The sequence below is a fragment of the Acomys russatus genome, unplaced genomic scaffold (genome assembly GCF_903995435.1).
Source record: "Acomys russatus unplaced genomic scaffold, mAcoRus1.1, whole genome shotgun sequence".
NCBI lineage: Eukaryota > Metazoa > Chordata > Mammalia > Rodentia > Muridae > Acomys > Acomys russatus.
The window spans coordinates 36,509-108,597 of NW_026131718.1; the positions used below are offsets into that span (position 1 = coordinate 36,509).

At 43.4% G+C, this 72,089-nt stretch overlaps 1 gene segment (V, D, J or C); it reads left to right on the forward strand.

The window, feature by feature from the left end:
* Positions 1-22,474: 22,474 nt before the first annotated feature.
* LOC127186417 (T cell receptor alpha variable 38-1-like) lies at positions 22,475-23,214 on the forward strand. The segment is given in 1 exon segment: positions 22,475-23,214. A coding segment is annotated over 1 exon segment (480 nt).
* Positions 23,215-72,089: the final 48,875 nt, after the last annotated feature.

Consider the following 72,089-nt stretch of genomic DNA (forward strand, 5'->3'; position numbering starts at 1 on the left):
GAAGTGTTAGGGGGACGGAAGAGGAACTGGAAGGAGATAAAGTGTGAGTAAATATGGTCAAACTACATTGTAGAAAATTCTCAAAATATTAATATTTATTACATAATCTTTGTCTTACTAAAACAAAACATGGCCCATTTTACTTAAAATGTAAGAAGCTGTGAAAGTTCTATTTCTAGTAGAATACCGTCTGGAACAGTTAATCCAAACATTACTGAGCTAAAAATGCATAAAGAACTTGGCAGTATTTAAGTCTATGAAATTCATTGTACATCCATCCCCTACACAACCCTCTTATTCAATGTAGCATGGTGCACAGTGAACCATTGTGCATACAGCAACAGAAAACAAAGCCCATGCTTTAAAAAGTAAATTTAAAACTTTTCTATTAATATCTAATAATACTTGATACTTTCTAAATAAAAAGTTTTAGCAAAATGATTATAAATTTTAACATTACTCTTCTTTAATAGACTTATGGTACATAGAATTGAGGCAGCCTGCATTTGGTGATTTGGTTTAGTTTACTTTGGGTTCTGGTTTTTGAGACAGGGTTTCTCTGTGTAGCCTTGACTATCCTGAAACACACTATAGACCAGGCTGGCCTCGAACTCATAGAGATCCACCTGCCTCTGCCTCCCAAGTGCTGGGATTAAAGGCGTGCGCCACCATGTCTGGCCTTGGTGATGTATTTTTTTATTCATATATGTCCAAAGCACCCTTAGAGAGGGGTAGAGAAGAAGGAAACGTTGAGCATTTTCTTCACACAACAATGAAAACTACAGTGGCACACAGATTTAATTTGGAACCCTCGGGAGGAGACTGCGTAATAACTCATTATTCCAAAGTGCTCTGCAGGAATACAGCAACTTGTTCACCTTCTCAGGCAACTGCTAGTAATATCATTAACATTAACATCCCATGAATGTCTTTTCCTAGTTTGCTTTTCATCTCTCTATCTTCCTTTGATTTAATGTATTCATTTAACTTCATGTTTAAAAAAAATGAAAGAGGTTTTAATTTATATTTTCTGACTTGTGACAAAGCTGTCTGCTAACAACTAGAAAGAGGTGAAAGAGAGATGCCAGAGGGAGCGCAGGCACTGTTTCATTGACAATAAGATTTCCACCGGCTGTGAAAACAAGCTCCAAAGTGAAAAAATCAAACCTAGAACAACTAGCCAGACTACTGAGCACAGTCATTGCTGCGCCCCGAGGCCATCCTCTGAGGCTCCAGGAAAAAGAAAGTATGGGTCCTGTCCTGATGCCTTTGGTGTTTCCACTTTGTGTGCAGCTGACCTGTGAGTCAGGACAGCGGAGAATCCAGGAGGAAGCACACACGTGAGGAAAAGACCCACGGCCTTGGCAATGAGATATAGGGAGTAGTGACAATTCGCATCTTATTCTAAGAGGCATAGGACAGATAAGGAAAATTCTAAACATGAATATTAAAGCACTTTACGAGTGAAAGTCTCTTTTCTTTCTGCTTAAGCAGGATCACAGGGACAAGCACTGGTGGAACAGAGTCCTCCGTCCCTGACATTTAAGGAGGGTGAGGACTTCACACAGAATTGCAGTTCCCAAGACAGAGTTTCCAGTGTCCACAGTGGCTTAGGTGGGGTCCTGAGGCTGGCCTCATCGCCCTGATTGAAATGTTTCCAACGTAAGATAGAATATCAGTGGGAGATTTACAGCCAGGCTGGACAGAGGCGGCCAGTAATTTTCCCTGCTTGCCAACGATTGCAAGCTCCGAGACTCAACTCCGTTCTGTGGCATGAGCACCCAGTGGCCCCTCAGCTGCCTGCAGCCTTCACCTAAACCCTGCTGAGAGGCCCAAAAACACACCCTTTCATCCGGGGTTCAAGAGCATCTACCTCAGTTTTGCTAGGAGCAGAAGAAGATGTGAGAAGGAGTTGCAAACACACAGCAAACGTTTCCTTCCAGAACATGTACAACTAGACAATGCCTTCAAATCCTGTCCCCATGTAGTTTGCATCTCAGTGCGAAGCGCAAACCCACCAGTCAATACTAGAAAGAGAAAGCACCAAAAGACCAGCACGAAGGGCCTGCCTCTGAGCTTCTTTGTAGGCTTTCACCGAGATGCCACAATACGAACCTTGAAAGCCAGAACCATTCGATTCAGTTGCGAAAGAAAATATATTTGACATTTCAAAAGGATTCGCTTAGAAGATCAAGTGTAAAAAAAAAAAAGCCTACAGGGACTGGTATAAAACTGACAAAAGAAGTGGAAGGAGAGAACAGGTGAAAAGACCCTGCTTCCTGAGAGGTGACTTTGAAACCAGGGAGAAAGTTAAGGCTGTGCTCACAGGATATGGGCAGTGCGCCTTTGGAAAACAACAAAAAGCAGGTGCCTCGGTCTTTTCTAGAATCCGGAGCAGGTAGAGCGGTAGGAGGGGTACAGGACACTGTGCTGAAAGGGTGGTGTGTGGGGGAGGAGCAGTGAGCGTAGACACCAACCGTCCAGAGCACTGGTTCACATGCCATAAGCCACCAGGGAACAAGCCCTACATCATGAGATTCTCTGAGTGGCCACATGGATGACATGATCTGTACAGAGACTGCCAGCCGCCTCAGTCCACATCTGTCGCTCTGCTCCAGCAACGCTCATGAAACAGATCGTCAGGATGACAGCACCCAGTTCTCCACACCTCAGAAGCAGGGTTTCCCCCCTCTTACCAGGTCAGATCTAGCTGACGACTGCTAACAAGCACCCAACCTGTCACCCATAGACCACAGCTGAGTTTTTAATATGGAACTGCACCTGTACTGTTGTTTCTCAGCATTGAGACAAAACACTTCACAAGACATGGCTTAGTAGACCACCTCGGATAACAGTTTTGTGGCAGGGAAGGCATGGTGATGGGACCTGATCCTGTGGGCCGTATAGAAGCTTAGATAGAGTATGCCCTGCTCACATTTCAGTACCTCCTAGGGATAGAGAGGCCAGGGCTGGAAGTAAGGTGTGGCTGTGATCTTCAAGTCCTGTCCCCAGGGACCAGTGTTACCAGGTAGATCCATGTCAAGAAAACATCTACAATTTTCAAAACAAGCACCATTCACCAAGGATCCACTGTTCAACCACATAGGCCTGTGGGAGATGTTTTTGCTTTTACATCATGTTCTGGCACAGGACCATGTGGTTTGTGCTCATCTCATAATCCTTATGTGGTTTTTTTTTTAACTTCAAATGTCCTTTTAGTCTTACACTGTTCAAAAGTCCACATTCTTTCCTGAGACTCAAGTTAAATTTTTATCTAGGGGGCCCCTGTAGAATCAAAAGCAATTTACATATTTCCAATAGACAGTGGCTGAGACTCAGGGAAAGATGGGGACAGAACAAGGAAATATCGGACCAAAACAAGACAAAAAGCCGCCAGTACAAATATTATACCCTGCAGCTCCATTTCCGATGTCTGCGGCTTTGGGTGGCATCACCTGGTCTCCAGGGGGTTTCAGATGCCCTATACTTCCAGGCCACCTGCAGTGCACATAGCTCCTCCCTTGGGCAATCCTCTCTCAGTGAACTCTCTGCAACATAGGCTTTACCTTAACAGCTGATCCTAGTCACCATAAAGGTTAGAGCCAGGAAAATATGTCAAAAGCTCACTTGCGCATTTACATTTTTACCATTTCTTTTACAGTGGCTTTCGGAATATTTGTAGCGTTAGTTACTGTAAACAGGTAAGTGTGGCAACTATGACCTAGCAAGGCAGAATAAGCAGGGACTTAGCCTTCGGGGGAATCGGAGTCTAGGCCATTTCTTGAAGAAAGAAATCTTTAACATTATAAGTATTCTCAAATGGTAAGGAGCATTAAGAATGGGCGGTTTTTGAAGAGAAATAATAAATGTGAGTTGCAGTCTTGGAAGACACAGTCCCAGCTAACCTGCCCAGCCCCCAACCCTTTCTGTCTCCTTTGCAAACACTGGAGTTCTAAGTGGTGTGACCACAAAGCACAAGGAGATCTGAGACGATGTAGGGAAGGTTCTGGTGCCTCTTCCGTCACCGTCACTGCAGAGGAGGCAATTTTAGCACTTTCTAGCAAAGTCAGTTGTAAGTCTCCCAACTCCTTGACTGTTCTGGTGAGTGGAGGCCCGCAGCCTCCTGTCTGTGCTTCCCAGAGGCACCTATCACGTGCGAGAGCTCCAGGGTGTGCTCGCAGCTTGGGGATCCAGCGCTGCAGTGACTACGCTCTGGAAAAGCACAAATCTAATGAGTCACTGAGGGGCTGTCTGGAGTTCTTGTTTCATATTTTTTTTTCAGAATGAAATGAGGTTTTAAGAATAACAGAATATAAGCTAAGCTCTCTAAATCAATATTAATGCTAATGAGAGTTCTGCAGACACTATTTCAGAACTTCTTGAGGTAGCACAAGCAAGACCCGATCTTTTTTAAATCTGCAGAAAATATAAGCACAATTAGATCTTGTGTGTTCTGTTTCTTCCATTTATTTCTAGATTTAGTTAGGTTTTTTTCCTCTCACAAGCATCTTTTTTTCTCATTTGTCACCTTAAGAAATTGTGAAGAAGTAAACAACTGAGCCTTAGCATAACAGGTATGTTTTATTGTCCATAAGTGTGTTTTATCTAGCATGCTTTGTTCTGTTATTTTTGTAAGGAAATTGCAAACTCCATTTCTTCTTTTCATCCTGTCTGGGAAAAAAAAATCACTATTCACTTTCCTTTAAACTCTAACTAAAGGCCTACTTTCTGAGAAACAGAACAACAAAGGGCTGGGAAATCTCTCCTCGGTGACATATAATCACCCACATGTGCAAGTTTCTCCTGCTTTGAAGAGTTGCCAGGAAACCCAGAAGACAGCGATCAGAGGGGAGATTCCGTCCTGCAGGGACAGCTGAGAGCATAGCCATGCTCAGCTCACTGCAGGCTGGGGACGGAGGCCATATGTCTTCATCGCTACTGGCATCCAGGGTTTTAAAGAAACAGGGAATATTAATAGTAGAAATGCTGCACTGATTCTTAAAGCCCCGCTTCCAGAAAGCATAAAGTTGGCATCCCGTCTCCCCCCCCGCCCCGCCCCTCCCCACCCAGCACTGGAATCAAGAGGAAAGGCAGATGAGGATGGGAACCTGATTGAGCATCCTTTCCTCACTCTCACAGACGCCACAATGGAGTCCTCTCCCTCCTCTTTTCCACAGCAGCCACCATGGCCCTGACAGTCACCCAGACTCAGCAGGAAACGTCTGTGCAGGAGGCACAGTCTGCAGCCCTGGACTGCACCTACGACACGACGGACAATAATTACTACCTGTACTGGCACAGACAGCAAGGAGGGCAGATGACTCTCATCCTTCTGCAAGAAGCTTACAGGCAGCAGAACGCAAGGCAGGACCGCTTCTCTGTGAACTTCCAGAAAGCAGCTAAGTCCTTCAGCCTCGAGATCTCAGATGTGCAGCTGGGGGATGCCGGGACATATATCTGTGCACTCATGGAGAGCCACAGTGACAGAGGCAACAGAGAGGGGCTAACAGAGAACTCGGCTCTCAGCATCTGGGCAAAATGGCAGGAAGTGGCTGGGGTACCAGAAGAGAAAATTATCAACTTTTCTTAGGAGTAAATGTTACTCTCATCCAGCTCCAAGAAACACAGGGAAGGAGTCATCTGCGGACTTCAACTCTTAAAGTAACCATAAAGACGACCACGCAATATTCCTAGTTTCGTGGCACTTTCATAATCGCGCTTGACTCTCGGAGCCTTGACTCACATATACACATGAGATCAAACGTCCTAACCATTTCCCCTGTTCTGCAAGTCTTATAATTTAGGCGTTCTTACCTCCAGGACCTTCATACTGGCCATCACATCCCAAAATAAATCTCTTCAAACCATCATACTATGAATGTCCCCTCCAAGAGGAAGATCCACTGGAACCTACCATAAACTTGCAAAATGACTTGGGTCTTTGGTCACCACATCAGATGGCCTCAAAAGATGACGGAATAGCCTGCTAAAGGAAAACTTAAGGCAGCAACTCAGAACTAGCAGGTTTGGTTTTTGCAGTGGCATTCATTAAATAACTGCCTGCCTAGTAAGTGGTACTGAGACTCGAGTTTAGAAGCCAGGAAGTGGATGCAGAACTGAAGCGCCTCATCTCACTCCCTGAATCCACTTTTGGGAGCTGTGTTTCCTCTTCCCACAACACTAGGCTCTTCTTGGTTAAATATCTTAGTTTCCAAAGAAAGCATGCTTCCACCTGAGAAGTCAGACAGGTTGCATTGCACCTGGTCTACAGCTGTCACTTAAGTTAATTTGAACTTGGTATGTCCGTGGTCCTCTGGGCAAAGTGTGGAGTTAATAACTTAAGAGGGCTAAGTAATCTGGGTATCATGAGACACCATTTGCTGTGACAGGAGAGGGGAAAGAGGAACGCAATTGGAATGTAAATACTTCACAGTGCCGCCTCTGCTGTTTACAAACCAACACAGAGAGCCATAGAAGTGTAGCCACAGGTTCTGAGAAAGCCAAAGCATCAGAAAATAAAATCATCAATGAAGACATGGACCAGTCCACTGGGCAATCAAGGCCCTCCGTGTGCTATCCAAGAGTAAGGAAATCTTGAGAGTGTAGTATAGGGGACAGGAGATGAGTGGGTACCAGTTGCAGTCTTAGCTCTGGCTAACAAAGTGGAGACTGGAGCTCATACCATGCAATCTTGCTCTAGTAAATATTACAAAGAGAGTGAAGCCACTCACCAGAAGTAGTGTGTGCTGAGCATGCACCTGACGAATGCAGAGAGAGAGAAGAAGCAAGTATCTCATTGATTGCCATTGCTGTCCCATCCAGAGCTGTATCTCTGAGGTTAGCCAGGACAGATAGTGCTGGAGTTCAGACTCACCTGAAACTGAGACAGCTGCCTTCCCCACGTCAGCCTTGAGAGCTCACACAGTTCTGGAACACATTCTGCCTGAGAGTGTGGGGCATTCCCCAACCCCTGCCAGCTAAACCGCGCTAAGAGCAGCCTGCTTGCTCCTCTGCCAGAAGCCAGCCCCAGCTGTAGTGTAGCCATCTCTGCTTTAGCACTCATGATCCACTTCCGAAGCAAGACACGCCTTCTTCAGTCTCTCTATATGGGAAAGCGAAACACAAAGAAAGACAGAAGAAAGAAAGAAAGAAAGAAAGAAAGAAAGAAAGAAAGAAAGAAAGAAAGGTTCTCTTTTCTGAGGAGATTACTAATGAGGGAAGGTGAACACTTAAGTGACTATGAATAAGGGCCAGGGTTACCTAGGGAGAAAATACAAATTTTTCCCAGAATATGATGGCGGGTCGCATTTACCAAACTGCAGTCTCTAGGTGTATAGCATCATATCTGTTCACTGCCCAAAAGGCCATGAACATTTTGAAAAGTTCCTCTATTTTAGCTAAATTGTGACAAGCACAGTAATTCGCACTCCAGAACTACTGTAGTGTGTTTTCCTAGGCCCTGCCAGGTCCCCTGCAGACCCCTGATCAGAGCTGCCCACAGGAGGTGTTTATCCCCAGACGTCCTTTCACTAACTACTCACCACTCTTGGCTCAGTCCTGAAATGAAGCGTGTCCACCCAAGGCAAAGGAAGCTTCTGGTCTCCTCTACACGGCCACCCCGCCGCCAACTTTTTCTCCCTAAGTCATCCTAGCCTGCAAATAGACAGTGAGCTCGCTCTCTCTCTGTCTCGCTCTGTCTCTCTCTCTGTCTCGCTCTGTCTCTCTATCTCTCTCTGTCTCTCTCTGTCTGTCTCTCTCTTTGTCTGTCTGTCTGTCTGTCTTTCTCTCTCTCTCTCTGTCTCTGTCTCTCTCTCCGTCTCTCTCTCTCTCTCTCTCTCTCTCTCTCTCTCTCTCTCTCTCTCTCTCTCTCTCTCTCTCGTTTCCCAGCCTAGGAATCTCAATGCCACAGGTTGTCTCGGAGGAAACCTGTAGTATAAGGCTCTGGTCTCCTTGCCTGTCTTCCCCGTCTGAGGGGGCTTTCTCCTTCACACCCTTTGCAGCCACTGCAAGGGTCAACACTGGGTGACATTTGAGTGTTTTTCCTCCTCCAGAGCTTCTTTTTTTCTGTCTACCAGGAAGACCCGTCAGAAACCCCACCTACAAAGGCACCTTCCCCTCCTGAGGACACCTCATTACCAAGCAGGATCCCTCAGGGAAGGTCTTTCCTCACCTCTCCCTGCAGCGATGGGCCAACAATATTCTACACAATGCAGAGTCTCCTCTTTAACATGTCTCCTCACAAACTTACCAGCCCCAAATGAAAAGGTTCTATCAAGTCCAAACATCCCGGATTTTACTGCAGCATGGCCTGGCCACAGTACCCTCTGAATAAGGGCACACAGCCACAGGAAAAATCATTGGAACTCCAAATTCAAAGGGACCTTGACGTCTTTCTCCAGCACAGCAGAACGCAGGTGAAGCCACCTCATCCAGGCTTTCATCCATCTTTGCTCATGCCCATCTCTGGCCTTCTTGTTTGATTTCAGGTCCTCTTCCATGAGACTCAACCCAACAAGTCCTCTAATATGATCCCCTCCTCCAAAATGATCCCCTCTTGTCAAATATGAACCCTCGTGATTTGCCTTCTCCCTGAGACCTTGATTCCCGCTCTTCTGCCATATTTTTCCCCTCAAGAGAAAGTCTCTACAACTCCTTTACTCCTGCAACCTTCGTGACTCCAAAGCTGGAGCCACACGGGTGACACAAGCTCCTTGGGTTGGGATTTATCCCCCTTGAATCATATTTGCAGAAGCTTCTCCTTGTTGTTATTTTTCAGGAGTGGGAAATGTCTTGGGCCTTTCCTTCTTACAAGTCAGATGCTTACCTGGGTGGGATCTCAGGGTGCTCCTCCCTTTATTCCAACTCAGATCCAGCACCTCCTCCATCTTGCTTCTTTCAGCACAAGTCTTGGCTCCAACATTAAACTTCCCAGTGCCCTTTTTTTTTTCTCTCTCTCTTCAAACTATACATTTTTTTATTTCTTGTGGTCCCACTTGTTCATTTTCATTGTAGACCTATTTAAAGAGTGATCACGAATAACCACACAGCAGAGTGACTAGTCAGCTGTCTTGAAATCTCCTCCACCAAACAAATTAGTCCATCACTTTTCAATTTATCCTTGGGCAGAGCCTTGGGCCACATTCTCTGCCAAAATAACACAAGAATGGTCTGTAACGCAGTGGCTAGTGTTGTTCCTTCTCTGAAATCTCTCTATCTGGTCCATCGTCCACTACTGTCTCCCAAGGCCCTACTAAGAAGACCCATGAGCCCCACTTACAGCATTTGACCTCGAAATCCCAAAGCTTTGCACATTCATCCAAAAAATTACACGGTCAAACCTGTTACAACAATAGCCCGGTGCCAACTTCTGTCTTAGTTCCTCTTTTATTATTGTGACAAAACACCATGACCCATGCAACTTATAAAGTGTTTAATCAGGCAATGGTTTCAGAGGCTAAAGTCCATGGTGGAGCATAGCTATGGTGGAGCATAGGTATGGTGGAGCATAGGTATGGTGGCAAGGACACCAGAGAGCTCAATCCTGGGATGCTTGTGGGAAGCAGAGAAAGAGAGACAACACACTGCAAATGGGTTAAGTCTTCTGAAACCTTGAAGTTTGCCCCCCAGAGACATAACTTCTCCAACAAGGCCATAACCTCTTATCCTTCCCAAACGGTTCCATCAACTGGGAATCAAGTTTTCAGACATATGAGCCATGGGGCCCATTCTCATCCAAACCACCACGGGGATGTTATGGGAACTTCAGGAGGTAAAGCCTTCCAAGGGGAACTGTGTCACCGGGGATTTGCTTTGAGGATTTATACCCTCACCTCACTTTCTGTTCCCTTTCTCTACTTCCTGTATATGAGTAGAAATGTAGCCAGCCAGCTTGCTGCTTCTGCCGTCATACCATGCCTTTCCTCCCATAAAGGACTCTTTCTGGAGCTGTAAGCCTGTGTACCACTCAGTTGGTGGCATAAAGCTGAGAGAGTGAGACCTAAAAATGAAGCAGACCAAAAAGTATCATGCAGTGCCCAACTTTATTCAGAGCATCAGATAACTTATAGCCTGCTGGTTAAGAAGAATCACCTGAGTAAAGTGTACAGTCACAAGGACAAGCCACATGTGGCAGAAAAAACAAACATACTTTTCCATAGAGGCATAAGAACAGCCAAAGCTGAAGTTAACTCACTCTTGTCTGCTACACTTGGGAGGAGCAAGGAAACACATTCTAAGAACACTTCTGCGTTTCGAAGAAACTGAGGTCATATGACTCTTATCTCATTTTTTCGAGTTTTCTCACAAGTACTCAGAATTCTCACAAAACTACATTCTTGCACTGTGTTTGACATAAGCCACACACATTCTTTTTTCCTTACGTTGCTTTTGGCTGTGGCATTTTATTACAGCAACTTAAAAGTAACTACTGCACCAACCCAATTTGACGGATCTCCAAAACTGGGGCCTTATGATTACTTGCCTCCTGGTGGGAATGAAAAAGACAGAACTTAAAGTGGCTAATTATGACTAAATCAGTGAGATAAGTGAAGGCACTAGTGAAAATCTAGTTTTATTTTTCTCCCTATCAGAAATTGTGACTAAACATATAATTTTCCCTCCTTACACTGATGAAGGAAGATTCCCTCTCCACCTTCACTTAATTTCCCTGTCAGCACCAGATATTAGAAAAGAGTTTCAAAGACAAGAGCATGGCCTTCACACTCCTCAGAGGGACCTTATAAAAGTAGACTTCAGTGCCTTTAATAACAAACCAAGTAAGGTCAAACATCAAACGCTAGTGTCAGCCTTGACTCGGGGGTCACCCTATGAACACCCAAAGAAGCAACACCTTCCCCACTCAGGTCTGACCCACCTGAGGCCTGCTTTAAACCACAAACAGGCCACTGGGCAGAGCCTGCCCCAATCTAGCCACTACCGTCTGTGTGGGGGAAATGGACACTGAAAATCAGATTCCCTCCCATCTCACTGGGTCTGCGCATACACTAGAGCTTGGTGAATTTTTCTGGGATTGACTACAATTGACTGACAGAGGCCCAGGAATGGTCACCCCCATCACTGTCACCCTCAATGAGCTCTTAATAGCCTGTAAGACTATGCCATGCTTATTGGATTAGGGGAGTCAGGGTCTAATTATTCAAGTTTATCTAAATTTGCCAGACCCCTGAAAGACTTCCTTCTCCTTTAAGGGAGTAGATATCATTCCTATAAAACCTAAACAGACTATAGTCTAGTGATTTACCTTACAGTCTATTTGGACATTTCTCCAAGACTAATTTTATGGCCTACTAATTCTCCCCACAGAACTGTTGTTCTGAAAGTTCAAAATCCAAATCACTCTTGACCACCTACTCCAAGACTTAAGCCTAATTACCCAAGCTGGATCCCTTACCCTGACATCCTTCCTCCTGCGTCTCGTCTCTCTGTCCTTGATTTCAAAAGATGCTTCCTTTACTGATCCCTTGACCCTTCTTGTCAAGACCTTTTCAGATTTATCTGAACAGACCCTGCCACAAAATGTCACCCAGGTATCCTGGGCAGTCTTTTCCCAAGGTGCACTTCTTTGGTCAGGCTCTTGCTCACTAACTGTTCCATCTCACTCCCAGCATCCTCCTCCAGGGTGTGGACAGCTTCCACTGCAGTCTCTCTCTTATAACCTGTCTCAATAACACACCTCCACTCTTTACATTTCTGGCTGGCATGCGATATAGCGTCCCCTCTAAAACCCCATAGCCTCTGCAAGGCCTCAAAATTTTAACCTAGAACATCCTTTCTCCAAAACTAATTGGAATCTTCTCTCCTTTTTAATTCTAGCAAGTTATTTTCTTATCTGGACCTCCAGCTTTGGAGATTTAAATAAATCTCTTTATTAGTCCTTTTTACAGAACCTATGCCCCCATCCCAACCCATCTAATCCTCGTTCTTTCAGCTCAGAGGCATTCTGGGTGCTCCTGCTTTGGTGTACCCAGGCCCCTCCAAACCTCTCATCCTATTTGTGTCTTCATCCACAACTTAGGCCTAGGTCTCCTCTATCACTTAGATGGAGAAATGGCCCAAGTAATAGCCTGCCTGTCTAAACAGTATGCCTTCTTGCTTAAAAATCATTGAGACTTCCTCCCTTTTAATGATAGAAGCCCAGGAAGAATATTATCAACCTGATACTGTCTCTGTCTTGTACAATCTCCTTGAGATCATAAGTTGCCAATATATTCTCTCTGTCTCTGTCTCTGTCTCTCTCTCTCTCTGTCTCTCTTTCCCTCCCTCCCTCTCTCGCTCCTTCCCTCTTATATAAACATACACTATTTATATAAAACCACTTAGTCACCTTTTGATGCTGTAAAACTCTTAGCCCAGCTACCCTTATCTCTGCAGACTTTCAGAAGAAACACCCCTCCCCCATCTGCTCTGCACTGGTCTCCTTGACTTTCTCCCACCATCATTTTAGTCATCTGTCAGATATCCCTATTTCTGAGACCCCTAATGATATACCAATGGGAGTGCCTTGAGAAAGCTCATTACGTGCAGGTTACGCCATGGTCCCAGATGACATCCCCTTAGTAGCCCAATCCCTCCCCACACACACCACCTCACAGAAGGCAAAGCTCATTGCCATAGGCCCCGACATTAGCATGAATACAAGAGATTAATGTTTTCACTGACTCCAAACATGTACCTCATTTTTTTCAACTTCTATGCCTTAATTTGGCAAAAGAGAGTTTCTCCCTTTAGGAAGGACCTCTACAATTAACGGCAAATTAATCCATGGACTCCTTCAGACTTCCTGCCTCTGGCAGCAGCAGTTGTCCTCTGCAGAGACCACTGAAGTATCTCTGATGAGCTAGCCCAAGAGAGCAGGAAGCTGGCACCCTTACTGAGCAGGCAGTGCTGACCTCCACCTCACGCGCTTCCAGTTCTCCCCTTCTGCTCAGCCAAAGCCTGTCTCCTCTTCTGGTGCTACCTTAGTCCCCCCAGATTTTTGTTTCATTTCAACCTATTTGCTCCTTGATGAGGTTCTCCAACTAGATAAAAGGGGAGCCATCTTCAAATATTCTTACTGTGTTCTCAATGTCTGCCTCATTCACCCTTCAGCCCAAGAGAAGGCCCTCCTTCCTGCCCTACACAATCAGTGATATGGGGAACATCAGCCTTTGCTCACCTTACTCCAGACCTAACTCTACTCCCCAACCCTGTCACAGACTCTCCATACTATCGCCTCTCAACTTAGGATGCATTCTCAAATCTCCAGTCCCAGTTATATAGCCTACTAACCAGACACACTCTATGCTATATTTTCTTCAAAGGTCTAAACCTTAATCCCATCCTCTAGTCTCCTTAGACATTTACTGAGGAAACTGGTTTGTTTGCTTTTTAACAAAATCTCAAACATTCAATTTCACCAATAAAGACTCAGGGGCCAGATGCTGAGGTGAAACCTTTCTAGCTCTGCGAGGCAGAGAAAGAACCCAGTTGACCTTTCTACTCAGCCAATGTTTCCAAAGGAAAAGAAGCCTTCCCCATATCTCCAAAAGACCCTCACACTGAAATGTCCCTCCCTTCTACGTCCTGTGCATCTTTCTATCCATCCTCTTGACTCCCTCTTACTCTTTATAATTTTTCCTGTGTTAACTTCATGTCAACTGGTAGCTTGCCTAGGGTTTACTTTATCTAATCCTGTTTACAATGCTCAAGCAGAAAGCTCTTGGATTGAGAGTGTGTGATAGGACTGCGCCACACTGCAAGCAGAAACAGGGTTTTCCAGCAAACAACACAATCTCGGGGTTCGTAGTGTGACCAGATATCCTGCAACAAGCTGGGTCTACATTTTTGACTCTTCTCAATCTTTGCAGTCAAAATTCCAGAAAGTTCTCTGGGTAACCTTGACTACCCCAGCAAAAGTAAAGGGAATCTCTCACCAGATCCAGAACACAAATCCAACACTCCTAGCCCTTTTAGGGACTCTTGTCCTGCTTAAGCCTCTACTTTTATAGGTCCAGCCTCCCTACAAATAACCCGCATGACATAGAACTTCCCAGACTTATCAACCACTCCTGGACTAAGCAAGTGCCAGAACCAAGCACTCAGTGCCTGTCACCCGCAGTCCCCTCTGAGCAGGCCATGATACGTTCTTTGGTTCCTTGTTTCTCCCTTCCCTCCCCCTTACTCCTCTCCCTATCTGGCTGCCCTCATAAGCTGCGCTCACTGACCAGTGCTCTTTAGCAAGCCCAGCCCCTCTAACTAGTTAGTTGGACTCAACCATAAAATCTCATTTTATCTTCTTATCCTTGGCTCTTTTTCTATTACTTACCTTCAGAGACACCTCTGCCTTTTTCACACACTAACTGCCTCTTACTCTCCCTGCATTCTAAGCAGCAAACCATTGTGATTCTTCAGTTTGTTAGCTCAATAAGCACATTTCCGATAACCACCAGGCTCACTTCCGTGATGCACTCTAATAAGGACCACTTCTTCAAATCTTCACAATGCTCCCTGTGAAGACTGCTTTTTATCTGGACTGTCTTCGCCTCACTGACCCTCTCTACATACCCCATCTTGTCAAGATCTCAGCTGATTCTGCCTTTGTGGGCAACCTCTCAGCTTTCCCTTGCATTGATAACATTCATATTTCACCTTCTACTGATAAGCAAAGCCTAGACCTGATCACCATCTATCTATTTACAGGGAATTAAAAGACCAGATCCTCAGTGGGAAATCCCTCTCTGCCCTTTGGGCACACCCTTCCTAGTCTTTCCAGAGAAATCTCAAAACTTGTCCAGCCACTCCCTGGAGCAATGCTCCTCCTGAAGAAATGAAGAGGTTCAGAGCTCTGTGCTTTTGAAGAATGAAACGTGTGAGATAGTCTATTTGCTTCTATAGGATTGCTTTCTTTTCAGGTAATAAAAAAAATTTAATCTACCATTGTTTGAGGTTTATAGTATTTGCTGTAAATGAAAAAGGATTCTTTGAAAGTTTGATCACTCTTCAATGGTGCATAATTTCCTTTTCATTTTAATTTTATTAATTTATTCAAATTACAACTCAATTGTTATTTTTGTAGGATTGTTTAAAGAAAGTTGGGAACTGAAGGAAGGGGTAGAAGAAAAAATATGGGGATACCTAACACTAAAAGATATATAATATGTATAATTTATATAAAATTTATGTATGTATGTATTTGGAATTTATTATTTTTCTTTTTGACATATACATTTATATCATTATATATATATACAATAAACTTCCTACAGCAAGAAGAACCACAAAACAATCAGGAATTATATAAATGTCACATTCATAGTGTTTTGGTTATTTGTATTTGGCAACCTTGAAGAAAACATCTTTCCTATCTTGGTGCATCTAAAATTCTGAATGCAAATCAATATCTATCATATCTCATCTTTATCACCTTAAAACATCTATCTAGACCTAAAAACATCTTAACCCCTAAACAACTGAGCTTAATTGTAAAACTAAAATATGTGGTCTTCAACCCCATTAGAGACTTGAGAAGGAATAAAATTAATTATCTCAGTAGACAGGAAGTTCAGGTTAGTAGCTTCCAAAATGAAAAAAAAAATGACAGAGACAGTTTGCTTCCTGAAAAGTCACCCAAAACTCTCTATAATGTTGGCGTATCATCTTCAGCCTTCTCGCCCAATATATCTGACAGACATATTTGTGAGGCAGGAACTATTGAGGACTTGTTTATCCTGTCTTGGCCGAGTTTGACAGTTGACTGTGCCTGCATCCAAGCTTGCCCATCTTTAGGCAGAATTCTTTCTGTGGCAGAAATGAGAACATTTTCCCCAGTGGCTGGTCTGCCATACTTGAAGCCATCAGGTTAACTCTTGATAGCACCCAGCCTACCTTAAAGAAGATGATGAGCATCAATGTGTGTGGCATTTAAATGAGGTTATTTTGTAATGGTGAGGAGAGAAAATACCCTTCTAAGTAAAACATTGTGTGCCTGGAACAGGTTATTGGCTAATGGGGGTCTCATAGACACACATCCCCAAACACTAAAGGCCAAGCTATCAGTTACCCTCTGTAAATGATGAAAAGACCAAGTACTTACAGCATAGAGCATGGATAAATCTAGCTAATACTCAATTGGAAGATTCACCCATGGTGGCTCGTGTTCATAGTGCTAGAAGGTACAATACATGCTGCTCCTGGAGGAGAGAAGTTATCATCATATCCCACAGCCATGAAACCTAAAAACTGTAATAATGGCCTGACTGCAAGATATGGCCAGTGATGCAATAGTGGCATTAATGTTAAAGAGCAACCAATCACTTTTTTAATTGGATCTAAGGCCTATCCCTATGGTGAAACCCATACCTAATAGCATTAATGAGGCCAAGAACCCGAGATCAGATAGGCCATGGACCCAGGGGAAAATCTACTCTTATTATGCTAAATGAACAAAGCAATAAAAATTACTCACAATGACATTACTATGCTTGCAGTCAGTGAATTACTCAACCCTCAACAGAGATGCTACTTCTTGAAATAAATAGTAATTAATACAGAAATGTACCACTGGACAATGTGCAGGAAGTGAGAGGCTTTAAGTGCTCAGCCCTGGGTGGGATGTCTTTATCAAGCCCCTCCCCTCAAGGCTCCGGGATCTGTGTGGAAGAGTGGGCAGAAAGACTGTAAGAGCCAGAGGCAGTGGGTGATTTTATGGGGGATATACTAGAAGTGGCAGGAAGGCATTAATCCCAACATTTAGTAAGTGAGGCAGGAGGATCAGGAATTCAAAGCCATCCCGACTACATTAGGAACTTAAGGCTAGCCTAAGCTACCAAAGACTCTATCAGAATTTTTTTTAATTGAAGGCACATCAGTGAATACCAGTGTAATATCAGGATTTTTTTAAAAGAGGAAAAGCATGGTAAAAAGTAAAATTTACAAAGCAGTAAAGGAAATAATTGGGTATATTTTAAATATCAAGTTATAAAGCTATTTATATTTAGCACAAATATAAATCTGAAAATCACATTTGTGGGAAAGAATAAGCCTTGTCACAGGTGGGAGCAGTCTTGGCGGGCTTTACCCTTGGGGCACCCCATGAATACCTTATACCTTGTGACAGACTGAGTGGAGCCATCCTGGGTCTGGAATTCAGGAAGCAGACCTGGGAACCCCACCTGGACTAGTGTCTTTCTAATGGACCCTCACCGGGAGAAGGAGACGGTCCTTCCCACCATGACTCAGGCAGTTGGGGAAGAGAGAATAACAAAGTCAGCTGGGTGAGAGAGCGTGAGAGCAGCGGACCAGCTGGACCAGCACACGGGCCAGAGAGACACCTAAGGACCTGTCCCGTGGAACAGCTACCGGAAGGTTCACTCTTTTGTCCCTTTAACCTTTTTCCTTCTTGTATAAGCTAGTTGGGTTGTATAATAAAGTTTAATTGCTAAGAAACAGAGTCAACACACATTGCTTTCATGATAACTATTTATGTGTTTGTTTGTTTTTTAATGTATGTTGTGTGATGAAAAGAAAAGCACACATCACACAGTGTATGCCAGAGAAGAACTTGCAGGATTCGATTCTGTTTTCCAAATGTAGGTCCAAGGGATTGAACTGAGGCCATCAGGCTTGGCAGCAGACTCCTTCACACACTGAGCCATCTTGTTGGCTCTAAAACAGATTTCCAAATGCGATCAAACTCTTAGAAGTAGATTCCAAAGATCAAAGTAGTTACGTACTTAACCTGAAGAGGGAGCTGTTTCCTTGCACTAAAAGTTACCCGCAGAAGTTCATCTGTGAAAAGTTGAGTCGCTGTTGGGGGGTGGAGGGGGGTAAGGAGTGAGAGAGAGAGAGAGAGAGAGAGAGAGAGAGAGAGAGAGAGAGAGAGAGAGAGAGAGAGAGAGAGAGAGATCCTGTGACTGAACAGCAAAAGTCAGATGTTTACTCCAAAATTAAATTTTCCACAAATTTCAAATGACCAAAGAACAGAGATGCTTCTAGGAGCCAGGTCTGTTCAGCTTTGGCCTGGATGTAAGTCTAAGATTCATTTTGTCAGGAATCTACAGCGTTGAGAACTAGTCTTTTTCTTTTACAGAAGACAGCAAGAAGAAATTAGTGTTTAAATGAACTCTTTAATATTATGTTTTAAGTAAATTAGCCCCCAAGTCTTCCCAACTGACCACCCACAAAAGGGACAAGCCGTGATTTCCTGAGCGATGGTTCAGAGCCATGCTCAAGGCTCTGTCTATCCCTGTAACCCAGACCTATGTGGAGCTGCCGTCCCTCCACAGTAGAGAAGCTGAGCCACCATTTTCTCCCCCGTAAGACCTCACAGTCAAGAGGCTATACAATCTAATAATCTGTGCTGCAGAAATCGTGTTGCTCGGAGGACACCCAGGTGCACCCAGGGCTTAGTAAACCGTCTCTATTACCTTCTCAGATAAGATAAACTGTACCTTACTATTGTGAATGACATAAAAGCTTTTTGGAAAACCTGTCCAAAGAGTTGTCTTTGCATTATTTTCATCTAAGAATAGAGTTATATGGACATTCGGCATGCAGTTGTCTCTGTCTGGTGTCTTGATGAGGTCTGATTTCTCTGCCAGTTAAAGAATTAAAAGGCAGGGGACCACTTGCACTCAACAGGATGCAGTAGAAAAATCTGGAGCACAGCAAACAGGAGCAGACAGGGGTCAGGGGTCAGCAGGTGAAGGGAAGCTTTTGCTGGGGTTTAAGAAACACACACATATGCAGCAGACACACAGAGAAAAAGACCTCCGGGGAAAAGATAGGGGATGGTATGCCTGTCTATTCCCGGGTGCTAATTTAGAATGGGTCAGTTTGAAGAAAGATGGTATGTCCAACTAATTCACAACCATTTTGTAATAGATCCTGAAGCCAATCCATCAGCAGGTCTACTGGCAAGAGAAAAAGTCCACGGGGCCCTTGTTTTAAGCTGCCAGGCTGTTGTCTTGGGTTGGGGGGGGCGAGGTATAGGGGGCCAGGGAGAAAGAAGTCAGCCATCTTGGAATATCTTGAAAGTTCACCATCTCTTTACCTAGTTATGGCCCCTCTCCCTATCAGGGAAATGAGCCTGGTCCCTCAAGATAATATTCATGATCAGAAACCCTGGTGCTCTTTAGTCAACTGTCAACTAAGAGGGCAGGTAATTGTCTGGAGCGGCGTCTCCCACTGTTAATCCTAAGATTCGCACAACAAAATCCAGTTGAGCCAAATTTGGAGCAAGCTTTAGGAAATACTACCCAAGATGGACTTTGGTCAGGACCACTCCTTGGAACCTCCAGCTAGACACAGTGTTGTCGAGCTTTTTATGGACAAAACCCATAGACCACCATGCTTTCCCATGAGGCTTTGTGATTTTCTAAGAACTACAACTCCCAGCATCCCAGGAGGTTACATGATCCTTGGCATGTGGAGTTTATAACTCCCAGCATTCCAGAAAGTTACCTAGTCCTTGGGCTGTTGGGGCTTACAAGTTAACATCCGGTATTACACCCACCTGGGCCACTGTTATTTATCTGTGCCTGCCTTCCGTGTCTGTAGTTCTCATGAGAACATGGCAGTGGGTATGTATCTTCATGGGTATTTCTCAAGTCTTATGTGTAACTCTGGAGAAAAACCTTATGACCAGCGTTGCCGTGTGGAGTTGCTCATCCAACATGGATTCCTCTCTGCCTGTCCTCACATTTGCCCACTTGAAAGTTCGATCGTACGCATCGTTTTCCTGAATCTTCAGAGTTCGATAACTAATAGGAAATGCTTTGATGGCGAAGATCAGATTTCCAAGTTCTCTTGGCTGGGCCCAGTGGGCCAGGAGAAGATGTCAAGCGCAAGCGTAGCTTCTCATTTGCGACCTGACAGGCACGGCAAAGCAGGACACTCACTCCTGAGACCCTCTTATGAGGGTCTACTAATGTAAACACACGCCTTGGGCAGGGCTGAGGTTGGGAGCAAATACAACCCCATCACGGAGAGCTTCCTATAAGAGGCTGGTCAGGTAAAGGTAAACTGTAGACACTTACCATATATAACAATTTCCTGTGGCTTCATCCATAAAACAGTAGGTAGGACAAAAAAAAAAGTATGTTTTAAGAAGTCCTCTGGAACTGAAAACGTCTCCGATAAAAAGAATTCCACGATGTACCAAGACTTCCAAATGGGACTAAAAAGCAAGACAGGAGAATTAGAGGCACCACTCTCTATAGCTCTTAGATCTTCTATTCCCTTTCTGGTTTTATAGAGGGGAGAGGCGTTTATAAGAAAGCCTGACACTGTAGAGGTGGCCTTGACTGAGACTGGGTGACACAGATTCTGTAGGCAGAGAAAATTCATGTAAATGAGATTCACGGTTTCTGCTTTGTGGATTTTCATTTTTGCTCAGGTGTCTCGTTATAAAATAAGTACTGTAATTTGTGCCCTTTCCTCCTTCACCCGGGGAAAAAAATATGTATAAAGGACAGTGAAATGCTGGCGACAGCTGTCAGATGTTCGGTGAAGAACGTTCTACAGTAAACTACGCTACTTCGTTTTGTTTTCCTCCACAAGTCATTAAGAGACAGTCACAAAACTCCTCACAGCAAGGTTTCTCACCTGTATGGCCAAGGTCCTCGATGTAGCCGAGGCCAGGTGTTTCTCACAAAAGGGGGAAAATATCTTCAGTGTGTAAAAGCACGATTAGAATCCAAATCCTAGGCTCCGTTTCTCTCCGTTGTCTGAACAATGTCACTGTCAGAATTGTTTTAAACATGCCAGAAACCATGGAAACACTATTGGTCAGGTGTCTGAGGTGGTGGCTCAGTGGGGAAAAGCATTTGATGCAGAAACCTGGACCCGAGTTCAAGTCTCCAAAACCCACATGAGGAGCTAGATGCAGCCAAATGTATCTGAGATCCCTGTACTCATATGGCAAGATAGGAGGTGCAGGCAAGAGAACCCGCTGGGATCACCAGCCCCGAGAACCGGCTGGGATCACCAGCCCCGAGAACCGGCTGGGATCACCAGCCCCGAGAACCCGCTGGGATCACCAGCCCCGAGGACCGGCTGGGATCACCAGTCCCGAGAACAGGCTGAGATCACCAGTCCCGAGAACAGGCTGAGATCACCAGTCCCGAGAACCGGCTGGGATCACCAGCCCCGAGAACCCGCTGGGATCACCAGTCCCGAGAACAGGCTGAGATCACCAGTCCCGAGAACAGGCTGAGATCACCAGTCCCGAGAACCGGCTGGGATCACCAGCCCCGAGAACCCGCTGAGATCACCAGTCCCGAGAACCGGCTGGGATCACCAGCCCTGAGAACCAGCTAGGATCACCAGCCCCGAGAACCGGCTAAGATCACCAGCCACGCACCATGCCACACACAGCACGGTGGCAGAAAGAGTGAGAAAATCCATCCTCAAAGTAATGTGGAAAGCAACTTCCAAAAGTTGCCCTCTGACCTCTGTGCCCGTGCCACAGCACATGTCCACGCTCACATATAAGTTTGGTTGTTTTTAATTATTAGTCAAAAAGTATAATTATGCCAGTACTGCACTGTCAAAAACCTACTTACTATTTCACAATATCAACTTTTCAGACAGAAACAGAAGTGGAAAAAGAAAGGAAAGGGGAAAGGAGAAGAGAAGAGGGGGAAAGAAAAATAATTAGAGAAAACGTACCTATTACATCTTCTCATTATCCATGCCATACCCAACCCCAGTTTTTGTTTATTTGTTTGCTTGTGTTTTGTTGTGGTGGTGGTGGGAGGTTTTCTCTTGGTTTTTTCTTTTTTGTTTTGTTTTGTTTTTTGAGACAAGGTCTCTCTACATATCCCTGGATGTCCTGGAATTCACTCTGTTGACCAGGCTGGCCTTGAACTCACAAAGATCCACCAGCCTCTGGCTTCCAAGAGCTGTGATTAAACGCATGCAGCCACCACACGTGGCTTTTTCCTCTAAAATTTTGTCTTTTTTAAAATAATTTATCACTTTCTTCCTTTCTCTTTTATTCCAGAGAATGTTCGGTTCTGATCCTATCTTTTTTTCACTTAAAAAAGATTTATTCTCTGAAGAGAGAGATAAACCACTTGGACAAGTTAACTAAGTGAGATATCATCAAGGACGGCCCACTTGGTTTACCATTTCCTGTTTTGAAGGAGTGATGTCGCCATGGTGGCTGACAGCAAGGAGTGACTCAGAAGCAAGTTTCCAGCATGGCACGGTGGTGTTTGCTGTGGACGCTCTTTCTTTCCACCTCTCTTGGTAAGAAGGCAGACATATTTGCTTTTACTAGTACTCGTTAAAAATGGGAAGTAAGGAGACAGATTAACAGTACTGGGTTTGGAGACAGCATGTACTGGGCCACCCGGCTTCCAGGAAGCGTAAGGCTGGCATCCTCCTCCCTCCCCCACAGCCTCCCGCCTTCCCCCCTCCCCGGCCCACCCGGCACTGGAATCAAGAGGAAAGGCAGATGAGGATGGGAACCTGATTGAGCATCCTTTCCTCACTCTCACAGACGCCACAATGGAGTCCTCTCCCTCCTCTTTTCCACAGCAGCCACCATGGCCCTGACAGTCACCCAGACTCAGCAGGAAACGTCTGTGCAGGAGGCACAGTCTGCAGCCCTGGACTGCACCTACGACACGACGGACAATAATTACTACCTGTACTGGTACAGACAGCAAGGAGGGCAGATGACTCTCATCCTTCTGCAAGAAGCTTACAGGCAGCAGAACGCAAGGCAGGACCGCTTCTCTGTGAACTTCCAGAAAGCAGCTAAGTCCTTCAGCCTCGAGATCTCAGATGTGCAGCTGGGGGATGCCGGGACATATTTCTGTGCACTCATGGAGAGCCACAGTGACAGAGGCAACAGAGAGGGGCTAACAGAAACCTCAGCGCTCGGCATCTGGGCAAAATGGCAGGAAGTGGCTGAGGTACCAGTGGCATACAGAGGAAGACTTTCTTTTCTCTGGAGGAAAAAGTGCTCATATGCAACTGTAGAAAACACAGAATTCTATAAACTGCAATTCTCAAAGCAATAATAAAATGCAAGGAATGAATAAAGCTCTATAGTTTTGCAAAGTGTGTTCACATGTGTTATGTCACAGACTGTCAAAACTCACCTGCCTCGGACAAATAAGACATTTTCAGCATCACTGAGATCCAGCAGACCCCAGAGTTTGACCTAAGCTATTTTGTCCATGTCTTTCAATTTGTTAATTATTCTAAATCGTGCCTGTCACATGTCTTCATTAATTTTCTGTTGCCTGTGGCCAAGGCAATTTACAGGAGAAAAAAAATATTTGAGCTTATGGCTCCAGAGGAATAGGGTCCTAAGGGTAGAAAGAGCATAGCGGCTGGGGGCAGGCATGGCAGCTGCAGGCAGAAGCTGAGGACTCAAATTCCCATCTCAACCATGAGCGTGAAGGGAGGACGCTGACACAGAGGAGGCTGAGGCAGTAAGCTCTCCAAGCCTGCTTCCAGAAGCTTACTTCCTCCAGCAAGACCACATCTCTTAAGTCTCCTCAAATATTGTCACCAGCTGGGGACTGAGTATTAAAACGCCTGAGAACAGGGGGACATTTCTCACCCAAGCCAATGAGTGGCATTGTGGGATAAGCACAGAAATACGCAATCGTATGGGCATATCCCACAATCACAGCAAAGTTTATATATATGACTCAATGTTTTAGGTTAATTTTATTTGGTAGAAACCGTGACTTTGTTGCAAGGAGTGGTGTCTGAGTGCTTTGCTGATGCTCCCCATGTGGGATGTACCCAAGAAGAAGCGTCTGTATGCCAGGCACGAACCAGTGTGACAGAATCTGCAGCCTCGGCTGTCTCTCCTGGGACTGGCTGTGGGGTATAACACAATCTATGCTCTTGGCAGCTTTTCATTCACTTTTTCTGTAATGGGTGCACTAATAGCATAATAGAAATCTTTTTAATAATTCTTTTTCATTAATTATTCATGTTACATCCCAGTCAGAGCCCATCTCTCCTCTCTTTCAGGTCCACCCTCTCTTCCTGTTTCCCCTATCCTTCCTCCCCTACCTCTTAGAGATGAGGATGCCCCCACCCCTCCATCCCAGCATGTCACTTTGCGTCCAGACTGAGTGCATCCTTTTCCCCTGTGGCCTGGTGAGGTAGCCCTGCCAGAGGAAAGTGATCAAAAATCAGGCAGCAGAGTTTATGTCTGAGACAGCCCCCACTCCCTTTACTAGTGACCCACATGAAGACTGAGATGCTCATCAGCTACATTTGTGTAGGGGCTTAGGTCCAGTCCATGCACGGTCCTTGGTTGGAGCTTCAGTCTCCACAGGCCGCCCTGGGCCCTGGTTAGTTGGCTCCGTTGGTCTTCTTGTGGAACTCCCATGCCCTCTGAGTCTTTCTATCCTTTTCCCGACTCTTCCACAAGACTCTCTGCTCTCCATCTACTGTTTGGCCGTGGGTCTCTACATCTTTTCCCATCAACTTCTGCATGGAGCCACTCAGAGGACAGCTCTGCTAGGATCCCATCTGCAAGCACAGCAGAGTATCATCAATAGTGTCAGGGGTTGGCTGTCTCCCATGGGATAGGTCTCGGGTTGGGCCAGGTATTGGTTGGATAGTTCCTCAATCTCTGCTTTATTTTTGTCCCTGCACATCGTGTAGGCAGGGTAAATTTTGTGTTGAGGTTTTTGTGGGTGGGTTACCGTTCCCTTCTTCCCACTAGAAGTCGTGTCTAGTTAGAGGGTGCCCTCTCCAGTCTCCATTGGCCCTAATACTAGGAGTCTCAGCTAGAGTCACCCTCAGGAGCCAACCTTGTCATAGGCCTCCAGCTTGTCAAAGAGAAGCCCCCAACCAAGGCTACTCTTGTCTCTGTAAGCCCTCTGTCATCTGGACCTAGCTCTCCCCAGGTCTGATATCAACCTCCCCCATTTTCCTCTGTTCTCTCTCTCTTACCCTGGTTCCTCCCTTTAGCCACATCCACTGTCTATTCTATTTACACTTCTGAGTGAGATTTAAGCATCTTCCCTTGTGTCCTCCTTGTTCCTTATCTTCTTTGAGTTTGTGAGTTGTGGTATGGTTATCCTATACTATACGTCACTTATAAGTAAGTACGTACCATGTGTGTCTTTCTGGGTCTGGGTCCCCTCACTCAGCATGATATCTTCTAGATCCATCCATTTGGCTGAAAATTGCATGATTTCCTTGTTTTTAATAGCTGAGTGGTATTCCATTGTGTACATGCACCATAGTTTCTTTAAGCATTCTTCATTTGAGAGACATCTGTGTTATTCCCAGTTTCTGGATACTACAAATAAAAAGGCTATGAACACAGCAAATGTCCTTGAGCAAATGTCTTTGTTGTATGGTGGAGCATCTTTCGGGTATATGCCCAAGAGTGGTATAGCTGGATCTTGAGGTAGATCTATTTCCAATTTTATGAGAAAGCACCAGATTGATTTCCAAAGTGGTTGCACAAATTTGCACTCCCACCAGCAATGCAGGAGGAGTTTTCCTCTTTCTCCATATCCTCACCAGCATGTCCTGTCACTTGTGTTTTCGATCTTAGCCATTCTGATGAGTGTAAGATGAATTTTCAAAGTCGTTTTGATTTGCATTCCTCTGATGACTAAGGATGTTGTTTTTAATAATTCTAAGGTGGATTTGTGTAAAAAAATGTGTTATGGAATTGAAATGATGCTTCCTGAAGCAATTAAAAAAAACTTAGAAAAGTTTTAAGAAGAACAAAATAGAAATCATGCAGTTTCTTGAAGCACACACTGCACACAGATTCAGAAAGTAGCCCTTGCAAGGATGGGTTAGGGAAGTCAGTGAACACACATAAACATGAAGATATTAGTTCAGGAACAAGGAACTCATCTGTGTAGGTGCCAAAACCTCAAGTAGTTAGAAAATAGAAAAAGTTAGTCAAGAGTCAACCAGCTCTTGTGCCAACAGAGTAAACTTTCTTATTTTGGCCACAGTTGTGCAGGACACAAATACAGATACTGTCAGAATAGGTGCAGATAACAACTTGCAGTAGGTGTTTAAGACAGAATGCTAAGTGCAACAATTGCAGCGATGTGCTGAGTTATGAGGCATAAGGCTAAATGTCTGCCTGGGGAAAATAAAGCGTATAAGAAAGAAACTTATGGGGAAAAAAAACTTCAGAGAGCTATTGTTACCTGGTTTCTTGGAACATGTTTAAGGAAATAACACTAAAACTGTATGCTTTATGATTTTGAAAAAAATAAATTCAGAGGGGCTTGAGCCATTCAGGGTCATGTCCTTCGTTGCACCTAGGCCACGTCTCAGTCCTTGGGGTCTTTGAACCTGCCTGAGCCGGACTCCAGCATGTATTTATTTAATCACTTTACAGCCTGATCCCAGTCCCCATACACACACTTCTGTCTCCTCTTCTCAGGAAACGGGAGGTCCCTCAGGCATACCAATCCACCCTGGTACCCCAAGTTACAGCAGGACTAAGCATCTATCCCCACTGAGGGCAGACAAGGCAACCGAGCTAGGGGAAAGGGGTGCAAAGGCAGACAACAGAGTCAGAAATAGCCCCTGCTCCTGTTGCTATGTGCCCCACCTGATGACCATGCTGCACATCTGCTACATATGTGTAGGGGGTCTAGGTCCGGCCCATTCACGCTCTTTGGTTGGTGGTTCAGTCTCTGTGAGCCTCCAAGGGCCATGGTTGGTTTATTCTGTAGGCAGGTCTTCTTGTTGTGTCCTTGACCCCTCCAGCTCCATTCATCTTTCCTCTCACTCTTCCACAAAACTCCCCAAGCTTGGCCTATTGTTTGGCTATGGGTCTCTCCATCTGCTTCCATCAGTTGCTGGATGAAGCCTTCCAGAAGGCAGTTATGCTAGGCTCCTGTCTGCAAGCATAGAAGAGTTTCAGTAGTGTCAGGAGTTGGCTCTCTCTCATGGAGTGGGTCTCAAGTTGGGCCAGTCATTGCTTTCCCATTTTCTCAATTTCTGCACCACCTTTATCCCTACACTTCTTGTAGGAAAAATAAATTGTGAGTCAAGGTTTTATGGGGGGGTTGGTGTCACCCTCCCTCCACTGAAAGTCCCTGGAAGTCCCACTTGGCTAGGTCTCCCACTGCTAGGAGTCTCAGCTAGGATCACTCCTATAGACTCCTGGTGGCCTCCCCTGTCCCAGAAATGTTCCTCCACCAATTTCTGTTCCGTCTTTCCAGGTCTTCCCCTCCTACCCATCCCACTGCATACTCCTGCTCTCCTCACACCTGATCCCTGCCCCTATTACCCTCCTACCGCCTCTACCACACATCTACCTCCTCATATCTACTTCAGATGTCTGTTTTGTTTCCTCTTCTAAGAGTCAAGCATGCTCCCTTGGGCCCTCGTTGGCTTCTGTGGGTCTGTGGGTTGTAGCACAGTTATCCTGTATATTGTGGTTAATGTCTACTTATAAGTGAATACATAACCGTGCGTGTCTTTCTGAGTCTGGGTTACCTCACTCAGGATGACCTTTTTGAATTCCATCCTTTTGCCTGAAATTTTCAAGATTTCTATTTTTAATAGCTGAGTAGTATTCTATTGTGTAAATATACCACAGTTTCTCTATGCATTCTTTGGTTGAGGGACATCTAGGCTGTTTCTAGTTTCCAGCTATTACAAATAAAAACTACTATAAACATAGTTGAACAAGTGTCCTTGTGGTAAGGGGGAGCATCTTTTGGGTATATGTCCAGGAGAAGGATAGCTGGGTCTTGAGATAGATCTATTTCCAATTTTCTGAGAAACGTCCAGATTGATTTACAAAGTGGTTGTACAAGTTTGCACTCTCACCAGCAATGGAGGAGCGTTCCCCTTGCTCCACATCCTCACCAGCTTGTGCTATCACTTGAGTTTTTGATGATAGCCATCCTGATGGGTGTAAGATGAACTCTCAGTCCTTTTGATTTGTGTTTCCCTGATGACTATTTCTTTAATTGCTTCTCTACTGTTAGCAATTTCTCTGTTGAGATTTCTCCATTTAGCTCTGTACCCCATTTTTAATTGGGTTATTTGGTTTGTTGATGTTTAATTTTTTAAGTTCTTTATGTATTCTGGATCTTTTCCCATTCTGCAGGCTGCTGTTTTATCCTATTGATGGTGTCCTTTGCCTTTCATAAGCTTTTCAGTTTCATGAGGTCCCATTTATTAATTGTTGGCGTTAGTGCCTGAGCTGTTGGTGTTCTGTTCAGGAAGTTGTCTCCTGTGCCAATGATTTAAGGTTCTTCTCCATGGTCTCGACTAATAGATTTAGTGTCTCCAGTTTTATGTTCAGGTCTTTGATTCACTTGGATTTGAGTTTTGTGATAAACGTGGTTGTATTTGCATTCTTCTACATGCAGATCTCCAGTTATAGCAGCACCCTGTGTTGAAGGTGTTTTCTTTTTTCCATTATATGATTTTGGCTTTTTTTTTTTTTTTGGTCAAAAATAGGTGTCTGTAGGTGTGTGGGTTTGTTTCTGGGTCTTTAATTAGATTCTGTTTATCGACCTATCTGTTTTTATGGCAATATCATGATATTTTTGTTCCTATTGCTCTGTAAAACAGCTTCAAATCAGAGATGGGGATACATCTGCAAGTTCTTTTATTGTGCAGAATCCTTTTTAGCTAACTTGGGTCTTTTACTTTTCCATATGAAATTGAGGATCATTCTTTGAAGTCCTATAAAGAATTGTGTTGGAATTTTGGTGTGAATTGCATTGAATCTGTAGATTGTTTTAACATGGTCATTTTTACTATGTTAATCCTATCAATCCATGAGCATGGAAGATCTTTCTAACTTCTGATACCTTCTTCAATTTCTTTCTTCAAAGACTTGAAGTTTTTGACTTACAAGTCTTTGACTTGCTTGGTTAGAGTTAAATTATTTGTGGCTATTGTGGAAGGTGTTGTTTCCTTGGTTTCTTTCTCAGCTCGTTCATCACTTGTGTAAAAGTGGACTAGTGATTCTTTTAAGTTAGTTTTGTGTCCAGCCGCTTTGCTGAAAGTGTTCATCAGCTACAGGAGCTCCCTGATAGAATTTTGGGAGTCACTTATGTATACTATCAAATCATTTGCAAGTAGTGGTATTTGGACTTCTCCTTTCCAATTTCTAGCCCTAATCTCCTTTAGTTGTTTTATTTCTCTAGCTAGAACTTCAGCTACTATACTGAATTGATACAGAAATAGTGGACAGCCTTGTCTTGTCCCTGGTTTCCATGGAATTGCTTTAAGTTACTCTCCAGTTACCTTAATGCTCACTGTCAGCTTGGTGCATGTTGACTTTCGTGTGTTGGGGTATGTGCCTTTTTCCCTGGTCTTTCTGAGATGTTTATCATGAAGGGGTGTTGGGTGGTCAAAGTCTTTTTCAGCATCTAACAAGATGGTCGTGTGTTTTTCTTTCAGCTTGTTAATATGGTGAGGCACACTGATGGGTTTTTGTATGTTGCCCATCTCTACATCCCTGGGATGAAGACTAATGGATCATGGTGGATGAGAAATTTAATGTGTTCTTGGATTCAGTTTGGCTGTTCTTGCTGTTGGTAGCTGTGCCTCAGGTGGACCTGAATGTTCCTGGGGTCCCACAGGCCTCTGCTGGCTCTGCTGGCTGTGCCCTAGGTAGATCAGGCAGGTAGGGAATGGGCAGAGAAGGTTCTATGCTGAATGTTTCTTAGGGGCAGGGCACAGGTATCCTTGGGATGGAGGGCAATAGGGGTCAGGTCTCCAGAGAAGCTCACCTCTGGTGGCCCTGCTGGCTGTTCCCCAGGTGGATCCATGACTCAATTTTTTTAGTGTACTACAAATGTTAATTTTATACACTATTTTTATTTCCTCAGCCTTGCCCACTATTATGACACATTATAAAAATCTGGTTTTGTTTGTTGGCTTGTTTGGCAGGGTTAGGGATGGAATCCAGAGCCACATCGACACTAAGCCAGAGCTTAATTACTCGGGTAGAGTCACAGCCATGAAAACCCCCATCTTCTACTTTTTCTCACATAAACTACCAAAATTGTATGCATATGTGACTTCTTTCTAGCTGTGAAATAGTTGGAAAGTATATATCCTGTCTATTGTTTCCTGATTGCTCTATCTGACTAATCTATTTTTCTGATTTGGATCCCTCCTATGTCTGGCAAAAATATATTATAGTAATTATTTGTGATGAGGCAACCTAGAGAAGCCATTTGGAAAATCAGCTTTAAAAGTTGGGGCCAAGTAGCTGTCTGGCAAGAGTGACAACTCTTATTCATACCCACTAAGGACTGAGGCAGTTCTGAATAATAAAGGGTCCCCATCTAATTAGAGTAAGGAAAAAGTTTTTTTTTTAAAGGAAAGGTGCTAATGTTTCTTTTCATGTCCATAATCCCCCATAATAGTTGTTTTTCATGACCTAGCACCTGGGTGCAGCTTTCATTCCATCTGTGCACTTCAGAGAGTACAGGAAAGAGTAAGACAAGCCCAATGGGTGTGTTCCAAACCTTAGGTTTAGAATCATATTTAGGATGAAAGAGGCCAAGGCCAAATGCTGGACCATAATTCAGATTGATAAATCATTTCCCAAAGCTCATGCACTCCTCCATTCACTTCAATTCTGAAAACACCACACTCTAGACTTTTTTTCACTTGCAGGCTCTTTTGAAATGCCAAACACAGGGTAAACCCTAAACTTAGTGGAAGTGTTAGTCTCTCAAAGGCAGAAACTTTCAGAACTACTAAATTGTATTCTCTTATTTAACCCCCAGGCCAATTGGTCATCAGGGCTTACAAATTCAGCCAAATGCCGTACGTCTTATTAGTTGTGGGTTTTTTTTTTTTCTCCTTTCTATCCTTGCTTCTAGGGCCCACATACAGCTCTTATCTTTTGAACTGATACGTAAATATCCACCTAATCTCTCTGTCCTCAATTTTTCCCTTCAAATGTTGACTCATACTGCCAAGAGAATGGTTCAACAAAGATCACATCATGAGTATTTTCCCTTCAATAAAGACTACTTTCTGTGAAAAAAAAACTGTGATTATTAAAGAAAATAAATGTCATGAAAGCAGAGGGCATCAATCACTATTAGTTCACCACTGTATCATGCAGGATAAATGATCAAGAGTCATCAACTAATGAATTAACTGGTTTCCTACTTATCAATTCAACCTCATTTATTAGCATACTCCTATCTCTCTCCAACTCCAATCTCACCATGAGTTTATCTCCCTAACTTATGCTTTTTGTGGAAACCTTCCCTCATCACTGAACACTCATCCCACGTAACCAACTGACTATTGTTTACAATGTTTCGAAACAAACAGCCTAGATGTCCATCAGTGGATGGATAAATAATGAAAGTATGACACATTTATACAATGGAATGCCATTCCGCTGTTAAGATGGGATTGTGACATTTGAAGGTAAATGGATGGAGCTGGGAAATCATTCTGAATAAGGTAACCCAGATCCAAAATATTTTGTGTTTTCTCTTTCATGTGGGTGTTAGATTTTAAGCATTTGATAGGCATGCTACAACCCATGTAACTACAGAGGTTAGGTATTGAATAAGGAACTAAGTGGAAGGGCAGGTCTATGGGGAAATAGTCAGGAGACTAGAGCAAGAAAATTAAACAGGGACAAGGGGTGGAGGAAAAAGTAAGGTAGCAGAGAGAATATGGGAAGAGACAACTAGCACTAAGGGCCATTTGGGGATCATATGACAACCTACTAGTGTAGACATTTTAAAATATACACATATATGAAAAATTCTAAATGGAGTCACTAAATAGTGGGAGAAACGATGCCCCAACTAGATATATTTTGCTACCAAATGAAAACTCCAGTGACAGACAAGAATGTGTTACATCTAGCTGAGTCCTTGGCCAAAGGAGCCCCATGGAAATCCCAAATATCTTGGGCTATTGCCAGGTCTATTGTTTTCTCTCTACAAACTGAAATAGGTCCCTATTGCTGAAGACGACATATACATATTACATTGGACATGAAGAAGTTCAACCAGTGCCTAATTACAGTTCTTACCCCTATTAACTAGTGTTTGTGGTACTAGAAGGCATTCTGCATTCTACCAGAGAAGATAGGTCAGTACAACCACAAGTCCTGTGACCTCCCTACATAACGTACTGACTTCCTGTACAACATACTGGTGCAATAGTGGCACAAACATTGTGGAAGTAACCAAACACTCTTTGATTGGATTTAAGGCCCACTCCACAACATGGAACCCATGCCTGACACTGCTCATGTGGCCAAGAATCTGAGACTTTGGCCATGGGTATAGGGAAAAAACAAAACACTGTCATTCTGCTAAAGGTCCATAGCAATAAAATGACTGCTAATGACATTTTGCTGTACCCATATCAGTTCCTTGGTCAGCCATCGTCAGAGGAGCTTCCTCTTAGTAGTAAATGGGAATCAATACAGAGACCCATAACTGGACAAAGGGTAAAGAGTGCTAGATTTTGGGACACTTAGTTCTTGATCAAACGTCTCCCCTCAGGGCTCAGGAATGTATTCAAAAGAGGAGACAGAAAGATGGTAAGAGTAAGTGAGGATGAATCACTCCAAGAAAACAATGTCTCCCAGGTACAATAGGACTTTTTAACTCACAGAGACAACGGCAACATATACACAGCCTACACATATGTAAGCCACACAGGATCCCAGTGCTGAGAAGGAAGTGGATGTAAGTTCCCATCCCTAATCAAAGAGCCATGTCCAATTGACCCTCCACTTGTAAAGGAAAAGTTAATCTTCTCCAATGGAGTCTCACTGGGTACATTAGCCACACTTAAGTGTAGGTTCCCTGTCGAGCAGTAGATGGCCAACACAAAGGAAATGAATGTATTTTGTAGTCATTTGGTCTCATATTGCTTTATTTGTGCATTTTTGTCCTATTGGTCTTTTGCTTGTATATTATGGTTTATAATTTTGTGTTTTATGAGGTTTACTGCACATGTGTATGCATTTGTGTGTGCATGCGTGTGTGTGTGTGTGTGTGTGTGTGTGTGTGTGTGTGGTGTGTTTCTTGTGTTTGTTCTTTTTTTCTGGTTTGTTTTGGTTTTCTTTCCTCTTTGCCTGTTTGTTTTCTAAAGAGAGAATGAAACAGCAGAGTCAGGTGGGTAGGATCTGGGAGGAGTTGAGAGAGGAGAAACTACCATCAGAACATATTGCATAAAAAAATTCAATAAAATAAAATAATTTTTAAAAAGTTATTTCCGAACATCCACCCCTCTTTGCATGAGGTACTTTCCCAGGTAGAGCTAACCAATTCCTCTTTTATGCATTAACTAAAATCCTAAGCATAGTTTATAAGACAGCAAACCTAGCCATTTGCAACCCATGTGTGTTTTACTGGATTCTCATTAAATGCAAACTTTACTTATCATGAACTGAGTTTTATTTATCTACAGCAGCAGTGCCTTCATTCTTCAACTCACAAATGTAGACAGTCAATTGTTTCAGTAAATTAATTGATGAAAGTCTTCATTGTAATTTAACGAGATACAATTTTATATTGCTAACTCCTCTCTAGTTAATTCAGGAATCTAGGCTTACTCAAAGGGACAGTGTTGTAATGAAAATTAATATCAATAATAATATTGTATTGGCAATGGTTGTAATTATAGTAGCTAACACTCATTGACTATATATATGTATATATATCACCCATTCTGACAGATACATAAATGTATTACATCGTTCAGTAGTCCCAGCGAACCTAGGTAACAGGGAATATTGATATCCTAATTTTACATAAGGACTTAACAAAGAGATAACATTGCCTAGAATCAGATGTGTGTGTTGTGTGTGTGTGTGAGAGAGAGAGAGAGAGAGAGAGAGAGAGAGAGAGAGGAGAGAGAGAGCCTAAAAGGTAGAGAATCTACAGCATGTCCTTATTAGCTGTGTAGACAGAATATAGTAGAGATGTGAATGTTCTATGCTGTAAATCGACTTCTCATTAAATGGTTAACACAAGATGAACCTAACATCACTTATATTTATTAGTGGTTCAATGTAAAATTAACTTAAATTGTTGACTTTTAACATGAATAATTTGTGCCTTTTCTTTCTTTCTTTTATATTGTTCACTTTACATCCCAAGTATGTCAAGTTCCATCCTCCCTCCCTCATCCTCCTCCCCTGCTTCCCTAGTCCTCAGAAAGGGGAGCCCTCCTCCCCTAACATCTGACCTCAGCCTATCAAGTCTCATCTGGACTGTCTATATCCTCTTCCTCTGTGGCCTGGCAAGGCTGCCCCACCCACACTCCCTGAGAAGAAGTGATCAAGGAGTGGGCACCAGAGTCCACCTTCTACCCATATTGTGGGACCCACAAGAAAGACAGTGAGCAGAGGGTCTAGGTCCTCATCATGTATGGTCTTGGTTGGTGCACTCAGCCTCTGCAGCGCCCCCACCTCCTCCACCCAGATTTGTTGGCTTCATTGGTCCTCCTTGTGGAGCTCCTGTCCCTTCCAGGTCCTTCTATTCCCCAACTCTTCCATAAGACTCCTTGCATTCCACATTGAAGTTTGACTGTGAGTCTCAGCATCTGCTTCGATCTCCTGCTGGGTAGTCTTTCAGAGGACTCTATGGTAGGCTTCTGTCCTGTTCCTTCTCTCCAGCTGTTTCCAGTGTCTATTCTATTTGCCCTTCTGAATGAGAAGTGAGCATTCTCCCTAGGGTCCTCCTTGTTACTTAGATTCTTTAGATCTGTGTATTATAGTGTGGTTATCCTGTACAATGTGGCTAATATCTGCTTATGAGTGAATATATACCATGTGTTGTCTTTCTGGGGTCTGGGTTCCCTCACTCAGAATGGTCATTTCTACTTCCATCCATCTGCCTGCAAATTTGAAGCTTTCCTTGTTTTTGATAGCTGCGTAGTATTCCATTGTGTAAACTGTAACCACAGTTTCTTTATCCATTCTTCTATTGAGGGGCATCTAGGCTGTTTCCAGATTCTGGCTATTACAATAAAGCTGCTATGAACAAAGTTCAGTAAATGTCTTTGTTGTATGGAGAGCATCTTTTGGTATATACCCAAGGAGTGGTATGGCTGGGTCTTACGATAGCACTATTCTCAATTTTCTGAGAAAAGCACCAGATTGATTTACAAAGTAGTTGTACAAGTTTTTAACACCAGCAATGGAGGAGTGTTTCTCTTGCTCCACATCCTCCCCAGCATGTGTTGTCACTTCAGTTTTTTATCTTAGCCATTCTGAAGGGTGTAAGATGGAATCTCATGGTTGTTTTTGATTTGCATTTCCTACAAAGGATGTTGAGCATTTCTTTAGGTGTTTCTCAGACATCTGATGTTCCTCTGTTGAGAATTCTCTGTTTAGCCCTGTATCCCATTTTCTAAGTGTATGCTTTGGTTTGGTGCTGTTTAATTTCCTGAGTTCTTATATATTTTGGATTTAACCTTTTGTCAGATGTGAGGTTGATGAAGGTCTTCTCCCAGTCTGTAGGGTTACTGTTTTGTTCTGTTGCCTTACAGAAGCTTTTTAGTTTCATGAGGCCCTCATCTACTAATTGTTGATCTTTAAGCCTGAGCTGTTGGTTGTTCTTTCTGTTTCAGGAAGTTGTCTCCTGTGCCAATGAGTGAAAACCTGATATAGTGCCTCCTTTCCCCACCCGATCTCTCTCTCTCTCTCTCTCTCTCTCTCTCTCTCTCTCTCTCCTCTCTCTCTCTCTCTCTCTCTCTCTCTCACACCACACACACACACACACACACACACACACACACACACACAAATGATTGTCTTAGTTCCTGTTCTATTGATATGATAAGATACCATGACCAAGGTAACATATAGAAGAAAGAATTTACTTCACATTTCTATTTCAGGAAGCTAGTGGCCACGACCCTCATGTCAGGGAGCATGGCAACAGGCAGGAAGGTCCATTGCTGGAACAGTAGATGAGAGCTTGCATCCTGTTCAAACAAGTTGGAGGCAGAGATATAAGATTAGTTACGGTGTGAGTCTTTTGAAACTTCAAATCCCATACCCAGTGACACACTTTCTCCAATAAGGGCATACCTCCTAATCCTTCCCACAGTTTCACCAACTGAGAACAAGTATTCAAGCATATGCACCTATAAGGTCCATTTTCACTCAAACCACTACATTCCATTCCCAGTCCCATAGACTTGTGACCATACCACAATGAAAAATTCATTGAGTCCTGTATCAAAAGTCCCCATAGTCTTTAACAGTCTCAATACAGCTTTAAAGTCCAAAATCTCTTCTGAGACTCAAGGCAATCTCTCTGATTATAACCCTTGTAAAATCAAAAAGTAACTACATACTTCCATATACAATGGCATAGAATATACATTACCATTTCCAAAGAAGGAAGGAATATACAATGGCCATAGAATATACATTACCATTTCAAAAGGAAGGAATGTGTGTACAATGAGAAATACCAGGCTAAAGAAAGACTGAAACCCAGAGTTCCAAATCCTGTAGCTCCATGTCTGGTGGCGAAAAGCAGTAAATCCATATATTAATACTCACCATATTTTTTTAATTATCCAAAATAAAAAAATAACCTTACAATTACACAAATGTTCTGTTGGCTAGAAACTTATTGTGTGTGGAGATTCAGAATCATTCCAAGTGTTTGTAGATTTTTTTTAAAAAGATGAATAAAAAATATTTAATAGTATATTTATCTGATGGCTGTATTAAATGTACTTTTTAACCTAAACTTGAGAACAAATAAAGAGTTGGTTGTGGTTAAATTTTGCTACAACAAACATATTACATTCTAAATATGTCACCAAAAATGTTCAGAGGAGTAAATGCAGAGAAACCAGGACAGAACCATTCTCAGCTACATAAACTATTTAGAAACGGTTTTGAGCATCTTTGTTGTTAGTACATAAAGGCTTATTTAATCAACTCACAAATCTTCACCATAATGAAGAGCCAGTTTGGGCGAGTCTTAAGAACAGAGGGTGATAAGGCTGACAGGAAGAAACCTAGCCAGCCAATAAGGCTAAAACACGTACTTCTTTTACTTAAAACATAACCGTCTGATTATCACACACATAAACGTTGAGCACACAATGAAAACTTAAGACGGGTCATAAAATACAAGAATGCAACCAGAACATGGACCAGCAACAGAGAAACTCGGAAGTTGCTGCAGCCACATAGACCGTTCCAGATGAGGAACCTGTCACCCCTCCAGTGAAGTCTGTGTGACAAATACTACACAGGCCTGAGGCTAAGACCTCCGAAAAGGGGAGAATCTCCTGGACTGGGGTTGATGTTTCTGCCAGGAGAAAAACCTGCAGGTTTCTTTCCTCTCATTGTGCTCACATTCTCTGTCTTTATCCTATTTCTTAACTTCACTCCAAAATCAGGACTTCTCAGGCGTAACCACGGCCGCTAGGAGACCCTGACTCAGGACTGCAGCCGAGGACTGTCCAGTCCAAAATAGTTCTGCTTCACTTCCACTTATTAAAATAAATGACTAGAAATTAATCATTAGTTAACAAGTTATAATATGGCCTACAAAGAATTAGAGTATTTCAAAAGACTCCAGGTAGTAGCACTCAGATATCAGAAGAAGAAAGTAAAAGAAAAGGAAAAAAACGGTCCTGGCACACAGGTGCTGGGCACAAGTTTCGCTAGGGAGAGAACATTGACCCTGGACTAAGGGAGCACAGGCATATTGATACCAAGCCAGTAACTTAGAAGTGATGACGTCTTTGCTGTGTGTTCTGTACCCTGTATTGTTTCATTCAAACTTGTAATTCAAAATATGACAACACAATCCCTTTGCATTTGTACCTGCACTGTGTATGCGTGATAGCTCACTGACTTGCTTGAATCTGCTCTGTGGGAAAATGTAACGACAAGCCCCCTTGCTTTTGAAAATGTATGTTTAAAACTTAGACTGCTTAGCTGCAAAATACACTCAGATGCAGACTTGCTCTTGAGTTTTGTCTGTCACACCTGATCTCTCTGTTCACCGACACTTCGAGAACCCCAAGGACCTATCCCTGATGGAGCCGGTGCATGGCCAGAACCCAAGCAGGAAAAAACATGGTAGGAATGCTGAGGAAGCTGAGAGAATTCTAGCTTGCTTCCTGTTATGTGATAAACAGCATGAACAAAAGCAAGTAGGGATGGAAGAGCTTTTTGTATTTTGTAGCTTACGTTCATCATGAAGGGAAGTTGCGGCAGGAACCAGGAGGCAGGACTGATGCAGAGGCATGAGTGGACACTGCCTCTGGCTTGCTCCCCTGGTTTGCTCAGCCTGCTTTCTTAAACCTCTCAGGACCACCTTCCCATGGTGGCACCACACAGAGTGGGCTGGACACTCTCACATCAATCATTAGTCAAGAAAATGTCCCATAGACTTATTCACCAGCCACTAACAGAGGCAGTTCCTCAACTGACGCTCTCTCGTCCCTGAAGACTCGAGCTTTTGTCAAGCTGGCAAACAAAACAATATTTTAAAGCAGAATTGACCCCCTGTCACTTTGACATATGAATAAATATTAAGCTATAACCTTTCCAATCTTGTTTATACCCAAGGTCTCATTTTACTATAGCAATATAAGATAGTACAACTTTAATAGAATACTACAGTATTTTCCACCATAAGGTTCCATCACTTGAAAGTTCAATATATCTTTAAAATAGCCCAAAGTCGTTTAACTGTGGGCTCCTATGAAATCCATAAACTATCATTTTTCATATTCCAAGAAGAACAAGAGCACTATTACAATAAGATCTAAGAAAAACCAAATTCAACAATGTAAAAAACCTCAGTGTCCAATATTATAGACTATGGGCTTCTGGGCCCAAAGGGTTTGGATAGTCCCACTTCTCCATTCTACCATCTGCAGTGACCACAGCATGTACCACAGACTCAGGCCAGCTCCACTCTACACCACCCACTCCCCTTGCAGACATTCAATGGCCCTGGCAACTCTAATACATTGATGTCTCTATGTTTTCTCTGTGTTATCTTGACTGTCCTGGACTCACTTTGTAGGCCAGGCTGGTCTTGAACTCACAGTGATCTGCCTGCCTCTGCCTCCCAAGTGCTGGGATTAAAGGCATGTGCTACCACACCCGGCTATGTGTAGGCCAGGCTGGCCTCAAACTTGTGATCCTCCTGCCTCCACCTCCTTCAGCAAATCCTACCAGCATGCACCACCACAACCAGCTGAAGTCTTCACTACATTGAGGCTGCAGCTTCACTAATGGCCTCTGTTGGCCTCTTTTCCAGACCTCCAAATTGCTACACATTACCAAGTCTTAGCTGTTTCCTATTATCTTTTCATGACTTCAAACCATGTGCTATGTGGGTGGATTACACATTAGTGCATGGCTCTGGACCTGAAACTGAAGAAGGTATCCAAAGATTGAAAGATGTCCATGGGTCAGTGAGATTAACGTTAATGAAAATGGCCATCCTACCAAAAGCAGTCTACAGATGCAACACAATCCCCACCAAATTCTAACATAGTTTCTCACTGAAACTTAGAAAAACAATTTTAAGCTTCATGGGAAAACAAAAAAAAAACAAAACTCAGGAAAAGCTGTGAAACAATATTGGATAAAGAAACTGTTGGAGGTAATACCATCCCAGATTTCAAAACTGTACTACAGAGGTAACAAAAGAGCATGGTATTGGCAGGAGAGCGAACATGTTGATCAACGGAATCTAACTTAAGACCTGGCCATAAGTCCACACAGCCATGGACACCTGATTTTTGACAAACAACCAAAAGTACATTCAGGAAGAGATAGTATCTTGAACAAGTGCTTGTCAAATGGATGACAGCATGAAAAAGAATTAAAATAAATATGTATCTATCACCCTGCACAAAACTCAACTCCAAATGGATCAAGGACCTTGGTATAATGCCAGATATCATGAATGTGATAGGAGTAAAGTCAAAGGACTAGGTCTGAACTCATTGGCATGGGAGATAACTTTCTAAAAAGTCATCATTAGCACAAGCACTAAGACAAACAGTTCATAAGTTGGACTTCATGAAAACTCAAAAATGTCTCTATGGCAAAAGACACCATCCATCAGTCGAAGTGGTAGGCTACAGAATGGGAAAAGATATTTACAAACAACACACCAATTCAGAGTTACTACATAAAACACATAAAAGAACTAAAGCAAACAACAAAAAACTGGAAATGTAGAAAGCAACCCAAATTTAAAAATGAGATGCAGAGCTAAACAGGATTCTCAAGAGATAAAACACAAATGACTAAGAAACACTTTTAAGGAAATGTTAAATATCTCTAGCCATCAGGAAAATGTAAATCAAACTACTCTGAGGTTTCATCTTACACCAGTCAGAATGGCCAAATTCAATAAAACAGATGGCAGATCCTGCTGGAGAGGATGTGGAGAAAGGGCAATGCTTATTCATTGTTGGTGAGCGTGCAGATTTGTGCACTGTGGAAAGTGGCGTGGCAGCTGTTCAGGAAGCCGTGAGCAGATCCTACTCCAACATCCAGGATACACCCAAAGGGCTCTACGTCCTACTAAAGATACATGCTCATCCATGTTTATTGCTGCTTCTATCATAACAGCCAGAAACTGTAAATAGCCTAGATGTCCATCCATGTATGAATGGATCGTGAAATGTATATTTACACAATAGAATACTATTCATCTGTTAAAAAACAACAAAATTAGAAATTTGAAAGTAAATTGATAGAGCTAGAGAAAAAAAATCATCTTGAGTGAGGTAAACCAACACATCTCCCCCCCAAAACAAATGGTATATGCTTTTTATTCTTATGTGTGGATGGTAGCTTGTTTTGTTTTTTGAGACAGGGTTTCTCTGTGTAGCCTTGGCTATCCTGAACTCACTGTGTAGATCAGGCTGGCCTCGAACTCACAGAGATCCACCTGCCTCTGCCTCCCGAGTGCTGGGATTTATAAAAAAAAGCTAAATGGTAGTTTTTAAGCCTTCAATATGTGTTACAATCCACATAACCACAGACATTATGTATTAGAGGGATTAAACGGACAGAGATGCAAGAGAGCATCGAGAGAGAACATGGAAAGGGACAACTCACACGAAAGGTCAATAGAAGGGTCATATGAAACCTGCTACTAAAGGAGCTTCTTAAAATAATACGTACATGAAATTAATCTAATGGAATGACCAAATGATGGAGGACATGATACCCCAACTGGATCTCTTTCACCACAAGTGAAACGTCTAGTCTCGGAAACAGGTACATCTAGTTGAGCTTTGGTCAAAGAGGCCCCTTCGAAAACCCCAAACAACTCAGGCCCCAACAACTCATTGCCAAGAAGGTTGTTAGCACTTCACAAACTGACAGTAAGGCCCTATTTCTGAAAGAAGCATGAACATCTCCCTTTGAATATGAGCAAGTCAAGCTGGTGCCTAACTAGAACCTTCACCTCTGACTAGTGTTCATGGTACTGGAAGGTACACATGGATAGAGGTAACTGTAAACATGAGCTCAGCCACAAACCTGCCATCTACAATGGTGACCTGCCTGCAAGATATGTAGGTACAATAGTGGAAGACACGTTGTGGGGATAAACATCCACTCTCTGATTATAATTAAGACCCACAGCATGCCTGACAGTGCTACGGTAGCCAAGAACCAGAGACTGGGTAGACCGTGGACCTAAAAGAACACTAAATAACTATTGCTCTGCTTAAGGGCCATAGCAATAAGATGGCTTTCCTAATGGTACCCATCTATCAACGGCTTGCTCAGTCATCATCAGAGAGGCTTCTTTGTGCAGTAGATGAGATCTAGCACAGAGGCCCACACATGGACAGCATGCAGAGAGTGAGGGATTTTGGAACACTTGGTCCTAAATGGGATGTCATGTACAAGCTCCTCCTTCCACTCCAGGACTTAGACAGCTATTCAAAGTGGAGGCATAAATATAATGAAGTCATAAGGGATGGATGGCTCCAAGGAAACTCTGTCTTCCAGGCAGCAAGACGGATGCACATATGACCTCACTGTGGTGGTATGAATAAAAATGGTCCCCATAGGCTCATAGGGAGTGACACTATTAGGAGATATGGCCTTGTTGGAGTAAGTGTGGCCCTGTTAAAGGAAATGTGTCACTAGGAAGGGGTGGGCTTTGAGGTTTCAAATGCTCAAGCCAGGACCAGGGTATCTCTCTTCCTGCTGCCTCCTAATGATCCAGATGTAGACTCTCAGCTCCTTCTCCAGCACCATGCATGGCTGCCGACCACCATGCTTCCTGCCATGATGGTAATGGACTGAAACTCTGAAATGTAATATAGCCCCAATTAAGTGCTTTCCTTTATAACAGTTGCCCCTGGTCACAGTGTCTCCTCACAGCAGTAAAATCCTATACTAAGACATTTCTAGAGACTGTGTCATCATGCACAGGTCCGACACAGTTTCAAGGCAGAAGCGGCCCAAGCACTGAGAGGGAGGAGCAGGCAAGGGCTGTCACCTCTAACCAAAAAGCTATCTGCAATTAACACTTCTTTCAAAGGAAAAATTAGTTTTCTCCACTGGATTCTCATTGGATATATTATCCACATTTAAGGGTATGTTCCATGCCCAGCAGGGGAAGGCAAACAAAATGAATTCAATGTCATTTTGGTGACCTTTTTGGGAAAGATTAAGCTTTGTCCCAGGTGGAAGCAGTCTTGGCGGGCTTTACCCTTGGGGCACCCCATGAATACCTTGTGACAGACTGAGTGGAGCCATCCTGGGACTGGAATTCAGGAAGCAGATCTGGGAACCCCACCTGGACTATTGTCTTTCTAATTGACCCTCACCAGGAGAAGGAGCCGGTCCTTCCCACGTGACTCAGGCAGCTGGGGAGGAGAGAACAACAAAGTCAGCTGGGCGAGAGAGCGTGGGTAGCAGCGGACCGGCTGGACCAGCACGCGGGCCAGAGAGACACCTAAGGACCCGTCCCGTGGAACAGATACCGGAAGGTTCACTCTTTTGTCCCTTTAACCCTTTTTTCCTTCTTGTGTAAGCTAGTTGGGTTGTATAATAAAGTTTTATTATAAAGAAACAGAGCCAACACCTTTTCTTTCATATTGCCTTATTTGATCACGTGTGTGTGTGTGTGTGTGTGTGTGTGTGTGTGTGTGTGTGTGTGTGTTAATTGGTGCTGGTATATCATGGTTTCCAGGGTGCAGGAAAGAGCAGCCTCCTGAGTCTTTCAACTAGAAGGTAGTGTTGTAAGTTATGCAGTTTGTAAAAACTGGTCAAAGGCAACCGGAAGATGAGGGAAACGGAATGAAAACCGCAATCCAGGCCTTAGACCATGAGAAGGAAGGTTGCATAGGACATTGCAAGGCCTGCAAACGGATTCCCTTGAAATGTACGTGCTTTGTCTCCAGGTGGAAGAACTTGTCTGGACCACTCTAAATGCTACGATAAATTCTCAGTGATGTTTGAGAAGACTAACAAGATTTGACGGGGTGGGGAAGGGGTAGGGAGCTTGTTTCAACAAACCTAATAAATTTCCTGAAGCTTGATTTGTACAGAGAGGCTGATGGCTTTCAAAACTATGGGAGACTGAGTTCTTGCCTGATTCCAAGGCATTTGAACATTTATCTCTCCTTAGGAAGGGCTGTTTGAAGTGGCATAGTCATTTATTAGTAGCATTGTGAAAGAAAAAGTTATGGAATCTGGGAAGAAAGAAAACCAATAATGTGACTAGCCTTGTGGGAGGGGCATTGGGCAGAGCGCAGGAGAACGTTTCCAAATGAGCACTAATCAACACTCATGGGAAATGCACTTGCTTGTTGCAGCTTGTTTCCTTAGCAATCTGTTACTGAGAAAAAGTGTTGATGTTTTACATTTCTCTTAGCTGGAAGTTAATCTACAAAGCTGAAAGGAAAAATTAATCCTAGCTTGAAATGTGGACTGTCTTAATCAATGTTTGATTGCTGTGATCATGTTCAATGCAACCCACAAAAGAAAGCACTTGGTTAGGGGCTTGCTAACAGTATCAGAGAGTGAGGTCATGACCATCACTGCAGGGAGCATGGCAGCAAGCAGACAGGCACTGGAACAGGAGCTGAGAGCTCACATCTCAGCAAGCTGGAGGCAGAAAAGCAAGACTTGGACTGGTATGGGCATTTGACACCTTAAAGCCCACCCCCAGTGACACACCTCCTCCAACAAGACTACACCTCCTAATCCTTCCCAAACAGTTCTACCTAGGGGTCAAGCATTCAAATATGTGAGCCTATAGGGGCCATCCTCTTTCAAACCACCACAAGGACATAAACAATACCTTATTTGCAGCCTGATCATTTACATTTTTCCTGCCTACTACTAATCCCCTACTAATTGGGATTAGTATTTGGGGCAAGGGTCTCAGTAAGAACTTTAATAAAACTTGGATGCAGTCTTACTCCCAATTTATGTGGAAAATGTTGCCTTTTGCCACATTTAGGGGTTTTCTATCATTGATTTGGATGATCAATTTATTATACCTAAGCTATAAAAATCCTGATACCATATCCAACTGGTTTGGGCAGAACAGTAGCTGGCCAATATTTATTTAATTGTATAATCCTATTAAAATATTCTGTTAGAAGAACTCTACTGAAGCACTCACTTTGGAACATTCTTAATTACTTTTTAATAGTCTGAATTTGGCCATGGAGAAAAGAGAAGTTGATTAATTTATGTCAAAACTTTCAAACTCTGTGAAGTAGGTTAGACCTTTCTTCTTAGCCATCTGGCACATTCTGGCTTTGAACAGCAACTTTGTAGAAACATTCTGCAAGCAAAGAAATTCCATAAAGCAAATTCTTTCTATTCTGTACCTTCATGGGAGGGCTTTATATTTCTGTGGATATGACAATAGCCTAAATCTGCCAGTGTGAACTTACTTGAAATTAACCTCACTGAATGTTTGCTAATATCCTAGATACAAAAGCCTATTCTGACTACTTAGGTGTTACCAGAGAATTCAGTTGTTGACTCAATAGTACTGCGGTGTCCCCTCACACAAAAAAAATCTTCAGGTTTTTCTTCTTTCTTTTCATCAATGCTACTTACTCCATTGAAGGATATAGCACCAACTTCTTGCGTTCTAGTGTTCCTAACTTTTCTTGTGGGTTACATGCAAGTTCTGGAGAATTCTATTGGTTCCCAAGTCTCAAGTACCACCAAACTGCTCTCCAGTGAGAGTCCCTCAGCACAGAGCCAACAGCACTGCAAAGTGAAGGCACTCAAAGTGGGTTCATCAGCACATCTCCTCAGGGTCCTTGTACTGGCTAGTTTTATGTCAACTCGACACAAGCTAAAGTCATCTGAGAGGAGGGAAACCTCAATTAAGAAACTATTCATAAGCTCAGGCTGCAGCCAAGCCTGTAAGGCATTTTCTTAATTGATGGCGGAAGGCTCAGCCTGTTGGTAGTGGTCCATCCCCGGGCTAGGGGTCTTAGGTTCTATAAGAAAGCAGGCTAAGAAAGTTACGGGAAGCAATCCAGGAAGCAGCACCCCTCCATGGTCTCTGCATCAGCTCCTGTCTCCCGGATTCTTTCCTGTTTGAGTTCCTGTCCTGACTTCCCGCAGTGATGAACAGTGCTATGGAAGTGTCAGCAGAGTAAAGCATTTCCTCCCCAGCTTGCTTTTTGGTCATGGTGTTTAAGCAAAGTAGAAGAAATCCCAACTAGTCAGTCTTCCTCCAGTGTACCATCTTGTGAAGGAACTCGTCATCCCCTATGAGACATTTTACTTGAACAAGGGAGCTCTTGCACTCCTCAAGTGGGAAGGGCAGGCTCCCGTATCCAGGATATCAAAGTAAACTTGCAATGTTCAGAGTAATCACTCAAAAGTATAGGTGTGAGGCACAGATGACTAAATTCATTGGTGTTAGGTCTCAGAAACCCAGGGCAAATGGCTGGCTGAGGTGCCTGTTAACACATCAAGGCAGACACTAGCTAACTATCCCAGCATCACTGTTGCCCGTGGCTCCTCCCAGCACTTCTCACCCCGAGGGGGCCCCCCTAAACCCCACCCTCTCACGGGCAAGGTTTCTGCTTCCCTTCCCCCAGCCTGATCCCTTATAACTCAACCATTTTGGCTTTGCCAGTCTCTTGGCCCTTGGCCCAGACCACCTTTCATTCGAGGGTTTCTCTCTTGTTCTCTCTCCGCACCCTCTCCTCTCGGTCTGGTTTAGTTTGCCAGCCATGTTCAACCTGGTCTCTTCCTTCTGCTTGCTTTCTCTCTTGTCTACAATAAAAGCTCTCCATACTTTAGGAACAGCCATGTCCTCCTCCTTTTATTTGTTTTCTCATCCATCTGGTGCTCAAACCAGAGGAGTGTCATAGATAAGCTCCCTTGTGTTATAGATGAGCCCCCTCCAAGGGCTCCGCCCCCCTGAACCGCGGTGCTGGTTTGACGCTCCTAAGCCATGTATGGATCATTTTTTTCTGACGGCTTCTGCCACCCACCAGATTGGACTGCAAATTAGAGACTCTGCCTCTTCAGCTAATTCTTGCCTCTAGCTGTTCTAATCATTTCTCTCTAATCACCTACTCAGTAAGTATCTTCTCTCTCTGGCTCCTGGAGCCTGCTAAGCCCTCAGGGCACCCACCACTTAGGCATCTCTCTGTCTTCTGGGGTCTGTTGTGCTCTCTGGGGGGGGGGATCTGCCACAATATTGTTTCCCTACTACACCCTCCACACACTGTACTTGCAAATTCTTGTAGATTGCAGCAGCTTCTGCCAGCACACAAGCAAATGATCCCCAGGTTTCTTATCTCTAAAGTTTTTCAACTTTCCACTCTTGGAAATCTTTTATCTTTACAATTTCTGTACTGCACTTTCAAGAAGGCAGAGGCATGTGGATCTCTGTGAGTTTAAGGATAGCCTGGTATACAAACAGAGTCTAGGATAGTCAGGGCTACACAGAGAAACCCTGTCTCAGAGAAAGAGAGAGAGAGAGAGACAGACAGAAACAGAGACAGAGAGACCGAGATACAGAGACACAGAGACAGAGACACAGAGAGAGACGGAGACACACAGAGAGAAGAAATCTTTTAAGACTACTGTATAAATGGTCTTTATCTTAAGATTTATAAATTCACTGGATGTGGTTAAAAATCTTTAAGAAGAAAAAAATCTAACAAATTTTGGCTTAAAAGGATGGAAGAGATAGCTCAGCAGTTAAGAGCACAGCCTACTCTTCCAAAGGTCCTGAGTTCAAGTCCCAGCAACCACATGGTGGCTCATGACATCTGTCTGTAATGAGATCTGGTGCTGGGCAGGAGCACAAGTAGAAGGAATACAGTATAAATAAGAAGTAAATCTTTTTTTTTTTTAATTTGGCTTAAAACTTATAACAAAAGGCTTATAGTTAAAAACCTGTACATTAAAAACCCATACGTAGATAATTTTAATTTGCCACAACATGGAAGCAACCACATGACTGGCAGCCATCTTTTCTAAAGTTAAAGAGTACAGGCCCATGTGGCGTTACTGCCATCTTAAGATACCATGAGGTATGAAGCAACAATTATAAAAGTTCTTAGTTCTCATGAGCTCTCTGCTTATCATATAGCTCTGTCATTTTAATTGAACCAGCTCCTCGACACTAGCCCGCCCCCTACCCCCACCCCTACCCCCCCCCCCCACTTGCCCGCACCCTACGCTGCTCCCAACCCCTGCCCCCACCCGCACCTCCACCCCCGCACTCGCCTGCACCCCACCCACCCACCCACCCCCTGCGAAAGCTGCCTTCTCGGTTCATTTCATTTCTAGAGGTCTCCAACTAAGAAGGACCTCTTGCTGACAGACTTCACGATGAAAGAGATAAACTTACAAAACGGGCTTTTAAAAGTTTCAGATCTCTTTCCCTGTCTATGCTACTGTTCTACTGACATCAAAGCTTAAGAGTTTTGACATTAGTCAATGGAGTTCTGATAACAGAAGCTCATTTTAAATTTCTTTTGGTTGTCTTCTAAATATAGACTTAAAAAGAGTTTCTCGTTGTGCTAAAAAAAAAAAAAAAAAAAAAATAGAAAAAATCTGCCCATATCTATATATCCAACCCTCTGGAAAAAGTGTTAATCCTTTTTTTTTTTTTTTTTTTGGTTTTTCAAGACAGGGTTTCTCTGTGTAGCCATGGCTGTCCTGGAGTCGCTTTGTAGACCAGGCTGGGCTCGAACTCACAGCGATCCACCTGCCTCTGCCTCCCGAGTGCTGAGATTACAGGCGAGTGCCACCACACCCAGCTGGAGTGTTAATACTTTTAAACCAGAATCATTTTGGGTCCCCAAGCATTTACTAGGACTCAAAGACATAAGTCTACTGCTTTTTCTACAATGTGGATTTCAGTACAGGTAACAAACAGTGGTAATGCTAATATATTTTACACTTTTTTTTGTTTTGTTTTGTTTTTTTTTGAGACAGGGTTTCTCTGTGGAGCCTTGACTGTCCTTGACTCCCTTTGTAGACCAGGCTGACCTCAAACCCACAGCGATCTGCCTGCCTCTGCCTTCTAGGGGCTGGGATTAAAAAGTCACGTAATTGTTGACTTGGATCCACCTTTCACAGGTCAAACAGACTCCAGATTAAGTACTCCTAAATTTTTACTATCTTTTCCCAAGAATGAGATATTCTCTCTCTCTCTCTCTCTCTCCCTCTCTCTCTCTCTCTCTCTCTCTCTCTCTCTCTCTCCCCCACCCCACCCCCAATCTTGGGAATCCATTCACCCAACTATCAGAATCATAGGGCTGGTAGTTTCAAATATACATTTCCCCTACACTCCTCAATTTTGCCTTCTGTGCCTGGCTTGCGTACGCCCCAGGAGATGTTCAATCAGTTGCAGACTGCTCCAGAACTGCCTGTAATGAGCAAACCCCCACATCCCTTGAAGCCTACATCCCCATGGCCCAAAAGCAGCTTATGCTACATTAGCCCCAAATGGTCCAGCCAAAGCTGAGCAGCAACTGTAACTGGCATCTCCCAGCCTGCACTCCCCTCTTCCTTCCTAGCTTTGTCCAACACTCCAGTCTCCCTGGGCCCTGATAAGGATGCCCCAATTTCAGCATGAAGTAGTTATAACAGAGATTGCATTGCCCCTTTATCAGAGCCTGGAATGGTAGGTCACAGAAACCCAGGAAAAAATGGTTAACTGAGATGCCTCTTAACATTTCGAAGCAGCCACTTGTAGCTATCCCAGCATCACTCAGTACCTGTGGCTCCTCCCAGCATCACTCAGTACCTGTGGCTCCTCCCAGCATCACTCAGTACCTGTGGCTCCTCCCAGCATCACTCAGTACCTGTGGCTCCTCCCAGCATCACTCAGTACTTGTGGCTCCTCCCAGCATCACTCAGTACCTGTGGCTCCTCCCAATATCACTCAGTACCTGTGGCTCCTCCCAGCATCATTCAGTACTTGTGGTCCTCCCAGCATCACTTAGTACCTTGGCTCCCTCTCACCATTTCTGGCATCACTCAGTACCCGTAGCTCCTCCCAGTACTTCCCACCACCCCCCTACCCTAAACCTAAACCTTTCCTTGGGCTTCTTCTCGCCCCCACCCCCAGTTTGATCCCTATATAACTCAGCCAGTTGTTACTATGATGCTCTCTTGGCCTCTTCACCCTTTGTCCTGGGCGGTCTCTCAGTCAATGGCTCCTCTCTAGCCCTCCTCCCATCTCTCTTCTTATGGTCCAGTTTAGTTTTCCAGTTATGCTAAGCCTGGGCTCTTTCTCTGCCTGCTTTCTCTCCCTTATATCTACAATAAAAATCTTCTCCGTACTTAGAAGTAGCCATGTCCTCCTCCTTTTTTTCAATCAACTAGGTCATAAATAATACAAAGCATCGTAAAGTAGGAATGGGACTTGGGTGAGACGAAGTGTTTATAGGGAGGTGAATGCAAGGAGAGCAGGATAAAAGTAATCATAATGCACTGTATATCTACAAATTTTCAAAGAACAAAGTTAATAAAAATAGAAAACTACATGTGGGGAATTGATGATGTTGATGTAAATCCAAAATCATTACGAAGCTCACAGAGCCTTCCCTGCCCTGATTGCTTCTCTGACCTCATCTTCCATGACTCCATCACTGAACTAAGCTGTACACCTACCAAATCCTATATGACTTTCTGTGGGTCTCTCTTCCTGGAGGGCTGTTGGCCACCAGCCCATGAGGACAGGTGAGCAGAGGCAGGGCTAAGGGCTCAGGAGGAGCAGAGATGGGGTGCAGGGCTCGGAGGAAGGCAGTGAGCATGACCAAGGAATAACTTCCAGGACCAGCTGCGGAGAGGCAGCTCAACTTTACTCCAGGGGTGGGGGGGAACATATAGAAATAGGGAGCAGCCAGGAGGTACCCTGAGAAGTTGTTTGTACTGTGCTTCATTTACGTTATACAGCACAGGCTTATAGCCTGTGCAGGGGCACAGTACCTAATTCCTATAGGTGCATGGAAGGAAAAGCAGGGAGCTGCTGTGCCAAAAGCCCTATATCAAATATGTTTAGAGGCATAGATGCCTAAAGACACTCTCCAGATGAGGTCAGGCAGACAGCAGGAGTCCCCGCTGGGGAGAGGGAGTCCTCCCTCCAGCATGGATCTCAGGAAGACTACCCAGACTGGCAGGATCGCAACCTCAAACAGCAGGGTCCTTCGACAACTTTCTAAGCCTCTCTCCTGTATTCTCTCTCTTCCCCCTGTGCTCAGCGCCCAGGCCACAGATCTGCAGGAAATACATCAATGAAGCCTTCTGCCTTCGGTTTTCAAGCTTCTTTCAACTCAAGAGGAGCTCCGACAGACATCAGAGCCAAGAAGTACAGGTCAAAGTGACAACCCATCCCCCCCCCCCCCGCTGCACACACAACAGCTTCTTCCCTGGGACTAACCTAGGGTGGCATTGAACCCTAAGTACCAAGTCAGCTTCTTTTTTTTTTAATTATCTTTTAAAAATATTTTTTATGTGTCTTTTTTAACATATACATTCATATTTTTTACACTTGAGTAAAATAAGCTACATACAGCAGGAAGAACCATGAGACAATCAGAGTTTACATAAATGTTACCTATTTGTATCTGGCAAACTTGAAGTAAACATCTTTCCTATTTTGTTGGGTCTAAATTTCTGAATGGAGATTAATATCTATCATATCTCATCCCTATTAACTTAAAAATCTATCTTGATCTAAAAACATCTTAACTTCTAACCTACTCAGCTTAATTGAAAGACTAAATTATCTGGTCTTCAACCCATCAGAGATTTGAGAAAGGATAAAACTTAAATACCTGAGTGAACCTGGAGTGCTGGTCAGCAGCTCCCAAAATTTAAAAATGACTGAGACAGTTTACTGCCTGAATAGTCACCCAACACTCTTCTACCCTGGCCTGGTGGCCTTGCCAGGCCACAGAGGAAGAGGTTACAGGTAGTACAGAGGGCACTGGATAAGCTGAGGTCAAAGTTAGGGGAGGAGGGCTCCGTTTGCTAAGGGCTAGGGGAGGGAGGGAAAGGGATGAGGGAGGGGATGGGATGGGAGGTGATGAGGGAGGGGATTCCAATCAGGATGTAAAGAATTCAAATGCAGAACAAGCAGGTAACTAATATTGCTAATCCCACTACCTGGGAATAGCTCTGAGACTGGCTGAGATGCAAAGGTCATGCATAGACAAGGCTTCATGTTGGTCACAGATTCTCTGTGACTTATAGTTAGAGGGCATTCTTAGCATGGCATGAAGGACGATTTGCAGATGTCCTGCTTCTGCTCATACGATGAGCAGAGAACCAGCCTTAATTGCTCTGTGCATCCTGCACACTTCAGACCATCACAATGTCAGAACCGTATAATGCTTGTGAGAAGTTATGTTTTCAGAACAAAAGAACTGGACATCAATGCTGGATCAGATCTGACGGATTCATTCCTCTCAGCAAGCTGGATGCCAATATCCTGCACCCTCCGTGTTCCAGCCCCAGGTGTCTCAGTTGCTCTTACCATCAGAACAGGACAGCGTTGTAGAAAGCTTCTGATCCCAATTGGTCCAGCAGTTCAGACTGTCCCACACAGAACTCCTATTAAGCCTGGAATTTCACAACTTTTGAAAAATGGACCACAAATGCTATCCCTGGCTCACTTAAACATTTTCCCCAATTTTGGGGGGCCTTCAAAGGTATTATTTGCCCTAAATCAGCCTGAAGAAACCTTAAGAGAACAACATCCCATTTCCTCAATGGGAGTTGGATAGGTTTCTGTTTACTCTTTTGGTCTACAATATTATTTTCATTGGGTGTTGGTTATAATATCATTGGTCTTTTACAGAGAGGAAACTAGTTTGATTCAGGGACGTATCCTTTTCTTTATTTTTCTTTTGTAGGTAAGGAGATAGGAGTTGAAAAGAAAAAAGGGGGATATAGAAATATAGAGGGAGGATAGAACAAAGGTAGATTATTGAATACTCCTCATCTCAAGGCCCTAATTGTTACTCATAATAAGGTTATTTTTTAACTCAACGTTATTGAATTTTGTATATTGATGCAAATCATGCTCATGTCAAAACTAGTCTAATTTTATCACAAGAATATATATTCTAGGTCTAATAGATAGATATGATTCTATAGATATAGGAGGTAAAATAGTTAAATAGGGTCTTCAAATGCCTCAGAGACCTACAGAATATGGTATTTAAAGATGTTTACTCCTGGCAATACTCAGCCTGCCTCAAAGAAGATGATGAGCATCGAAGAACCTCTTATGGAGTTGGCTTCAAATGTGGCAAACAAGCCACGGGCAAAATGTCCTCGTTTCAGCCACAGACAGAACTCTGCCTAAAAATGGACAAGCTTGGATACTGACAGAGTTGATGGCCAGACTCTGCCAGACAGGGTAAGCAAGTCCTCAATAGTTCCTGCCTTGCAAATATGTCTGTCAGATATATTGGGCAGAAGGCTGAAGAGGATGCTCCAAGTCACTTCTTAAAGAGGCGTTTCCAGATAGCCTATTTCCGGTTCTGATAACCACTCCATTATTACTTAGTGCTTGGAGTGACTCTTGCCCCGGGCTACTATAGTCTCCACCTCACTTATACATGTTCATAACTGGTGGCACATTGCCCCAAATTATACAGGTAGCCATTAATTTCCTGCCAGACTTCTAACACTGCGACTTCAGATCCAGATGTATGTCAGTTTCAGTTTAATTTTGCCTCTTCAGTGAGGCCTTACCTACCAGCTAAACCTCTCTCAGCATCTATGTAACAATACCCACCCCACTTAATGACCAACACTGAAAGTTTTAATGTTGCCTGTCTTTAAGACGTCATGCTCCATGACATCAGAAACTAAGTCTGTCTCTGACGTTGTTGCGTAGCTAAGGAGATCCTGCTGTGGAGCACTTTCCTCTAAGGTAGAGCATCCATCATAGTAGTGGGAAGCTCGTTAAGACTCAGGAAGTAGAGTCAGACACCTTTCATCTGAGGTGAGTAAGTCTCTGAGTTTGAAGCCAGCCTGGTCTACAGAGCGAGTTCAAGGACAGCTACAAGGAAAGCCTGATCACAGGCTGATTGAGGAAAAATGCTGCTTACTGCCAAGTGTCTGAAGAAGAAGAACAACAGCTGCTGAGTTTCTCTGTGTCCTCACTTTTCATTCATTTGTGATTCTGTCTTCCACTTCCACATCTCACCAGAGCCCTTTGGCTTAATACTTTATACTGGCATCTCAAATCTAAAACACTTTGCATGTGCAAATACACTCAAAGTTTCCAACCTCCCATCTCCTGTTAGAGTTCACAGCCAGGCACCAATTTCTATTTGTTCCTTGAAGTCCCCTGATAGCTACTCTCCTTTAGTAAAATCCTTCTTGCCTTTTTCCATCCCCCACCCCAATTTCTAGCAGCCCTCTGTACTACTGACATACTGTCTTTTAAGATATCTTTCCCCTGGGGCTGAACAGAGGGCTCAACAGTTAAGAGCACATTCTCTTGCAGAGGACCCTAGCCGAATTCTCAGCACTCAAACTGGACGTTCACAACTGCCTATATCCAGCTCCAAAGAACCTGATGGCCTCCCCAGGCCCACACATGTATGTGTAAATACTACACACACATACAGAGAGAGACAGAGACGAGAGGAGAGCGAGAGAGGAGAGAGAGAGAGAGAGAGAGAGAGGAAGGAGAGAGGAGAGAGGAGAGAGAGAGAGAGAGAGAGATTTAGTTCTAGGTGTCTTGTCTGTTATGACTTTGTGCAGGAAAGGGTGTTTCTGTGGGACCTTCCTTGAGACAGTAGAGAATAGAGGTTAGGGTTTAAAAATGTAGAAAACTATCTAACATTGACTGTGGTGGCATAATGGGAAAATCAGTGCATCTGATGGTTTGCACTAATTGTCACCTTGACAGAATCTGGGACCACAGGAGACAGACATGCTTGTGTGGGATTCACTTCATTCTAGTAACTGATTTGGGGAGATTTAAGCACTGTGAGTGGTATTGTTCCCTGGTTGGCATTCTGGACTGCACACACAGAAAACGGAAGCTGAGGAGCAGCGTGCACTCATATTCTCTGCTTCTCGGTTGTGGATGTGGAGTGACCAACTGCTTCGAGCTCTTCCACTCTGACTTCCAGCCATGATGGATTTTTGTACTTGAACAATGAACCAGAACAAACCTTTCTCCCTTAAGTTGCTTCTGTCAGAGTGTTTTTGTCCCGGCAACAGGAAAAGTAGCCAAGACATATCCCACAGCAGTTCCTGATGCCGTGAATGTGACTCTGCCTCACTTTCAGAGTTCTCCATAATCAGCACCTCGGCTTGCTGACCTAGCCTGAGCCCAGCGTTTTCAGTTCAACCATTCTCAATCTTCTTCAAAAGCATTTCACCTGCTCTTGTATCTTCCCATGCTTTCTGAAATAACCTTTAACTCCCTCCCGCCCCGACTGCTATATAGTCTTCATGTTTCAGTTTCATCCAGAGAAGCCACAGTAAACTTGCCTTTCACAATCCCCTCTCTTCTGAATACTCATCACCTTTCCTGGAAATTACAAACCAATGTTATAATGCCTTGCGCTGTCACTTCTTGGTCTATATTGGAGGTTAAACTTCTTAACTAACTTACAACTGCACCAGGGTCAAGATTAGATCTGGTGAGATTACTTAATATTACTTCCCGTCCTTACTTACCCACTATCTGATGCCTGCATGGTGTGTGACTTTGACCATGGTGCCTTTAATTTCTACTAACGTCTTTCATTTAGTTCCAGGTGTCGTATCTGTTATAGATAGGAAAGGCTGTTTCTGTGGGACCTTCCCTGAGACAGTAGAGAATCGAGTTAGGGTTTAAAAATGTAGAAAACTATCTAACATTGACTGCGATGAGCATGATGGGAAAAATCATGCCCGTTCCCTCTGTGCCCCAAATCCTAACAAGCATTGCTAGGTATGCAAAGTAGAGCATGGCATTGGGTATAACTTAATAGGTGGATGGAAGGAAATTGAATTCAGTTCCACAACTACCAACTAGCTGTGTGATCTTAAGCACTTGGTGTAACTGCTGCAGGCCCCAGTTCCTCTCCTGTAAAGTTAGACTCTTTGATAATATAATATAATTATGCATTCACTTGACATACTGCTTAGTCCGCAGTGAAATTAAATACACATCAGTTGTTATGATTGTGTTTTTCTCTCTTTCCACATTCTTGTGTAGGGGTTGCAAGTGTAAAGAAGCTGACTCTAGAAGTCAAGATGGCACAGGAAAGATCTCCTTCCCCCAGAAGGGCAGGGTGAGTCATAAATTAACCCAGTCCATCAGAAGCCACTACCTGTGTTTAAGGACGTCTTCAAGAAACACCCTTCCACGCCATTGCTATCAACAGTCCACAAGCTGGACATCTATTTTTCAACTCAGACTTGCAACTCAGTCTAGCATGACTAAAGGATTCAAGTTCTGATTTGCAGGGAGGATAAACTCCAAGAATGTGATACGGCTGTGATGAGCTGCATGCGGATGGATATAATCGATGCTTTCTCTCAGAATTTTTTTTTAATTGAAATTAGGAAGAGGAAGCATGAGTATTTCTTTGGTGACTATACTGTAAGATGAAGCCAGGCAGCAAACGGTTCTGTCATTCGGCAGCATCCAGTCCACGTGAAGGAAGCCGACACAGAGAGAGAAGTGGGAGAGACGGGTGGTCTCGCAAGACTCAGTTCCCTCACGCCCCAGATGCCTGAAGCCCAAATACACTTTTCAATTTATCAGTAAGTGTGTTTCTCTTATTTGTTTAAGTTTATCCAATTGATGCACCTGAGGGGGAAAAGCCTTATGGAATCAGTGAGATTCCAAAAAGTTAAGTTTCTAAGAAAAAAAAATTGAAACACCTGGCTTAAAAGTGCTTCTCAGTAATTTAAGCATCCTGAAGAGGGCACTGTTTGCATTCACATCTCTCTCTCTCTCTCTCTCTCTCTCTCTCTCTCTCTCTCTCTCTCTCTCTCTCTCTCTCTCTCCCCCCACCCCACCCCACCCTTTCCTTTTATGAAAAGAAAGGCCTGAGTGAATTGCAAAAGAAAAACGACTTTATTTGGAGAGCTGTGACCCCACTTCTTAGGGTTCCAAAATCTGCGTGTTTCCTGCTGGCCCGGGAAAAAGGACAATGAAGACATCACTAGCTGTGATTCTGTGGCTTCAGCTAGACTGTGAGTTTATGGTTCATTGGGAAGGAACCTATGAGGGTAGAAAGTATCCGAATAATGTGCAGTGAGTAGCAACAAGGTCCAGGTGGCCTCACGTGGGTTCCTTGAGGAAGAGCAGGGTGATGGCATAACCAGTGCCCCCATCCTTCTGGAATGCTCTCTTTGCACAGGGTTAAGTGGAGAAAAGGCAGTGGAGCAAAACCCTCAGTTCCTGAGTGCCTGGGAGGGAACAAACAGCACAATTTACTGCAATTATTCAAGCACTGCTACCAACAGACTGTCCTGGTACAGACAAGATCTGAGGGGCAGCCTGGAGTTTCTGTTTGTGCTACTGTCGGATGGTGCATTGAAGAAGGACAGATTAACAGCCTCACTTGATTCCAGCACCCGCGTCAGCAGGCTGCACATCTCAGGGCTCCAGCGCAGCCACTCTGCCACCTACTTATGTGCTGTGGGCCCACAGTGCTCCCCTGTCATTGCTTGTCTACACCCAAACCTGCACCTCACACTCCAGACTTCTTTAAAACTCAGACTGGGTATGCATGACTTAGCTCTATCTCTGCATCACTCTGAAAAAAAAAAATCCTGAAACAAATGGAGGAAGAGATAGTGTTTAACATTTATTTCCTTAAAAAGGGAAGTAAATTTAAGAAGGAAAATCCTAAACACGTCTTTCCCAAAACTATAGTCTTGTTCCCTCTGGCCTCACATTCAGCATCCACCACAATATCACAAATAATTCCCATGACCTATGGAGTCGTTGTTGGCATATATGTGAGCGTAGCAAAGCACTCACCAGTGGAAGGAAGAGGAGCGCATAATTTATTAGAGTAGTCTACGAGCGGCTCCTTGCCTAGTGTTCCCCAATAAAACACTGAGTGCAGTACTCAGCTAAACCATGTGATCTCGATAGCTGTTGGCCACAATATTTGGGGAGAATTTTGTAAGGCCTTCAAAAATAATAAGCAGGTTAGTTGAAAAGTCCAAAACACACACTGGTGTGTGAAATCTGCCCTTCAACACTGGGATAATTCTCTTTTGTTACTTTCATTTTTCCAATATTAGAGAAACTAAATGCCAATGCCAAATAAGTAGGTTTCTCTCTCTCTCTCTCTCTCTCTCTCTCTCTCTCTCTCTCTCCCTTCCCTACCACTGAGGCTGACCTAGGAGAGACAATTTTCTATTAATTATAAGTCGGCCAGTTTATGACATTAGCATAGCAGCCTAGACCAGGAAGCACACACATTTCCTCAGTTCTCAGCAAGATGACATGGTTTCCGTTCTCAGACACATAGTTGATAACTACAGTGGACAGACCAAGCTTATCAATTAGCAAATAGAAATCACGCTACAAGAGAGCTTTTTCCTCAAAGTTCTGCTTTTCATTCCAAATTGATAAATGCAGAAGCCCCGGAAACCATACTGTGGCCTCAGTTGGGTTATAAGCCGCAAAGACACAGAAGTTGACCCCATTCTGTCGTGTGCCCATAGGTGGTATGAGATCAGAAGAAAATGAGAGCGAGGGCCACAGCTCAGCTCAAGCTCTTCAGTTGGCTTCACAGAAGAGTGAGCACATGACTGGGGACAAAACAAGATTGTCCACAGCAATTACCAAAGCAGTGCTGCCAACAGGATTCTGGGAAACACAGAAGAGAGCCTGAACATCTGGTTGGTGTGTTGTTTGTTTTGTTTGTTTTTCTTAAAGACAGGATAGAATAGAAGGTTCATACTGTGCTGAAGCACTCCTCCAACATGTTCAAGGCCTTGCATCCAATCCCCATCACTGAAAGGGGGCCTGATTCTTGCACACTAATCACACAGCTATTTTCACACATAATCTCAAACACTCTGCAGCCCAATGGGTGCCCCCTAAAGAAAAGATACAAGGAGGAATTTGGGGGAAATTTATTTTCTGGCTCATAGCCAAATTTACCTCAATAAATTAGAAGGCTTGCCAATCAGAAGAATATCTTCTTTCTCTATACTGGTTTCCCCTTTTCTTCTCTCTTTGTTTATTTTCTATTTGTTTTAGGTTTCTGGAGTTTGCTTTTGTTAGATTATGACATTTATTTAAACTTTGCCTCTTTCCAGGCTAATGGCAAACAGGCTTCACTTTCAGAAAAAGGTCCAAGGTTCTTCAAAAATTTAATTGGAAACAAACTTTCTCCATACATCCATGAGATGAGCAAACCTGAGTCAGCACCCTTGGATACCAAATTCTTTATATATTTCATCCCAAACTTCTAAGAAAGCAATAATCTTCATTCAGTCAGGCTCAAAATATCCCAGATAGCACAATTATAATGTAAAAATGAAACAACGTTTCAACACCTCCTAAACAGAATGCAATCATTAAAGGTAACTAATGATGGTGGTCCATCTCGTCTGGTCCTCCCAGCATCTGCATGGACCAATCAGCTTCACAGCAGCAAGGTCAGCAACAACACCTCACAGAGCGAGGGCTCTGTCACCAGGCAGAGCTTTCAGCCCTGGCAACAGCAACTTTCATATCTGACAAAATGGAATTTGACATGAAAAACTAACTCAATTCCATGGGGTCCTGAGTACAACACACCAGGCAGACAGCATAGACTCTGACCTTGTACTTGTCAGTGCCTATGAGGTATCATAAATTTCAACTTCCCTGAGGTGCTACAGGAGCAAGGCTCTTTGTTGATGACTCCTTATCAGGAAATTTTTATTTTGCATTTGTGAAGTCAGCTTTTATATCATTACATAATCAGAGCGTGTCATGAGAGATTGCTTATCAGAGTTCTGTAAACCTTAGCATCATGCTTTCACATACCAATTTCCATTTGAAACAACTTCACAAAGAACTTGTTGATGATACGCAAAAAACATCCTCACCCAACTTACTCTGCTGAAAGAATAATACTCAAGTAGTGCTTAAATTCAAAAGTAAGCAAACCCCTCAAAAGATGCATATGACTAAGAATTCATTTGAATTTTAGGGCACTATTTAGTACCTCCCTTCTTGTCCTGTTTCCTAATAGAGGAGTACATAAATTCTTTAAAATAATTTTTATTTCTCTTAGACAATTTTATATACATATTAATATGGATGTATTTTTGGTCAGAATCATACATTGGAGGAGAGAGATCTTAATTTTTATAATTATTGATTATGATTGGATAACACACCTTTTTTTTAAAAAGATTTTTCTTTGAGGGCAAGTACATAATTGTAATTAATTTTATTTGAAGCTAAAATGTGTATATGGGCATCTACACATTCAACATTTTTATCATATCTTAAATTCTTCTATATCTTTGATTTGTTTTCCACTAGATTTTTCATAGTCTTTAAAGGGACTATTGAGGAGCAGGAGAGACAGCTAGGTGGGTAAGAGTGCTTGCTATGCAAGCATGAGGCTCTGAGTTCGGATCCCAGCACCCACATACAAAGCCGGGCATGCAGACTTGTAACCTGAGTATTGTGTAAGGGCAGGGCCGTTGGGAGACGGATCGCTGAGACTTGCTGACCTCCAGCCTCGCTCCAGGTTCAGTAAGAGACTCTGTCCAAAGGAAATAACACAGAGAATGATAGAGCAGAGCATCTGATATTCTCCCCCAGCTTCTACAGCGTGCATACCCCGCCACACGTGTGCACACATACACCGTGCACCACACACGCACACACAACTATACATACAAAGACGACTATTGAAATCTTCTATTAATTTTATCAAATTGTTCTAGAAGATTAATTTTTCACTTACTTAGATGCATTGTGTGTGTGTGTGTGTGTGTGTGTACATAATATAGCTTGTAACATGTTTCTTTATATAGTCATTTTAACACTGCATAGTGTGTGGAAGAGCATCCATGTCATCTAGATTTTAAGCATGAGGGAGTGTCTTTCATCCTGTGGTGGTACTGAAGCATTTTCCCTTTGATGCTTACCCCGCTTTTCTTGCTTCAGAATAAAAGTCTCTGTCTCTGAAGCCAGGCGTGGTCATGAATTGAGCTCTGATCAATGCAATGGAAGTGAGAGCACCACGTGGTGCTGGAAGGAATTCCTTGGGTCTTCAGGCCCCGTGGTGTTCCCCTGATGCCTTGGCTCCTTCCCCCTCGCCTGATGGAGCTGCTGCTCCTCTTAGACACAGCCACAGCCTTGGCTTCATCTGTGTCCTATGAGCTTTCTTCAGGAGAGGCCAATTGACACTGGTACATTTCCCAGTCCCACCTAGCTTCCACGAACCCTTTTAGGGAAGTAAAGTATTTCAGATGTTTTTAGAAGACAACAGTTTAAAACATCATGCTGCCATTTATGCTCTTCTCTGTCTAAAATATGTTGCATAGATTCTTTTTTGATGATTGTTTTTTCAATTTTTTTTTTCTAAGACGTCCAGTAGGAAGCAGGTGAAAGTTCTCTGTGCACATGATGAAGAATCCAGTGCTGTGGCTCTGTACACAGTATTCCTACCTACAAGATTTATGATAAAATCTCTTGATGTGTAAATTTTCAAAAAATAAATTATTAAATGCTTTTATTTCTAAGGATATTTTCTCAGAAGACTTTCAAGTTCGTTTTTGTGTCAAGTCAGGACTATTGACGCACTAGCCTGAGGTCCATTTTATTACAAGGTCAGAATAAGCTTGTCTCTGTTTTCTGTAAAACTCATGTTTTTAACCATTCTTTAACCTGTTCCTGAAATTTGACATGCTCCCCACCCTGTGGCATTTGACTCACACTTTGAGAGTATCCTGAATTCTATGCTGATAAGAAAAGATGTTCTGCCAAGGAATCCTAGGGTGTTCTGCCAAGATGATCTATCAAATAATCATATCTGCTGTCTGCTTCTGTAATTTGCTTGCCAAGACCTTGTATTACCAAATTCTTCCAAAGGTCCCCAATTTGTACCTTTTTTTTTCCCTTATAAAAATAGGCCTGAAACATTCACCCATGCTACTCTCCCAAATCCCTCTTTGGAAAGTCAGGCCTATGTGCAGTACATAAGCTTGCTTAATTGGCCTTAATTTCACTAGTGGTCTTCATTGTTACTTGGTGGGATGAACATTCTCGGAGTCCCCTTTAAGATCAAGACCTCATTTGGGGTTGGTGATCTTTATTCTTGTTCATTGGGATTAACATTTTGACTCTTTTCCTGGGCATGATGGCATGTGTCAGTAATCCCAGCACTCAGGAAATGAAGGCAGGAAGATCACAAGTTCAAAGCCAACCTGTGCTGTACTGTTCCAGGGATAGAAAGTCTCCAGAACTTCAGTCTCTCTAGTCTTACTTGACACACAAACTAGAGTTATCTGAAAGGAGGGAATCTCAATGGAGAAAATGCTTCTATAAAATCTGGCTGTAAGGCATTTTCTCAATTAGGTATTGATGGGGAAGGGCCCAAGCCATGAGTGGTGCCGTCCCTGGGCTGGTGGTCCTGGGTTCTGTAAGAAAGCAGGCTGAGCAAACCAGGAGAAGCAAGCCAGTAAGCAGCATCCCTCCATGGCCGCTGCATCAGCTCCTGCCTCCAGGCTCCCGCCCTGACTTCCTTCAGTGATAAACACTGCTGTAGAACGATAAGCCAAACAAACCGTTTTCTTCCCAGCTCCCTTTTTGGTCATGGTCGTTTTGGTCATGTGGTTTCATCAAAACAGTAGAAACCTAAGCCGGGCGTGGTGGCGCACGCCTTTAATCCCAGCACTCAGGAGGCAGAGGCAGGTGGATCACTGTGAGTTCGAGGCCAGCCTGGTCTACAAAGTGAGTCCAGGACAGCCAAGGCTACACAGAGAAACCCTGTCTCGAAAAACCAAAAACCAAAACAAAACAAAACAGTAGAAACCTGAAGTAAGACGGCGCCGTTCTCATTCAAACCAGCACATTCTTATTCCTGGATCATTAATATCCACAGCCAGAGTTTATGGCAAAAGTGTAACAGGAGGAAGATTGTTTTGTTTTGAAGCAAAGTCACATGTAGCCCAGCTTGGCCTCAAATTTCCTATGTAACCAAGGATGGCCTTGCATTCCTAATCTCCCTGCCTCCAGCTCTGAAGTGCTAGGTTGCAGGCCTTTATTTACTGTGTTTTTGAAGTGCTGGAGATTGAATTCAGGCCTTCATGTATGCCAGGCAAGGACTGTACCAACTGAGCCACACTCTCAGCACAGAAATTTAAAGGAAGACAAGAAGAATAAAACCATTATTCCACTATATTTGGGGCTGGAGATCCTTGAACTACAGTTAGCACAGTCACAGGATAGAAAGACAGAGCTCAAAGCACGTGCGGAGGGAGAGGAGACTTACACACCTTGGAATCTGGCTGGAAAAAATGTTTCTCCAGATGAGAATCAAGGATTCCAGTACACAAACCAGAAAGTTCCCAGCTATCTCACCAGAAGACCCATTTACAAGTTAAAAAAAAATATCCTGAATCCCTTATGCCATCTTAGTGGCTCTTATTTCTAATCTATCAGATCGCAATCACATATAGGGCACCTTCACAGCAGCAGTGCAAAAATCACAACTCTTACCTCAAAGTAGCGAGAAAGTTTGGAGCCAATTAATTATGAGTGATTATGGCCCAGGAACACAGATTCAGGTTGCCCCAAATTCCTTGTTCCAACATTGTAGCCATCTTGTGAATTTCTAATAGTAACAGAACAAAACCAGAAATCAAGACACTTTCCGAATACATTGGTGAAACCATCAGATGGGCAGCTACAGCAAAGCAGAGAAACCTCTGTTTTCAGCCACAGGTGTTGTCTGACATTCTTAGCTTTTGGTTCAGGGGAAGCTGGTAGTCTGCTCAAATGATGACACCACAAGGTTTGACCTGGTAGTCACAAGGATGTCAGGTCAGACACAGAGGTAGGCAAGGAACGCCTAAAAGGCGGGTTGGTTAATGGTAGCCAAAGATGAATTATAATCGGTGTCCTGACTGGCCACATTCCAACCTCTCACAATCATGGGAGTTCTAGTCTGTTAATCAGAATGGTAGAGTGTTCCATGGAAAGTACCCCCTTTCTTCAGGGCCGCCCTAGAATCTTACCAGGAAGAGAGGGAAGTGAATACAAAGATTTTCAGCAACCTTCTGAGGCGTAATTTGTGATCCACCAAAAGGATATATCTGTCTACCGATAAGACACTTAGTTGTGATTCTCTCTTGAGGACCTCACACCCACAATCCAAGCATCTTTTCCCCTTAACCCTCATGCGTTGATATCTATGCTAAAGTAGTCTTTTAATAAATTGCCACTCTGTAGGGATGAAGCAAAAGCTTAGCAGTAAGAGCACTGGCTGCTCTTGCATACCAGGGTTCAATTTTCAGCATCCACATAGTGGCTCACAGTTGAGATCTCATGTCCTCCTTGGGCACTACACATACAAGTAGCTCACAGGCATACATGCAGGCTAACACAAAAATTAAAATTAAAAGAATTACTAAGTTGGCATTCTCTTCTAGAGAAGCCCACACCAATTCTCCTGGGTGTGCTTTTTTTTTTTTTTTTTTTTTTTTTTTTTTTTTAATGTTCTTTTCTTTAGCACTGGTCTTTCTATTTATTTTATTGTGTTTTTCATTGTCTATGTGTATGTTCACGTGTCACAGCACAGATGAGGAGGCCAGAGGGCAACTTGCAATAATCTGTTCTCTTCTCTCATGTGGGTTCTGGGGGCTGAAGTCAGGTCGTCAGGCATGGCAGCAATCACCTTTACCCACTGAGCCATTTCACTATGCCTTATATGTCTGTCTTTAATATAACCCCAACCCCACTTCATACTGGCTAGTCCTGAAACTCTTTTCTGTGTCAAAGCCACAAATCTTGGTTAAGCCTGGATGCTACTGAGGATGATAGCATGGCACTGTGTCTCCGGCCTTTTGCCATTAACAACACAAAAAAGACACTGGATGTCAGAAGAAATCCCTCAGTTATTACACCTTGATTTTCCCATTAAAACACAGAAAAAAATAGTACACATTTGAAAGGTTTTATCATGACGGTATGGAAGCAGGATCATTGGATTTAGTGGGGGCTCTGTAGCCACAGATGGGCTTAAAAGCTCACAGTCTCACAAGACGCCCTGAGTCACAGGCTCTGGGGTCTTTGCCCCACAAATCTGAAGAATGAATTTTATAAACTGCAGAGAAGGTATACTTTAATAAAGGAGTTTATTATGGGAATCTAAGGGGAAGCAAGCAGAGTTCCAGTGTAACAGAGGTGGGGGAGTCGTCCCAGAGGTGGGTACCATGAAGATGCTCCTATGGGGGATCTGTCTAAGACTTCTGACAAAGCCTGGGTATAGACAGGCATAGAGAGATGCTCAGGTCCGTATGTGTGCCCCACCCACCTTTCCATTCCTGTAGCTGGATTACAGATAGCACCATACTCCAGAGCCTCTAGGCAGAACATGCTGACGTGTTTGCCCACTGGCCAGAGCACAGCTGACACCAGGACATAGGTCAAGGACTCTGGCCAGAATATCTCTAATATTTTTGACCAAAACCAAGAAGCAGAACTAGGCCTTCTCCCCCTCGGCCTGACTGGTTCTTATCGCCTGTTTTCATTGCTCTGACATTTCTTTGAAAATTGATCGTCTTCTCATACAATAAATCTTGATTATAGTTTTCCTCCCCCTAATCCTCCCAGGTCCTACCTGTCCCCTCCCTCTAGATCTACTTCTTTTATGTCTCTCATTTAAAAAAAAAAAGAAAAGAACAGACTTCTAAGAGATAACAACCAAACATGGCAAAATAAAATATAGTAAGATGAAGCAAAAACTTTTTTTTATCAAAATTGGACACGGTAATCCAAGAGAAGGGACTGACTCCCAAGAAGATGGAAAAGAGTCAGAGACCCACTCATTTTTATAATCACTGTGGAGGCCTGCTCCTTCTGGGTAGCATAACTACAGATGTGTTTATTTCTGGCCCACCTGCCGCATCATATCAGCTCATTGCTAACATAAAAGAATCTCTATCCAAAGTCAGGTTGATCATAACTATGTTTATGATCAGCATGCCCTATGGCTATCTTAATCAGCAAAAATTCCCCAACCATGAGCCCAGCTGCCCTCAACTGTCAGGCACACTTGCAAGGTCAGCTAGAACTTGTTAGCAAAATAACTTGAGTCAGAGCTAACCACCCTGTTCCACCATCCACCTCCCTGTATGAGCTAACTGTGTTTTTCACCTTAAATACGGAATACAACTTCCCTCAAGGACATAGTTCAGATCCTGAACTGCCACCTCCCTAAGCTCAGAAAATAAAGCTTTCATTTTAAACTTCTGTGTCTGAAGTCAGTTTTCTCAGTTTCCACCCTGAACCCAACAGTCAGAAGTCCCATAAAAATACATAGAAAATTAAAAGGGCTTATGTCAGACCCTACTGAAGAGCTCACACTCTTGAGCCGTAAAAACTCTGGCATTGAGGACAGGCTCAAAATGTGTGTTGTAGACCAACACAAGGGAACCATTGCTTCCAGGCCTGCGCTGAAGCCTCATCACTCTTCCAAAGCTGATCGATCCAAGCACTAGACCGAAGCACAACTTAAGAAAACCAGCTCCCTCCCCAGAAGGGCAGTCCGCAGAGAAGCAACTCGCCCTGTGTGTAAGATCCAATGCAAAGACACAGATACAGTTGGGGAAGGAGTGTGTATAGTCATCGGGTCTGTAACCAGCCCCCAGTTCAAAATCGTACTCAGTGGGTCTTTCTTTAGTGTCCACTGTGTGCAAGACTCTATTCCAGATGCTACATCTATGACAAACACAAATGTATAAAAAAATGTCAGTTTTATAAAAATTGATTTTAATAAGCTTTAAACATAAGCAAATCACACAATGTGTCAGAGAAGTAGAGAGAGAGAGAAGAATCAAAGCAGGTTAAAGGTATAGCGGCTGCCACAGAAAAGGACAAGAAGATAAGTCCCTTTGAAATTTTAGGTAGGATGTCAGAGTAAGCAATAGCATTTGAGACGCTGAGAGAAAGCCTTTGAAGAAGCTGAGAGAAGGCCTTGAACATATCTGGGGCAAGAGCTTTCCAGGGAGAGAAAAGAGACCCATTCTCAGTCAGTAAACAGCTCGCATGTTCAAGGGCGAGGTGAATGGGAAGCCACGGGACACCTCTGAGAAGAGACAGAAGCCTCATTCAGGCTGTTCCGCCGAGAATAGAGGAGCTGGAGATGAAAGCAGGAAGGCTCTCGAATTAGCATTGGAACAGATGGAGGCTGGGGTTACAGTGAGCTCAGAGCCTTCAGGCACAAGAAAAGCCCACCCAGGACCAGCTGTTGGCACTGCTCCTGCTGTGGAAAGGGGGTAGAGACTTAGGGAGTGGCATTTCTGGGTTCTCCTGTGAGTGGACTGTGGGTTTGTAGGAAATATTAGGAAGGTCCACTGTGCATCTTCCAAAAGACAATAATGTTGCGTCCTTCCGCCATGTAACACTCCCTACTCAAGTCAGGTATGTTAAGGACCTTCACAACTTGTACTGTTGACAGTAATGGAAAAAATGGAGCAGTGAGTGGCTAGCAAAGCTGTGCCTCATTTGTTCTGCACAATGGAAGGTAAGTAGCAGTTGGAGACGAATATTAACCCTTGAGTGTGGGGGAGATATGGCCATCAGCGGGATGTCTACACGGGAGATATGGCCATCAGCGGGATGTCTACACTGGAGATATGGTCATCAGCGAGACGTCTGTATCATTTCAGGGTGGGTCCAGTGCAAATAGAACCTCCATGCTTCTTATTTAAACTTAAGACAATGGTATCAGGGCCTTTAAACAAATTACAGTGCACACAGGGCGTGCTAGCCTTGGTCTTCAGTTTTAACTACTCATAGTTAAATTATTCTGGAACTGACGTTACAGACAGGAGTATGGAAGGCCTCGCAGTACTGTGGTAATAGTTCACTACAGTCCCCCCAGAAAAGACATGATAGACTTGCTCAATTCTAAGCTAGTTTGATACCCTGTTCTGCTGAAATGAAAAATTGAATATAAGCCCTTCAACTAGGTGCCAGGATTATTAGTCAAACCAAATAGGGGACTGAGCTTTTACAGCTTCGGCATGAGACGTATTCTCTGTCCTTGCTGATAAGAACTGTCTAGGCAGGGTTGGCAGCTTTTCTCTTCTGATAACATGGAAGAACTATCCCTCTGTTCTGAGAGACTTGATCAGGGGATCTGGGGAAGCCCGTTAAAAGAAAACTATTTCCCTGGCCTGGGTGGAGACACAGCATTCCAAGCTGCCCAAAACATAAGAATGAATCCAGTTGAGCCAGTCAATCAGCTAGCCAAAATCCACGCCTCAGGAAGGTGGCTTCACCTTAAGCCTTGGGAGAAATTGAAGGGATACTACCCCTTTAATGAGATTGCCAAAGGCCTAGCTCTTTCATTCATGACACTGCCAAAAGAGACTTCAAAAAGCATTCTTCTCTTCCAAAATGTCTGCTACCAGAAACTTCCCCAGACCTCTTGATGAGGATGCTGCCGCCCCTCCCCTTCACCAGCAGGAAAAAGCTGCAAGAATGACAACTGTGTCCCACCCCCACCCCCCGCACCTATCTATATCAGGAATGTTATCTGTGGCCACTCCGTTTTGTAAAGCACACTCGTTTTGTTTAAATTTTGACAATTCTAGTCACTTCGGTAATTATATTTCAGATACTGAAGTAACTTTCTCTAGATTCCTGTCTCTTCTATGCTGTTGACCCCAATTAACAGCTAGCTAGGAAGAATGCCCATGAATTACTTGATCACCTGGCATTCTTTAATTACTATTCACTAGTTACGCCTAGCAACCTCCAACTGCCAGCCAAAACAGAAAATTTATCCTTCTTCTCACTTCCCTTTCTACCCTATAACTGCTCTGGATGCAGTTTCTCCCCCTCCCTCCCCTAGAACTGCCCCCCACACAAGCAGATAGAGGCTCTGACTCTTAGAGAGACACCTCACCCCTGCTCCCCTACCCTGTAAGTTTTTCCCTAGAATAAAGGCCTGTGCTGCCCTTTCTTTGTCTGTCTTTCCTTCTCATCGACCTTTCAGAGATAAGCACCCACCATTCCATCCCGGAAAGCCCACCCCAATGCAGTTGCTTATGCAGCCACAGGAAGGCATGTCGATGGGCTAAGCCCGTTCACGTCTCTGAATTACTTAGGAAGGTCGTCTAACTTGCCCTTTCCCCCTTTTTTACTTCTTATCTTTTTCATTCTCTGGGTCCTTCCCAAAGTCTGCCCATGCTTTCTCAGACACTCTGGACTTCCTCACTTTTTTTTCTCTGCAGCTCACATAGACACCTTCCACTATGTGGCCATGTGGCTGCTTATAAATGCCGTAGTTTCTTTCCTCGTGTCCACGTTCCTCCCCTTAACAGCAGCAGAGGTTTGCAGCTTGCCTGCCCTGGAGTGATTCTTTGAAATACTGATAAAGTTGTCCTCTTAAACTCCGTTGTAATGAAACTAAGAATCCTGAGATGGAGCCCTAAATTCTATGGTACTATAGACCGCCTGATGAGGCTCCCCAGAACTTGCAGGAACACCTCCACAGGAGACATTGCATTATTAAAAATCACTTAGCATTGCCCATCTGGAGCTTTCTTCTCAGGTCATCATTTGTCTTCTCTTCTAAGGCACAGTGAGAAAAATACAAAAAATTAACAAAACAGGCAAAAAAAAAAAAAAGGGTATATGCTCTCATTGAATTCTCAGGCTCTGAAATAAAATGTATTTGTACAGACCACATAATGCTATTTCAGCCACAGACAAGCTACACAAATAACAAGGAGATTATGGTGAAACTGAATTTTTTCTTTTTATTTTACCCCACTCAGAATGGCAATCATAAATAAATAGATGGCTAAAACGGCCGGCAATGATGCAGAGAGAGAGGAACCCTTTTATGTTGCTGACGGGGATGTAAATTGTTTTGGCCAGTGTGAAATCAGTACAGAAGTTAAAAAGAAATTCACATATGAGGCAGGCACACTATTCTCAGGATATACCTGAAATCTCTTAAGTCATCGTCACAGAAACACTTGTGGTTGGTGGCTATTACTACACCACCTACAACAGCAAAGTTCTGAAGTCAACCTAAGTGTCCAGCAGCAAGGAATGGGAGCCAGGCACGATGGCACAGGCCCACGCAGACGCAGCAGCATCAGGAGTTCAAGGTCATCCTAAGCTATACAGTAAGTCTGAGGTCAGCCTTGAGTGCACGAGACCCTATCTCAGAAACAACAAAACCAAATAAGCAAATGAATAAAAACCAAAGTAATGGATGAAGAAAATATGGCATATACACAATAAAGTTTTATTCAGTCATAAAGAAGAATAAAAATGTGCTATCTACAGGAAAATGAATATAACTGGAGACCATTATGTTATGCAAGTTAAGGCTGACTTAGAAAGATAACTCTAATGGCTTCTCTTATTTGTGAGTCATATATATATATATATGCATATATATCAGCTGTATAACTCTCTAAAGAAGGGAAAGTTAAAAAAGAGTAAGGAAACTAAGAGAAGAGAAGAGAAGAGGAAGGATAAGAGCTTAGAGGAGGGGATTACAGAGAACAAGGTCAAAATCTAAACACTTGCATGAAAATGCCCTGATGAAACCCAGTACCATGCACTGTGAATATATACCAATTAAAGTGATTTTAAATTCCCGTGAGCAAAACTCATGTGTTTGTGTGTAATTCAGATAAAAGCAAATCTATTTCACCCCCAGACATAAAAGCATAATATCTAGTATAATGCAAACAACTATATACAGTGCATAATACTCAATAACTATCTTTCCAATATATAGTTATTATTTTCTTTATCTGTATTTTAGAATGTAGTACTCTTTATAAAATCATAGTTGGAATTTAAAACCAAAAATGGATGTGAAAATTAAAATGACTATTAGCGGATAAAAGGGAGAATACAAAAAAGTGTGGGGAATAAAGTAAATACAATAAAAGGAATATATATGTATGAAATTTTCATAACAAGATGCACGCTTTGATATTCTGACAACACCCTTGCAGCTAACACATATTATAATATATATCAACAGCAAAACGTTAACATCTCAGAAGAAAAATAACCAGTTCATGAAACTTGTATGAATGGCCAATTATTAAAACTTACACGTTTTTAACAATCAGAGAAATAACAACAGAAGTTTAATCTCGGAGCTGAGGAAGATCACAGGTGAGGTCCTCCCTGGCTACGGTGCATATTCAAGGTCAGCCTCCAGACAGGCGGTTTGAAAGCGTGCCTGAGATCACAGAGCAGAGGCAGCGTCTGTGACACCGGGCGTTTAGACGGAGCACAGGCAAGATGCAAAGCCCCCAATTGAGAAATAAGAGAAAGGTCCACAGAAATAAGACAAGGTGGGATTCATAAAGAGCTGAGCTGACGCCCTCAGCCATCGTGCTGAGCTGGGTCCCACCAGGGAAGTCACTCAAGCCCTGTTTCACACTGCTGGAAACTCAAACAAGAGGCTGGACTCAGAGTCCCCAGGGAGGAGACTGGAGCAGAGCGAGCCTCAATTGCAGCCCTTGAAGATATCCCCTCCTGCTCTCACCTCTGGGAATGGAAAGAGGAGAGTGGTGCGGCTTTCTGGTATGAGCCGCTGTCTAGCACTACAGCCGCAGGGGACAGAGCCGCAAGGCGGGAGTCTGAAGTTGGGAACGCCTCAACACTTGGTCCTAGGTCCCAGGCAGGTCTGTAGTAAGGTGACAGATGGAGCCATGGTACGCACAGAGGCTTCACAACCAAGAAGAAATGCTGTAACAGGGCCCCAGACTTAGGAGACTCCCTGGACCTTAGCACAACTGACTCCACGATGGAAGTACCATTCAGGCTATAAAACTCAACACATATTTGCATTTCCCTGATGACTAAGGAGGTTGAGCATTTCTTTAAGTGTTTCTCAGCCATTTGATACTCCTCTGTTGAGAATTCTCTGTTTAGTTCCAAGCCCCATTTCTCAATTGGGTTATTCGGTTTGGTGGTGTTTAATTTCTTGAGTTCTTTATATATTTTGGATATTAGACCTTTGTCAGATGTAGGGTTGGTGAAGATCTTTTCCCAGTCTGTAGGCTGTCGCTTTGTTCTCTTGACAGTGTCTCCTGCCTTACAGAAGCTTCTCAGCCTCATGAGGTCCCATTTATTAATGGTTGACATTAAGGCCTGGGCCGTTGGTGTTCTGTTCAGGAAGTTGTCTCCTGTGCCAATATGTTCCAGGCTCTTTCCCACTTTTTCTTCTAAGTGGCTTAGCGTCTCTGGTTTTATGTTGAGGTCTTTAATCCACTTGGATTTGAGTTTTGTGCAAGGTGACAAATATGGGTCCAGTTTCATTTTTTTACACATAGACCTCCAGTTAGACCAGCACCATTTGTTGAAGATGCTATCCTTTTTCCATTAGCACTCAGAGGAAGGACAGCAAGTAGCCAAGAAGAGACTTGATACCCTATGAATATATAGGGGACGTAATCCCCCTCAGGAACA